General features: G+C 37.3%; 2 pseudogenes; both read right to left on the bottom strand.

Moving 5' to 3' along the window:
- Positions 1-52880: 52880 nt before the first annotated feature.
- LOC137963204 (uncharacterized) lies at positions 52881-54302 on the bottom strand (annotated as a pseudogene).
- A 13-nt stretch (positions 54303-54315) lies between these two features.
- On the bottom strand, positions 54316-65923 carry LOC137963203 (probable histone-arginine methyltransferase CARM1; annotated as a pseudogene).
- Positions 65924-72089: the final 6166 nt, after the last annotated feature.

Raw genomic sequence — 72089 nt, 5'->3', positions numbered from 1 at the left:
ATGTGTTAGGATGAAGAGTTTCTGTTGTTAATCCATGATAGAGATATGAGAAACCACAACAAGACCCACGTTGGGGAAAAAGAAATGAAACTATTCTCATTCTGTAGAGATTTTCAAATGAATATTGACACAAATTTCCAACAAATTTACTGTAGCTAAATGATAGCTTTTGATGAATTAGAATGAGAATTCAAAAAAGAAACAGAAAGAAAAGCATCTCAAGAGTTCCCTCCAAATCTTAGACCCAAAGACAAATGAGCACAACAGCATAACCTCCCAAACTCCAATAATGAAGTATTGCTTTTCTATTTGAACAAACATGGAAAAATGGTTGTTTTTCTATGGACTAGTAGAAAAGAAACACAAAGGGATATATTGCGAATCAATCGGATGAAACGAGTGGAACGAGTCAAAACCTATCGTCGAAATTTTTTTTGTCTCTCCCGCACTCTTCCCTCTCTCGGTCTCCTTCTTCTCTTGTCTCTTCTTCCTCTGAATTTTTTTTCTCCCTCTCATTGCGAACGTTCTCTCGGCCTCTCTTTTGCTTCTCCCCCTCTCTCTTCTCCCTCTTGGCCTTCGTCGCAGAGTCGCCATCATAGAGCCTCCATCGCAATTGCCTGCTGCTGCTCTATCACACAACCTGTGTCGTAGAGCATCCAATCAAAGTGTCTCTGTTGCAGCGCCTTCGATGTACCATGAGAGTGCCCCCTCCATCGTTGTTGCCTGCTGGCCCGTCGTTGTCTCCCTGCAATGATTGGCGCCGTGAGGCAGACGACGTTGTTGATTTAATTTTTCCTAAGTTAGGAAAAATTAAACCAACTTTATTTTTTATTATATTAATTTTTAATTACTGTTTAATTAACCCATTTTTATAATTAATACAATCAATGGTTTTAAATTTAGAGAAAAATATTATTATTAATAATATGTAAAAATATATAGTGTGTTAAAGTTAAAATTTGATAGTTTTTTCCTGTTTAATCATTCCTTTTTATGTTAAAGTATATCATATGTTATTAATAAATTAATAACTTAACTTATTATATTCGTTTCTATTATTTTTAACTTTATTTTTTTTATAATTAATCATGTACACAATTAATTGGCTTATGTAATTATTGTATCAATGTATAATAAACTACAATCATTAAATAATATAATATATAGTTTAATTAATTAGTATATTAATACATTTTAATTATACATTAAATTACTTATTTGTGTATTAATCATATTTGTTTTACCTAATTTGGGTTTTAAGTTTTATTTTTTAATTAAGTCAACTCACAAAACCTGGTCTGATACCAAGTTGAATTTATGGAAAAGTGAAATACTTCATAGACATCAATAACTTGTTGTAATGAGAGTACATGAACCTCTGTTTATAATAGAGGAAGGTAGTAGAGTCCAATTAAAATAAAACTACCCTTGTCCCAATTACACCCAAACTCTAACACTTAAAGATAAGTCCTAACATAATTAAATAACTCAATATAGATAAAAGACAAATATAACTCAAACTAGAACTCTTCTAGGACGTGATTATAAGATAAAGATGCCTTTGTGAGTCCTTCTTGATCTTCCAACTTATGTGATAAGGATGCCAGCTCATGGTAATCATGGTGGGTCCTACTTCTTATGGGCTTGGGCCCATCTTGTGGGCCTTCTTTGGTCATGTGCCCCATCTTATAATACTTCATTGACCTCAATAACTTGTTGTAATCAGAGTACATGAACCTCTATTTATAATAGAGGAAGGTAGTAGAGTCCAATTACAATAAAACTACCCTTATCCAAATTACACCCAAACTCTAACAATTAAAGATAAGTTCTAACATAATTAAATAACTCAATATAGATAAAAGACAAACATAACTCAAACTAAAACTCTTCTTTGACTTGACCATAAGATAAGATACTTTTGTGAGTCCTTCTTGATCTTCCAACTTATGTGATAAGGATGTCAGCTCATGGTAATCATTGTGGGTCCTACTTCTTATGTGCTTAGGCCCATCTTGTAGCCCATCTTATATGTGTTCGAAGATGGTCATGTTATATAAAGTTGCTGCTATTATGTCTCTTTGGGGACATTATTATTCAAGAAGAAGTGGCCTCATATCATATTTTATTTTACCCCGTAAAAAAAAATCACGGTTGGGAAACTATGACGGAGGATACCCTATCAAAAAACATCACGGTTGGGAAACCACCTATCAAATAAAAACAAATATCGCTATTGGAAAACAATGATGGAGGATACCCTGTCAAAAAATATCATGGTTGGGAAACCATGACGGAGGAACTCATTATTACATCTATGTTATCCCCCCCCTGTAATGGCTTTTATGACTCCTACCACTTGAGAGTCGTTGTCCTTGGAGGGACACGGTGGTGGACACTTTAGATCAATGCCAACAGACACACTACCGATAGAAGACGGAGTGTCCCCTACATCCAGCAATTAGGTCTAGAGTATGAAGCAATGACTTACCGACTAGAAGTGATTTTTACTCTCACTTATATTTTGCCAGCAGGGCCTCATGGAAGGACACAACAGCAAGAGGGGCAATGTTGGAAGATGAAAGCATATTGGAAGATGTGACATTTTATACAAAATTATTCTACAAATAATTTGCAGAAAGCTGGGAGTTCATGTTGTTCTCTCACCCCCAACTTGAGTGGGAGTGTTGGAAGATTAGCTCAAGCCCACACGACCAAGGAAGGCCCACAAGATGGGCCCAAGCCCATAAGAAGTAGGACCCACAATGATTACCATGAGCTGACATCCTTATCACATCAGTTGGAAGATCAAGAAGGAGTCACAAAAAGTATCTTATCTTATGGTCACATCAAAAAAGAGTTTTAGTTTGAGTTATGTTTGTCTTTTATCTATATTGAGTTATTTAATTATGTTAGGACTTATCTTTAAGTGTTAGAGTTTAGGTGTAATTGGGACAATGCTAGTTTTATTGTAATTGGACTCTATTACCTTCCTCTATTATAAATAGAGGTTTATGTACTCTAATTACAACAAGTTATTAATGTTAATGAAGTGTTTTCCTTTTCCATAAATTCAACAAAACCGCTTGCTCAATGGAGCTGCTGAAGCCGTACTAGTATAAATATGTAACTAAGTCAGCTTGTAGAAATACCTTCGAAAACCTAACCAAAACAGTGGGTAGAAATAGAGACAGGTGAGCTCGCCTAAGCAATTGCAGTGGTGATCTGAAGCGGCAGAACAAAGTCTACACAACCACTCATCTCGAAAGGACACCTATTTAAACAAAAAAGTAAGAGGAAAAATTAAAAATTATTACCACAAAATAGAAGAAATAGGGCATCCCTCTGGGCAGACTCTATGAGTTTTCTAACCCTCTCAATTATTTAGAGAAGACAGATAATTGGAGTCGTAGAGAGTAGACAATTGAGGAGGAGAGACAGAGAGGTGAGAGCACGATTTTTTTGACCTGTCTCTGCATCTCTGATTTTCCCCAAAGAAGAGAAGCCAAGAACCTAGAGGCCCGAAATTGTTTAACGTAACTGAGCCAGCTCGTGAGCTCGCGAACCGAACCGAAGCTTGGTTGATCTCAGCTCGGTTACTAAACGAACACAACCCAGAACTCAAATTCGGTTTGAGTTCGGGATTGATCGAGGCGAACCGAGCCAAACTTGAACTGTTCATGAACCGACTCGGTTCGATGCCACCCCTAGCTGCATGGCTATTTGATCGGGAGATGAGGACAAAGCAGTAAAGTAAAATGCTATGAGATGTAGAATGATTTTTATGTTTTTCGTAATATGTCCTTTGAATTTGTTATAGACTTTGAACAAGGAGTTTTGTTTGTTGACTATTTTGCTGCTTATACTTATCATTTAAGGTCACAATTGGAATAATTTATTTTGAATTTAGTAGCTGAAATATAATAGTGGTTTTTGTTTTTGGAGTATAGGAGTGAGGTCAACTCCTAATTTCAGTTTGACTAGTCATCTCTTACCTTTTCGCTCAGACTCCCTGACTACCTATTCAGGTATTGCCACTGAGAGCCATTCCTTTTTATTTATGTGTTTCATTTGTTTAATTAGAAAAAAAGGTATCGAAAAAATGCCCTTCCACGTCTCTTTTATTTTTTATATTGGTTAGCGTTAGTTTTGATACTTGCTTCAATCAATTCTTGGTAATATTGTTAGAAACTCAAGAAAGCTTTGATGAGATGCCGTTTGATAGATAATTGGAAGAACTTACATATTATCCCTTTTTTTTGCAATGTGAGATGTAGGCAAGAACTGAATAGGAGGGAAAGTCGGGTTGAGGAGAGAAATTTTTCTATTACGAAGGTCAGCAATCGATATAGTAAGTTGTTCATTCATTTAAAAAAATAAAAAATCCATTATAGTAAGTTAAGGTGCAAGAAGTAAAAATAGGACATTTGGAAGGATACCTTTGCTACCAAATAACTGTCTTTTGATACCATTTCTTCTTTTCTTTTGATTGAAGATAATATGATCCATGGAGCAAGTGTAATTTTGGAAAATGTCAAACATTTTAATTTGAATTGGTCTTTTACTTCTTGCTACTTTAAGTTTTAACTTTCATATCCATTTCTGTGATGAAGAAGTCATCGATGAAAAAATAATCATCATGCAAATTATCTAACATTTGAGTTCTATAATAACCTTCTCCTTTGGTGCTTTTATGGTAAGTTCAGTTTTTACTTATATATAATTTTTATAATTGTTAGAAGATGGGCCCAAGCCCACACGACGAAGGAAGGTCTACATATCTAAGTATTTTGGAAGATGAGCCCAAACTTATAAGACCAAAGAAGTCTCATACATCCAAGAGATATAGAAGATGGGCTCAAGGCCCACAGATAAAGGAGAAAGCCCATAGGCCCACATCAAATGATGGCAGGATGGTAAATAAAGGGTCATCTCATAGAGATGACATTGATATAATTTGGTTAAAGTTCTAGGGTTAAAACCCTAAACCCTAAGTTCAGGGGTATTATTGTAATACAATAGTTTCATTAATTTTTTTCTTCTTCTCCTGTCTCTACCCGAGAACTCTCTTTTCCTTTTCTCTTTTTTCTCTCTCTCCCCTTCCTCATAGATATTATTCATAGGGTCCTAAATTCAATTTGGTATCAGATAATTGATTTTCAGGATTCCGACTTTTGCAGGTTTCATTCTCCTTCATTTTTCCCGTAGTTGTTCGATATTAATTTTTGTTTATTTTTTTTGCTAGTGTTTTATTTTATTTTCCACATAGTTGCTCATGATATTAGTTTCCTAAAACCATCTTATGCCGGTTTATTTTATTTTGAGACTCTAGCCGGAGAAGACAATGACACGAAAACTCTATTGAGTTCCGTTTTTAGTTTCTGTTACTGCTCACTGGGAGAGATGGAAGGTGGCGTTATTACCAGGTGTGAGTTGATAATCTATCCAAGTTATCTTCTATCTCCTCTCTGAAATCGTCTCTGCCTGAGATTTATCTCTAGACGGAATTTTTTGTTGGATCAAATTGGTCTGACGCACTTCGAAACTCTTTGCTGGTCGTCTTACTCTCCAGGCTTGAATTTGATTGGAAGATTTCTGGAATGGTTTATTTCCGACTGCTGGAAACCTCCCGATTATCTCGGCTGTCTCTGATTAACAGTATAGCATTTCCAGCCTGGTTCATGGTTTTTCCAGCATAATATTTTACCGACGATTCTCGCTCTGTTATTCCGGAGCAGTTTCTTATTTCAAAAAAATTATCCGACATTACTATTGTTGATTGCGTTGTTGTTTAACTGCGGAATTCTGGAAGCTATTCGCTGGCCTTTCCTTTGCCAGCTTCGACGAGGACAACACTGTGCGGGCTGTTCGGCCGCGGGGAAGATGACCCACTGTTACCGATTTACCATGATGAATATATTATTCTTGCCCGATAATCATAGAGCAAATCCGCGGTTCTCTGCTTCATCTGGTAAGTTGCTGGTTCCGTTTTATCTCTTTCCAAAAATTCGGGCGGAAAATTATTTGCGGCAGAAGATTACAATCCGATGATGTTCTTATTTCGGAAAACTCTCCACTTAATTCTGGAATGAAATTGATGGATCACTGTTTTCGATTTTTCGTTGCCTTTCTGAGAGTGCAGAATCCGGAAAACAATTTTGAACAGCCGCTCTATTCGGTGCCGAGAGGAGGAAGAAGGCACTATTGCCTTATTAATTGTTTCCTAAGGAAAGTGTAATTGAGCGCTGGCCCGCGCCTGTTCCAACCCAACCAGACCGGCCGAGTTCCCAGGCAACCCAACAAACCAACAACCTGAGGGCACTTACTGGTTTTGGTCATGACCAAATCAACTCGGACCAACTTGGACCGAGTCAACCTAGTATGGGTCAACTCAGACATGGCTCACAATTTTTTTTGACTTGGTATACATGTCCAAGCTTTATACACATTTCTGCGACTACTCGGCTATATTGGTCTACTATTTGACTCAGCTTGACTCGGTAATTTTTTTATGGCTGGATTATTATTTTGAAGAATTAACAGATTATTCCTTGGTCAGCATATTATTTGGTACAAATATTTGTATTAGATTATTTCATAGGTCAATTTTACATGGATTATTTTGGTTCGTGTTATATGGGCCCAAACCCATTTAAGCAACTGCTATTGTGTCTCCTTGGATGAGACATTATTATTAAAGAAGAGGTGGTCTCAATACTTTTTCTCATACCATAATTTATTTGACTCTAAAAAATATCACGGTTGGGACACCATCATTTATTTAACTCTAAAAAATACCAAGGTTGGGACACTATGAGAGTCGGTATTCAAATTGGGACACCATGATAAATAAGCCACTTCCCCCCATTAATGTCATTTATTACTCCTACCACTTGAGAGACATTGTCCATTGGAGGGACACAGTGATGGATGAGTTTTTTTACTCTTAAGCAGATAGACCCACTACCTATATTAATAGGAGTGGCACTGCCTATAAGAAGATAAGAGTGTGCCAAATATCCAGCATGAGTCATTTGACTGGATTATAGAGTAATGTTATATGACTTGAAGTGATGCTACTCTCACTTATGTTATGCCACCTAGACCTCATGAATGAGAGCATTAGCGTGAGGGGGAGTGTTGGAAGATGTGTCATTCTATATAAAAAATGATTTTATACATCATTTGCAGCAAGTTGGTAGTTCATATTGTTTTCTCACCTCCAACTTGAGGAAGAGTGTTGGAAGATAGGGCCCAAGCCCACACGACCAAGGAAGGCCCACATATCCAAGTGTGTTGGAAGATGGGCGTAAGCCCATAAGACCAAGGAAGACCCATGCATCTAAGAGATATAGAAAACAACCCACAGATCAAGGAGAAGGTCCATATGCCCACATACAATGATGGTTGGATGGTAAAAAAAGGGTCGTCTCATACCGATGGCATTGATGTAATTAGGTTAAAGTTTTAGGGTTAAAACTTAAACCCTAAGTTCAAGGGTATTATTGTAATACAGTAGTTTCATTAATCTATAAATAGAGCTTCAGGAGGAGGGTTAGAAAATCAAGTCCGTAACCCTTCTTCCTCCTGTTTTCTCCCAATGGGTCTCTCTCCATTTTTTTCCATGAGCTAAATTCATGGAGTCTTGAAAATCAACAATAATTTTACCCATATTACTAGTTTTACTTAAAGATCCTAAGTTACGTTTTATTTCCTATAGTCATATTGAAGGTAAGGCCCTTGATTCATTTTTTTTTTTTTTTGTTTTTGTTTTGGACTCTTGACCTTTCTTTGATGGAACGTGTATTGATGTAAAATTATTGATTGTATTTACTTTGTTTGAGTTGTAAATATATAATTGTACATTGTAAATTATGTAGTTCTTATTCTCATTTAGGCATGTAGAATGGGTTTTAAGACATTTTCTTGGGACATGCAAGTTCTTGGGGGTTACCTTTCCTTGTGTTGATATATGAGATCGCCTTGTTGATGCTTGCGGATGTCTGCCAGATATGTTTTTTTATGAAGAGTTTGAATTTATTTAAACTGAAATACGTAGATACGATCTAGGGACGGGAGCTTCCCTGGACAAATATAAGAAAAGTGCCCTGTATGGCCCGAGAGTTGGCAAAATGATTTATTCATCAGGACATATGGCCCCAAATACAATTAAGAGAGGATGCAATGTTAGAAATGTCCAAGTAGGTGTGCCAATTTCTCCATGGCAGAGTTTTTAATTTGGGGCACCAGTGTATATCAAACTTGGAGTCACCCTCAACAATAAGGGGGTTGGAGAACCGATGACCGAAGGTAGTGAAACCCTGAGGGAGGGGAGGTCATCTCTGGCACAAACTCGGCCCTCCTTCTCAAATGGTCCTAGAGGTTCAACACATCTCCCTCCAAAGCGATGGTTGGTGGTCGCCGTCGTCATTTCTCCCCAATATTGACGAAGATTTTCCTGTTCCTCCCCAATTTTGCCTCTTCGGTTAAGTGCTATGTCACTGATTTACTCCTGCCTCCTCATTGGGAACTTGTCTACTGCATCCGTTGTTGAGATTTGGCAACACCTTGGTAATTAGAACTATCAATTTCGGAGGGGACTCACGGACGTAGAGGCCCTGGAGGCCTCCAGTCTTCTCTCTGCTCTTGCAAACACGAAGATATGGCCCACAATTATGGACCAACTCATCTGGATGCTTGCTCCAAATGGTTCTTCTCAGTTGCATCAATATGTAACCTCCTTCACAGCAACACCGCCTCCCAATCCAGCCATACTGCCGCAATTTCTTGGTCCCTTATTGTACCTCCTCGCTCCTAATTCTTCCCTTATTGGTTTGACAACCTTCTAGGGCTAGGTACATCTGTTCTGGACCCCACCTGCCCCATGTGCAACTCTTCCCCTGAATCCGTCAGCCTTGTACTTCTCCACCGCCCATCCGCCAGGAAACTTGGGCACTCAATTGGATTGGCATCCAGTCTTGCGCATCCCATGACCTCCCATCTATGATCAGTTCACTCCTGGGCACTCCGTTGCCAAAGATGGGCAAACTGTTCCTTTCTTGCTGTGTGTGACACATACCTTGTCCCTCTGGAAGGAGAGCAATAGAGAGAGGTTCCAACACAATTCTACCAGTGCAGTTAAACTTGCTGAATCCATCGCTGGCCAGGTCTCTACTTGGCTTCTTCTAAGGAAGGATTTCCTCCATTTGCATGACACTCATCTTCGAGGGAATTGGCACCTCATTGCACCTATTCTAGTTCCTCCCAACTCCCTACTATGGAGGTTTCAAATCCCCCTCTTCTATGATAGTACAAGTTGAACTTCGACAACAACGCTCTAGGATGCAAGGGTCCTGTAGTATTCAGTGGTGGTATCCATTTGGACAATGGCAACCTCCTGCTGACTTTTGTTGCCACCCTTTGGTATTTTTGACTCCACTTCAACACAGCTCATTGGCCTTTTTTATGGCCTCAATATTTTTCATGAACGGTTCTCCAACTCCTTTATTGTTGAGGGTGACTTCAAAGTTGTTACAGTCTAGTGTGACAAATCAAGAACACTGCTTTGGAGACATTGGGATACCTACTTATATATTTTGACCATTGCATCCACTCTTAATTGTACTTGGGCTCATGTGCCTTGATTGGAAAATCATTTTATACTTGCCTGTATAGAATTCATTCTTTCTATTGTTACATGATTGTAATTTCTTTAGCAGTAAAAATACATGGTATTTGCAATTTGTGTCATACTTCAAAAATTCTTTTACTATAGAGGTTGGATTGGTATCTTGTCATGCTTATAATATAGGGTATTGCATCTCTAGTTTATTGCTTTTCTTGTCAATAATTCCTTGACTTCTTTTGATTGATAGATTTCCATGCTATTAACTTTTACTTTCTTGTGCAAGTATCCCTAGGACCGTTGACATTTGCTTCAACATTTGTCTATGTTGGAGACCATTACCAACTACCCCCACTAGTTAAGGTACACATGATTCATACTACATAAATGACCTATTGTTTTGCTTTAATAACTTTTAGGGCTTCATTGAACAATTGTCAGAGTGTTGAGGCTCGGGAAAGTTGAATGGGTAAAAACTTGTTTCGTCGCCTCTCTGAAGCACATCCTTAAGTGATTTCTGTTTAACACTGCCTAGTCTATATACATGTTTTTTTATTTTCATTTTATATGTTGTATCTTGATTTACATATTTTGTATGATTCAAATCTTTTATTATTTGCAGTATCGAATGTATGCCAATATTGTAGAACTGTCGAATACCCTCATATGTGAAAACAAATTGCATTGTGGTTCTTGTGAAGTAGCTGATGCCGAACTCAAGATTGTGTGCAACGACCCTATGGCCTCATGGCTAAATGAGGTCAAAAATTGTTTTTCCAATAACATGTTGTTTTTGAGGTGTCATATATTTATCTATATTTGAAGAGTTGTGGTTCTATAGGTCTTTTTTTTGTGATTTAATAGACATGCCATCATCGAAGTCATTATGTTAATTGTTGGCAGCTTTGTTCTCAATCTTAGCAGGTCCTAGAGACAAAAAGATCAGTTGCATTTGTCAACACAGGTATCAAATCTTCTCATTCCACTTGATTTCCACCATGAGGTTCTATTATACAATTTCACCAAAATTCTTTGTTACAATGTGGGACCCACCATGGTGTACGAGCTGGTGGGACCCACCATGAGGACGTGAGATGCCAAGAAGAGTCCTCACCCAAGCTAGCATGAGTTAAGAAGATAAGAAGCACAAGCTGAAATGAGTTAGAAGACTTGAAGATCAAGTAGGACCCATAAAGATACCACGAGTTGGTAATCTTATCAATATGAGTTGGAAGATCATGTGGAACCCACAAGGATAAAGCCACGAGCTAAGCCTCCTCCCTTATGTCCACGTTATTGAAGAAGAATTCTAGTTCAACTTATATTAGACTTCTAGTAGATTGTGTTATCTTTTCATGATAGACTTATCTTAGAGAGTTAGTGTTGGAATGTAATTAGGAGATTGAAAGGTTAATTGTATAAGGACTCTATCACTTCCTCTACTATAAATAGAGGTGTTTTAATTTTGAATTAATCAAGTTACACAACTCTTTCTTGAGTAAATCTCTCTCTCTTGCTTGGCACACATCTTTTTTTTTTCCTCTTATCTTCTCTCTACCCGTGAGCATTTCTTCCCTTTTCTTCTTTTTCTTTCTCTTACTCTTGCTCAGAATATTGGAAAAAAAATCTTAAATTTAACATTCTTCACTTGGACAAGGCATGCTACCTGCTGTTGAAGTAAAACAAAGTAAGACCATAAACATTGCAATCAAGGCCTACATTGTTGTAGAGGTATAACTTAACTTTTCCGTCTATTGTCTTTGTACTTATTTCATCTGTTGAATGAATTCTATAATTTTATACTTAAAGCTTGTTTGACTACAGAGATTACCCATTTTACTTCACTAATAGTACGAGCCATGGTAGAAAATACATCCATGGATATTTTGGTCATTTTTGGTGATTTTTCAACCCATGTGGTTAATTTTTTTTATGTATTTTTATTTTATTTGTTAAATTATGTCAGTGGTCAAATTTTAATGTTCATATGATGTAAAGTTATGGAGATATAAGGAGATCAAGGTTTATTTAGTGTATAGGGGCATTTTTTTGATTATTATTACAAGACAATTATTTAAGAGGATCTTGGAATTCATGCACGATTCCCAAATCTTTATTTTTACATGCTATTGGAGCAGTAGATCATTTTTGGAAGCATTCTAATGCAGGTTCTTGTAAATTTGGAAGAGGGCGATCTGTTGGATGGAGAAACTCTACATGTTTCTTTTGTTAGTTCATTGAAGTTAAGTTTTTTTCCTCTTTTCATTGCCAAAACCTTTGGGTTACTAGTCTGTATGAATCATTGAAGGATTCTCTATGCTTTAATTGCCCTAATTGGATTGCTATTTGGGTTAGTTATTGATGTTTGATTTAGTCTATGTACAAATTTTTATATCATAGGCAAAGTAGAATGAGAGTTATAACGGATAAGTGAGTTTTACATAAGAGGGGCCTTTTTTTATTTTTGTAATTTTTTATTTAAACCTAATAAATAGCATTAGGGGTTGTACATGCCCCCAATGCAACTCATTTGGATCTTCTGCCTCCTTTCTCTCCTCGTCTCTCTCTCTCTCTCTCTCTCTCTCTCTCTCTCTCTTTCTCTCTCTAAGTTTTACAGTTCTTACATTTTTTTATTTGCAAAAATTTGTTCTCTTATTTATGTGTATTTATGAGATTTTCTTGTCTGCAATAGACAATGGACAAGTTTGGAAGATAACTATGTTAGTCCTTGCTTATAATTTGTGTTTTAATTTGCATTTAGATACTCAACACAAAATCCAGGGGTCTGGACACCAACAACTTTCATGTTTCAGAAAAAATAAAATATCCTCATATTTGTGATTTTTTTTTTTTGCATGCACTTCAATTTGTGGCTACTATGTACCTTCTAAGCTTTCTCTATACCTCAATGTTTATCAGTTTAACTAAAGTAGTGAGCCTATAATTTGTGGTTCATCTATAGTAGCTGATGCAGAACTCAAAATTATGTGCAGCAAGCCTATCGCTTCATAGAAAAATGAGGTAAAAAAATTATTTTTCCAAAAACTTGTTGTTTTTGGGGTGTCATATATTTATCTATATTTGAAGGGTAGTGGTTGTAAGTCTTTTTTTATTTACCAAAATGCCATCATCAAAGACATTATGTTAATTTTTGGCAGCTTTGTTCTCAAACTTACTAGGTCCTAGATCCAAAAAGATTAGTTGCATTTGTCAACACAGGTATCAAATCTTCTCATTCCACTCAGTTTCCATTGTGATGTTCTATTATACAACTTCACCAAAATTCTTCACTTGGAAGAGACATGCTACCTATTTTTGAAGTAAAAAAAAGCAAGTCCATAAACAATCCAACTAAGGCCCACATTGTTGCAAAGGTATAACTGAACTTTTCGGCCTATTGCCTTTGCACTTAATTCATTTGTTGAACGGAATCTACAATTTTATACTTAAAGCTTATTTGACTACAGAGCTTACCTCTTTCACTTTGCTAACAGTACGGGCTGTGCTAGAAAATACATCCATGGGTATTTTGGTCATTTTGCAACCTATGTTGTTAATTTTCTTTATGTAATCTTATTTTAATTGTTAAATTATTTCAGTGGCTAAATTTTAATGTTTATAGGATGTTAAAATAGGGAGATACAAGGAGATTTAGGTTTATTCAGTGTATAGGGGCAGTTTTGTACTTATAACACCAAGACAATTATTTAAGTTATTCTTGGAATTTGTGCACAATTCCCAAAGAAGCCTCTCCAGGCTCTTCAGAGAATTCTTATTCTCCTAAATATTTTTCTCACAATTTTCTCCTCTTCATTCACCCAAATCTTTATTTTTACATGGTATCAAAGCAGTAGATCGTTGTTGGAAGCATTTTACTACAAATTTTTGTAAAATTTGAATAGGGCAATCTACTTGATGGAGAAACTCTACATGTTTTTTATGTTAGTTCATCTAAGTTAATTTTTTTTCCTTTTTCCTTTGCCATAACCCTAGGGTTAGTAGTCTTTATGAATCATTGAAGGATTCTCTATGCTTTATTTCCCCTAATTGTGTTGCTATTTGGGTTTCTTGGGTTCTGGATGTTCAATTTAGACTATGTACAAATTTTCATAATCATAGGCAGAGTAGAATGGGAGTTATAAGGGAATAAGTGATTTTTACATAAGAGGGGCATTTTTTTTATTTCTTTAATTTGTTATCTAAACCTAATAAATAACATTAGGGGTTGTACACATCCCCTAATGCAGTTCATTTAGATCTTCTGCCTCCTTTCTCTTCTTCATTTCTCTCGTTCTCTCTCTCTCTAATTTTTACTGTTCTTACATTTTTTTATTTGCAAAAATAAATTCTCTTATTTTTGTGTATGAATGAGATTTTCTTGTTTGCAATGGGCAATGGAAAAGTTTGGAAGATACCTATTTTAGTCCCTGGTTATAATATGTGTTTTAATTTGCATTTAGACACTCAAAAAAAAAAAGTGGGTGGTCTGGTAGTTGCATAGAAATTGTAGTGGACACTAGTAGCTTCCATGTTTCAGAAAAAATATAACATATCCTGATATTTTTTATTTTTTATTTTTATGCATGCACTTCAAATTTGTGGCTACTATGTAACTTCTAAGCTTTCTCTATACCTTAATGATTTTTAGTTTAACTAAAGTAGCGAGCCTATAATTTGTGGTTCATTTAAAGTAGTTGATGCAGAACTCAATATTGTGTGCAGCGAGCCTATGGCTTCATAGCAAAATAAGGTCAAAAATTATTTTTTCAATAACTTGTTGTTTTTGGGGTATCACATATTTATCTATATTTGAAGGGTGGTGGTTTGTAAGTCTTTTTATTTTGTGATTTACCGACATGCCAGCATCCAAGGCATTATGTTAATTGCTGGCAGCTTTGTTCTTAATCTTAGTAGGTCCTAGATCCAAAAAGATTAGTTGCACTTGTCAACACATGTATCAAATCTTCTCATTCTACTCGGTTTCCATTTTCATGTTCTATTATACAATTTCATCGATATTCTTCACTTGGACAAGACATGCTACCTACTTTTGAAGTAAAACAAAGCAAGTCCATAAACAATTCAACCAAGACCCACATTATTGTAGTGGTATAATTGAACTTTTCGGCAAATTGCCTTTGCAATTATTTCATCTATTCAACAAAATCTACAATTTTATACTTAAAGTTTGTTTGACTACAGATCTTACCTCTCTCACTTCGCTTATAGTACGGGTCGTGCTAGAAAATACATCCATGGGTATTTCTATCATTTTCAACCTATGTGGTTAATTTTCTTTATGTAATCTTATTTTTAATGTTCATAGGATGTAAAAATAGTAAGATATAAGGAGATTAATGTTTACTTAGCATATAGGGGCATTTTTTTAATTATTACACATTTTTAAGACGATCTTGGAATTTGTGCACAATTCCCAAGGAAACCTCTCTAGGCTCTTAGGAGAATTCTTATTCTCCTTCCTATTTTCTCCTCTTCATTCACCCAAATTTATATTTTTACATGGTATCAGAGTAGTAGATCGTTGCTGGAAGCATTCTACTACTGATTCTTGTAAATTTTGAAGAGGGTGACCTGCTTGATGGAGAAATTCTACCTATTTTTTATGTAAGTTCATCGAAGTTATTTTTTTTCCTCTTTTGTGTTCCATAACAATAGGGTTACAAATCTTTATAAAACATTGAAGGATTCTCTATGCTTTAATTCCCCTAATTGTGTTGCTATTTGGGTTTCTTGGGTTCCCATTAAGGATTCTCTACGCTTTAATACCCATAATTGTGTAGCTATTTGGGTTTCTTGGGTTCTCGATGTTTGATTTATACTATGTACAAATTTTCATAATCATAGGCAAAGTAGAATGGGAGTTATAAGCGAATAAGTGATTTTTACGTAAGAGGGGCATTTTTATTATTTCTATAATTTGTTATATAAACTTAATAAATAGCATTAGGAGTTGTATACAACCCCCAATGCAGGTCATTCAGTCTTCTGCCTCCTTTCTCTTCTCCCTTTCTCTGCTCCTCATCTCTCTCTCTCTCTCTCTCTCTCTCTCTCTCTCTCTCTCATTTTTACAGTTCTTAAATTTTTTTATTTAATAAATATGTTCTCTTATTTCTGTTTATGAATGAGATTTTCTTGTCTGCAATTGAAAATGGACAATTTTGGTGGATAAAAAATTTAATGGACCATTTTGGGGGATAACAAAGTTAGTCCTTACATATAATTTTTGTTTTAATTTACATATTGATACTTAACACAAATGCGAGGGGCATGGTAGTTCCCAAAGGCATTGTATTGGAATGTTGCTTCAGTTTAACTATTTTCCGATCGGTAAGTTTTAATTTCTCGACGCCTATGACAACTTGTCGTATGAGATGAGGGATCTAAAGCAAGAGGCTTGCTTGATTGATTGACAAGGTTGAAGTTGTTTCCTCCAATGCAATAATGACGTAGAGTCATTGACCATAACTGCTACATTCTCTTTTATTATTATTATTATTATTATTATTATTATGTGACTAATGTGACAAAAACTAACCACATTCTCTTTCACTTATATTGATGCATAGATTTCCATTCTACTAATTTTTACTTTCTTGAGCAGGTATCTCTAGGACCGTTGGCATTTGCTTCAACATTTGCCCTTGGTTGAGATCATTACCAGCTACTGCCACTTGTTAAGGTACACATGACTCATACTACATAAAAGACTTATTGTTTTGCTTTAATAACTTTTAAGGCTTAATTGTACACCTGTCAGAGTGTTGAGACTCAATAAAATGGAATGGGTAGAAGTTTGTTTTTTATTTTACAGAGTGTTGAATTTAGGACCCCCATTAATAATACCACGAGCAAGGGGAGAGAGAAAGAAAAAAAGGAAAAAGAGAAGAGCTCTCGGGTATAGAGAGAAGAGAAGGAACATAAAGGAGTGTAGAGAGAGATAGCACTTCACATGAGAGAGAAGAAAAAAGGAAACTTGCTTCATATTTCCGAGTTACAATCACCCCTATTTATAGTTGAGGAGGTGATAGAGTCCATGTACAACTAACCTTAGGACTCCTAATTACATTCCAACTAGAACTCTCTAAGACAAGCCTATTATGATAAGATTACATTATCTATTTAGGAGACTAATTTAACTCAACTACAAACATCTTCTTTAAGGACGTGAATCAATCTAAACAACCAACTCTTGGTCTTATCTTATGGGTCCCACATGATCTTCCAACTGATGTAGGTAGAGATACCAGCTCGTGGTATCTTTGTGGGTCCCACTTGATATTCAAATATTCTATTTAATTCCAGCACATGTTCCTTATCTCTTAGCTAGAGCCACTTTGTATGAGCACTCTTGTTGACACCTCTCGAGCTCATGGTGGGTCCCACCAGCTTGTGGGGCCATGGTGGGTTCCACATTGTAATACTCCCCCCTCATGTTGGGGGTGAGAAAACATCGTAGATGCCCAACTTGCTACAAATGTTGGACAAAATTTTGTGAGTGACTAGTTTGGTAAGAATGTCTGCAACTAGGTTCTGTAAAGATACATGCAGGAGAGATAAGATGCCGGTAGTGAATTTTTCTTGTATGAAGTGGCAATTTATTTCTATATGCTTTGTTCGCTCATGGAAGACTGATTTTGATGTGATGTGAATTGTAGCCTGATTACCGCAATATAGATTCATAGGAGCTTCTTTGTAGAAACCCAATTCAGATAGGAGAGCTCTGATACCATGCTGAATTTAGGACCCCATGAATAATACCTCGATCAAGGGGAGAGAGAAAGAAAAAAAGGAAAAGAAGAAGAGCTCTGGGATATAGAGAGAAGAGAAGGAAAATAAAGGAGAGTAGAGAGAGAGAGCACTTCACACAAGAGAGAAGAAAAAAATTAGAAACTTGCTTCATATTTTCGAGTTACAGTCACCCCTATTTATAGTCGAGGAGGTGATAGAGTCCATGTACAACAAACCTTATGACTCCTAATTACAGTCCAACTAGAACTCTCTAAGATAAGCCTATTATGATAAGATTACATTATCTATTTAAGAGACTAATTTAACTCAACTACAAACAACTTCTTTAAAAATGTGAATTAAGCTAGAGAGGCAACTCTTTGTCTTATCTTGTGGGTTTCACATGATCTTCTAGCTCATGTAGATAGAGATACCAGCTCATGGTATCTTTGTGGGTCCCACTTGATCTTTAAATTTTCTATTTAATTCCTGCACATATTCCTTATCTCTTAGCTAGAGCCACTTTGTACGAGGACTCTTGTTGTCACCTCTTGAGCTCATGGTGGGTTCCACATTGTAACACAGAGTTAGGTCTAAATGCATGTTTTTTCTTTTCTTTTTATTAGTTTTATCTTGATTTACATATTTTGTATATGATTTGAATCTTTTGTTAATTACAATATCCAATGATATAGAGATAGATTGCATCATGGCTCATCAAAAGTAGTTGATGCAGAACTCAAGATTGTGTGCAGCGATATGGCTTCATAGCAAAATGAGGTCAATTTTTTTTCCCACTAACATGTTGTTTTTGGGGTGTCATATATTTATCTATATTTGAAGGGTGGTGGTTGTAAGTCTTTTTTTTGTGATATAGCAGACATGCCATCATCCAAGGCATTATGTTAATATTTGGCAACTTTGTTCTCAATCTTAGCAGGTCCAAGATCCAAAAAGATTAGTTGCATTTGTCAACACATGTATCAAATCTTCTCATTCCAGTCGGTTTCCATTGTGATGTTCTATTATACAATTTCACCAAAATTTCTCACTTGGACATGACATGCTACCTAATTTTGAAGTAAAACAAAGCAAGACCATAAACAATCCAACCAAGGCCCACTTTGTTGTGGAGGTAGAAAACTTTTCAGCCTATTATCTTTGCACTTATTTCATCTATTGAACGGAATCTATACTTTTGTACTTAGAGCTTGTTTGACTACAAAACTTACCTCTTTTACTTTGCTAATAGTACGGGCCGTGCTAGAAAATATATCCATGGGTATTTTGGTCATTTTATCCTCCAAGGGTATTTTGGTCAATTTTTAACCTACGTGGTTAGTTTTCTTTATGTATTCTTATTTTACTTGTTAAACTATGTCAGTGGCTAAATTTTAATGTTCATAGGCTGTAAAGATAGGGAGATATAAGTAGATTAAGGTTTGTTTAGCCTATAGGGGTGTTTTAGTAATAATTACACCAAGTCAGTTATTTAAGATGATCTTAGAATTCGTGAACAATTCCCAAGGAAGTCTGTCAAAGCTCGTCGAAGAATTCTTATTCTCCTTCCTATTTTTCTCTCAATTTTCTCCTATTCATTCACCGAAATCTTTATTTTTACATGGTATCAGAGTAGTAGATCGTTGCTGGATGCATTCTACATTAGATTCTCATAAACTTTTAAGAGGGCGATCTACTAGAGGGAGGAACACTACATGTTTTTTATGTTAGTTCATCAAAGTTAAGTTTTTGTCCTCTTTTCTTTGCCATAACCATAGGGCTACTAGTCTTTATGAATCATTGAAGGATTTTCTATACTTTAATTCCCCTACTTGTGTTGATATTTGGGTTTCTTGGGTTCTGGATGTTCGATTTTATCTATTTACAAATTTTCATAATCATAGGCAGAGTAGAATGGGAGTTATGAGGGAATAAGTGATTTTTACGTAAGAGGGGCATTTTTGTTATTTATGTAATTTGTTATCTAAACCTAATAAATAACAATAGGGTTTATACACGACCCCCAATGCAGCTCATTCAGATCTTTTGCTTCCTTTGTCTTCTCCCTTTCTCTCTTCTTCATCTCTCTGTCTCTCCCCCTAATTTTTGCAGTTCTTATATTTTTTATTTGTAGAAATATGTTCTCTTATTTCTATGTATGAATGAGATTTTCTTGTTTACAAAGGAAAAAGGACATGTTTGGAGGACATCTATGTAGGTTCTTGCTTTTAATTTGTGTTTTTATTTGCATTTTAGTGGACAATGTTGGAAGATGGGCTCAAGCCCAAAAGCTCAAGACATGAAGCCCTCACGTCAATGGAGTGGCATATGTGTAAAACATGGTACTTTCCATAAAGATGGCATAGAGGTGTAAATATGTGTTCCTTTTATGTCTTTTGTTTTATCAAGTTGTAGCCCTAAGGGCATTGTAAAACTATAAATAAAAGCATTGGATAAGAGGTAGAGCATTGAAGCCCTCTCCTCTCCTTCTACAAATTCGTCTAGCCCTCCTTATTTGACACAAACCCTTTTTTCCCTTAATCCAAACTCTCTCCTTCTGCATTCTTCTTCTTCTCCTCTCCATTCTTCCTCCGAAATTCGTTACTATTGCTAATGGTACCCAAACCAAGGTCCTTGGGAAAGGTTCCTCATCTCTTTTCATCGTCTATTCCTCTTCAAGATGTTTTGATTGTCCCTCAATTTCCTTTAAATTTGTTTTCTGTTAGTCAATTAACAAAACAGTTGAATTGCTCTGTCACCTTCTCACCGTCTTCTTGTATATTTCAGGATCTCACTATGAAACGGGTGATTGGTGGCAACCATGAAAAGGTGGGCTTGTACTACTTCACTCTTCCACCATTAGCTGCCCTATCATCCACTACATTCGAGGCCCAACTTTGGCACAACCGGCTTGGTCATTCGTCTACCTCTTCACTTCTCTCTTGGCTTCCGTCTTTAAAAGTACTTTCTACTTTCAGTTGTGAGGTTTGTCAATTAAGTAAACACATTAGGAGTACATATTCTCCTCGTCTTATAACTACAAGTGCTGGTCCTTTTGAGTTAATACATTCTAATGTATGGGGACCATTACGTGTCTCAAATATTTCCCAAGTTAAACATTTTTTCATTTTTGTTGATGATTTTACCCGAGCAACTTGGTTATATTTATTTAAAGAACGTTAAAAAATTCTTCCTCTGTTTAAAATTTTTCATGCTATGGCATTGACACAATTTGGGAAGAAAATTCAAATCCTTAGGTTTGATAATGCTAAGGAATATATTTCTAATGTATTCAAATCATTTTGTGAGGGTAATGGGCTTATCTATCAAACATCATGTGCCTATACCCCTCAAAAAATGACATTGCTGAAAGGAAGAATCGTCACTTTCTTAAAGTTGCTCGGAGCCTCCTCTACTCCATGAAGGTACCCTAATTTTATTGGCCTCATGCTATACTCACGACATGCTTTCTTATTAATAGGTTACCTTCATCGATTCTTCATAATAAAACTCCTTACTCAATTTTATTTCGTGGTGAAGATCCGTTTTCTCTTCCTCTTAAAGTGTTTGGATGTACATGTTTTGTTCATGTTACTTCCCCACAAAAAAATAAACTTGACCCTTGGTGTATGAGGTGTATTTTTTTGAGGTACTCTCGCACCCAGAAAGGTTATGTCTGTTACAATCCTACCCTTCGGAGGATGCTTGTTTCTCAGGATGTGACTCTATTTGAGGATACCTCCTTCTACTCCTCCCATGATGCTCCTTCAGGATGGACATTTCCTTCTACCACTTTGTGTCCGCTTATGCCTTTCATTGTTGATATTAATCCACCCCCTGACCCACTGGCAGTACCTTCACCTGTGGAGTTGTTGGATCCACCAGAGGTAAGTCCTTCTCCTCCTATGTTTGGGCCTGAATTTTATACTAGGCTTATTGCTTTAAGAAAGGAAAGTCGTTCATGTACTACTTCGCATCATATCTCAATTTTTATGTCTCACCATTGCTTGTCTTCCGAGTGTTCAGTTCCTTGCTTCTCTTTCTTCTACTTTCATTCCACAGTCGTATCAAGAGGCTCTGAAGCATCCAGGATGGAAGGCAGCTAAGGATGAAGAAATGCATGCCTTATATGAAAATCAAACCTGGTCCTTAGCATCACTCCCGAAAGGTAAAAGATCCGTTGGTTGTAGATGAGGTGAAACATAACCCAGATGGATTGGTTGTTCATCTTAAAGCTTGACTCGTTGCTAAAGGTTATACTCAGTGCTATGGGATAGATTGTGAGGAAACCTTTTCTCCTATTGCCAAATTGAATTTGATACATACCATCTTATCTATTTCTGTTAACTCATCATGGCCCGTATATCTATTGGATGTCAAAAATGCCTTTTTAAATGGTGATATACGTGAGGAAATTTATATGGTTCAACCATCTGGTTATGTGGTTGAGGGGGAGTCGGTATACCGGTTAAAAAAATCTTTATATTGGCTTAAACAGTCTCCTCAGGCTTGGTTTGATAAATTTAGTCAAACACTTCTATGGTTTGGTTTTCATCTGTGCTTGGTTGATCATTCAATATATTTTAAAGATACTGTCAAAGGGAAAATATTATTGACTGTATATGCTGATGATATTATCTTAACCGGTGATGATGCTCAGAGCATACAAGAAGTGAAGAATATGATATGTCAGGAATTCAAGACTAAAGATCTGGGTATGCTTAAATATTTTTTGGGCATAGAAGTTCTTCAATCCAAGCATGGGATAATAGTGTCTCAATGGAAATATGTCTTGGATCTCCTTGAAGAAACATGAATGAAGGGTTGTCGACCTTTTAACACACCTATGGATACAAATGTAAAATTGTGTGCCACGAATGGAGAAGATATTGATATTGGCAAATATCAAAGACTCATGGGAAAACTGATCTATCTCACGGTAACTAGGCCGAACATATCATATGTTGTAAGTGTGGTGAATCAATTCATGCACAAACCACAAATTACCCATTGGCAGGGCTTAGAGAGAATATTACGATACATAAAAGGAGCTCTGAGAAGAGGATTGCTATATAAAAAACATGGGCACTACAACATAGAAGGCTTCTCAGTTGTAGATTGCGCTGGATCACCTGATGATAGGAAATCTACATTGGGATATTGTACTCTTGTTGGAGGGAACTTGGTTACATGGAAAAGTAAGAAGCAAAATGTGGTTGCAAGATCTAGCGCCGAAGCAGAATATAGAGCTATGGCCCATACAATTAGTGAACTCTTATGGATTAGGACCCTTCTTACCGAATTAGGATTTTATAAAAGAGGTTCCATGGGTCTGCATTGTCATAACCAAGCAGCCATTCATATTACTTCAAATCCAGTCTTCCATGAAAGAACTAAACATATTGAGGTGGATTGTCACTTTGTGCGAGAGAAGTTTCATGCAGAATAATCTCCCTCAAACATGTTTCATCTCAAGAGCAAGTAGCCGATACTCTCACTAAACCCGTTACATCTAAAATCCTATCTTTTATATGTGGCAAGCTGGGTATTTATGATGTCTTTTCTCCTCTAGCTTGAGGGGGAGTGTTGGAAGATGGACTCAAGCCAACAAGCTCAAGACAAGAAGCCCACACGTCAAAGGAGTGGCATATGTGTAAAATATGGTACTTTCCATAAAAATGGCGTAGAGGTGTAAATATGTGTTCCTTTTATGTCTTTTGTTTTATCAAGTTGTAGCACTAAGGGCATTGTAAAACTATAAATAAAGGTAATGGCTAAGAGGTAGAGCATTGAAGCCCTCTCCCCTCCTTCCACAAATTCGTCCAGTCCTCCTCTTTCTTATTTGACTCAAACCCTTCTTCCCTTAATCCAAACTCTCTCCTTCTACGTTCTTCTTCTTCTTCTTCCTTATTGGTCTAAAGTTCTTCTCATGGGATCCTAAATTATACAGACACCGGCTGCTTTCATGTTTCAGTAAAAATTTAACATATCCAGATATTTGCTATATTTATTGCATGCACTTCAAATTTGTGGCTACTATGTAACTACTAAGCTTTCTCCATACCTCAATATTTTTTTAGTTTAACTTATTTCCAATCTGTAGTTTTCAATTTTTTGATGCTTATGACAACCTATCTTCATAAATGAGGGATCTAAAGCTGGAGGTTTGGTTGATTGATTGACAAGGTGGAAATTGTTTCATCCTGCATAACGAGGTAGAGTCCTTGACCATAACTACTACATTCTCTCTCTTTTTTTTTATGTGACTAACGTGACTGAAAATAAGTACATTCTCTTTTCCATATATTGATGCGTTGATTTCCATTCTACTAAATTTTACTTTCTTGTGTAGGTATCCCTAGGACCGTTGGCATTTGCTTTAGCATTTGTCCTTAGTTGAGACCATTACTAGCTACTACCACTTGTTACGGTACACATGACTCATACTACATAAAAGACCTATTGTTTTGATTTAATAAATTTTAAGGCTTAATTGTACACCAATATGAGTGTTGAGGTTTGGGAAAATGGAATGGGTAGAAGTTTGTTTTGTCGGCTCTCTGAAGCACACCCTCAAGCGATTTTTTTATAAAGTTAGGTCTTTATGCTTTTTTTCTTTTTTTTTTTATGTTCAATCTTAATTTACATATTATTTATATGATTCTAATCTTTTGTTAATTGTTGTATCGAATGATGTAGAAATAGATTGTGCTCTAGTTTATTTGAAGTAACTGATGCAGAAATCAGGATCGTGTGCAGCGAGCATATGGCTTCATAAACAAATGAAGTCAATTTTTTCTTCCAATAACATGTTGTCTTTGGGGTGTCTTATAAGCGGTTGTAAGTCTTTTTTTTTTTTTGTGATTTAGCAGACATGCCATCATCCAAGGCGTTATGTTAATATTTGGCATCTTTGTTCTAAATCTTTGCAGGTCCTAGATCCTAAAAGATGAGTTGCATTTGTCAACATAGGTATAAAATCTTCTCATTGCACTCAGTTTCCATTGTGATGTTCTATTACACAATTTCACTAAAATTCCTCACTTGGACAAGGCATGCTACCTGCTTTTGAAGTAAAACAAAGCAAGACCATAAACAATCCATCTAAGTCCCACATTGTTGTAGAGGTATAACAAAACTTTTTGGCCTATTGTCTTTGCACTTATTTCATCTGTTGAACGGAATCTACAATTCTATACTTAACGCTTGTTTGACTACAGAGCTTACCTCTTTCACGTCGCTAACAATATGATCCGTGCTAGAAAATACATCCATGGGTATTTTGGTCATTTTACTCTCCAAGGGTATTTTTCATATTTTTCAATTTGTGGTTAGTTTTCTTTACGTGATCTTATTTTACTTGTTAAATTATGGCAGTGCCTAAATTTTAATGTTCATAGGATGTAAATATAAGGAGATAAAGGAGATTAATGTTTATTTAGCGTATAGGGGTATTTTAATAATTATTATACCTAGAAAGTTATTTTATATGATATGCTAATTCATGCACAATTCCCAAGGAAGTCTCTGTAGGTTCTTCAGAGAATTCTTATTAGCCTTCCTATTTTTCTTTCAATTTTCTCCTCTTCATTCACCCAAATCTTTATTTTTACTTGGTATCAAAGCAGTAGATCGTTGCTTGATGCATTCTACGGTAGATTCTCATAAATTTTGATGAGGGTAATCTGCTGGATGGAGAAACTCTACATGTTTTTTATGTTAGTTCATCAAAGTTAAGTTTTTGTCCTTTTTTCTTTGCCATAACGAAAGGGCTACTAGTCTTTATGAATCATTGAAGGAATCTCTATTCCTTAATTCCTCTAATTGTGTACCTATTTGGGTTTCTTGGGTTCTGGATGTCCAATTTAGTCTATGTATAGATTTTCATAATCATAGGCAGAGTAGAATGGGAGTTATAAGGGAATAAGTGATTTTTACGTAAGAGGGGCATTTTTGTTATTTCTGTAATTTATTATCTAAACCTAATAAATAGCCTTAGGGGTTGTACACGACCCTCAATGCAGCTCAATCAGATCTTCTGCCTCCTTTCTCTTGTCTCTTTCTCTCATTCTCATATCTTTCTCTGTCTCTCTATAATTTTTACAATTTTTAGATATTTTTATTTTCAAAAATTTGTTCTCTTATATGTATGAATGAGATTTTCATGTCTGCAAAGGAAAATGGACAAGTTTGGAGGATAACTATGAAAGTCATTGCTTATAATTTGTAGTTTAATTTGCATTTAGATACTCAACACAAAAGTGGGGAGGTCTGAGAGTTGCCAAATGCATTGTAGTGGACACCAACTATTTTCATGTTTCAGTAAAAATTTAACATATCTTAATATTTTTTATATTTATTGCATGCACTTCAAATTTGTGTCTACTATGTAACTTCTAAGCATTCTTCATACCTCAATATTTTTTCAGTTTATCTTATTTCCGATTGTAGTTTTCAATTTTTCGATGCTTACGACAACTTGTCTTCATAAATGTGGGATCTAAAGCTAGTGGTTTGGTTGATTGCTTGACAAGGTTGAAGTTGTTTTGTCCTATGCAATAATGAGGTAGATTAATTGACCATAACTGCTACATTCTTTTTTTTTTATTATTACGTGACTAACGTGACAAAAACTAACTACATTCACTTTCGCTTATATTTATGCATAGATTTCCATGCTGCTAAATTTTACTTTCTTGTGCGTGTATCCTTAGGACAGTTGGCCATGGTTGAGACCATTACCAGCTACTGCCACTTGTTAAGGTACAAATGACTCATTCGATATAAAAGACCTCTCGTTCTTCTTTAATAACTTTTAAGGATTAATTATACACCAGTCATAGTGTTGAGGCTTGGAAAAATGGAATGGGTAGAAGTTTGTTTTTTCGGCTCTCTGAAGCACATTATCAAGCGATTTTTGTTTTACAAAGTTAGGTCTAAATGCATGTTTTTTTCTTTTCTTTTTATATGTTCAATCTTGATTTACATATTATTTATATGATTCAAATATTTTGTTAATTGTAGTATCGAATGATATAGAAATAGATTGCATTGTGGTTTATCTGAAGTAGCTTATGCAGAACTCAAGATTGTGTGCTGCAAGTTTATGGCTTAATAGACAAATGAGGTCAAATTGTTTTTCCAAGAATATGTTGTTTTTGGGGTGTCATATCTTTATATTTATTTGAAGGGTGGCACTTATAACTTTTTTTTATTTTTTATGATTTAGCAGACATGCCATTATCCAAGGCGTTATGTTAATATTTGGCAGCTTTGTTCTCAATCTTAGCAAGACCTAGATCCTAAAAGATTAGTTGAATTTGTCAACACAGATATCAAATATTCTCATCCCCTCAGTTTCCATTCTGATGTTCTATTAAATTTTTTTCGCGAAATTCCTCACTTGGACAACACATGCTACCTGCTTTTGAAGTAAAACAAAGCAAGGCCATAAACAATCCATCTGAGTCCCACATTGTTGTAGAGGTATAACAAAACTTTTTGGCCTATTGTCTTTGCACTTATTTCATCAGTTGAACGAAATCTACAATTTTATACTTAAAGTTTGTTTGACTACAAAGCTTACCTCTTTCACTTCGATAACAGGACAAGCCGTGCTAGAAAACACATCCATGGGTATTTTGGTCATTTTTCAACCTATGTGGTTAGTTTTCTTTATGTAATCTTATTTCACTTGTTAAATTATGTCACTGGCTAAATTTTAATGTTCATTGGCTGTAAATATAGGGAGATATAAGGAGATCAAGGTTTATTTAGCATATATGGGTATTTTAGTAATTATTACAGCTAGACAGTTATTTTATATGATCTAGGAATTCATGCACAATTCCCAAGGAAGTTTCTCTAAACTCTTCAGAGAATTCTTATTAGCCTTCCTATTTTTATCTCAATTTTCTCCTCTTCATCACCCCAATCTTCAATTTTACATGGTATCAAAGTAGTAGATCCCTGCTTGATGCATTCTATGGCATATTCTCGTAAATTTTTAAGAGGGGGACCTGTTGGATGGAGAAACTCTACATGCTTTTTTATGTTAGTTCATCAAAGTTAAGTTTTTGTACTCTTTTCTTTGCCATAACCATAGGGCTACTATTCTTTATGAATCATTGAAGGAATCTCTATGCTTTAATTTCCCTAATTGTGTAGCTATTTGGGTTTCTTGGGTTCTAGATGTTCGATTTAGTCTACGTACTAATTTTCATAATCATAGGTAGAGTAGAATGGGAGTTATAAGGGAATAAATGATTTTTACGTAATAGGGGCATTTTTTTTATTTCTATAATTTGTTATCTAAACCTAATAAATAGCATTATGGGTTGTACACGACCCCCAATGCAGATCATTCAGATCTTCTGCCTCTTTTCACTTCTCCCTTTCTCTTCTTCTCTTCTCTCCCTCTGTCTCTCCCTAATTTTTACAGTTCTTACAATTTTTTTTATTTTCAGAAATACGTTCTCTAACTTCTATGTATGAATGAGATTTTCTTGTTTTCAAAGGAAAATGGACAAGTTTGGAGGATAACTATGTAAGTCCTTGCTTATAATTTGTGTTTTAATTTGCATTTAGACACTCAACACAAAATTAGGGAGATTTGGTAGTTGCTAAATGCATACACCAACTACTTTCATATTTCAATAAAAATTTAACATAACTGATATTTGTTATATTTATTGCATGCACTTCAAATTTGTGTCTACTATGTAACATCTAAGATTTCTCCATACCTCGATGTTTTTTGAGTTTAACTTATTTCCGATCTATTGTTTTCAATTTCTCGATGCTTACGACAACATGTCTTCATAAATGAGGGATCTAAAGCTGGAGGTTTGGTTGATTGATTGACAAGGTTGAAGTTGTTTCATCCAATGCAATAATGAGTAGGGTCATTGACCATAACTGCTACATTTGTTTTTTTATTATTATGTGACTAACATGACAAAAACTAACTACATTCTCTTTCGATTATATGGATGAATAGATTTCCATGCTGTTAACTTTTACGTTCTTGTGCAGGTATCCCTAGGACCATTGGCATTTTGTTATGGTCTCTGACCATGGACCGAGTGATTTGATGAAGGGAGAGGTCGTTTGAAGGATCTTCGTTCACACCCTGACGTCTTGATCTACCAGGGCGACCTATGGTGACGGATTGAGTACTCACGGAATGGAATGGAGAGGAGATGGATTGTAGAACGATGGATAACCAGGCTCGTCAAAGGGAGTCCTGAACCTTGGGTTCGTCAAGGAGAACACCAACCCTGCTTAGGTTAAAATTATGCTTAGCTTCCCATACCCTTTCGTTAGCCTCTTAAAGCAATCATGTCGAGGTTCGAGATATAGTTTATTACAATCATGCCATTCGTGGCTTACCTACTAGCAATTAATGAAATAAAGAAACATATAATGCCTAAGGTACTTCACTGCTCCCCTCGTCACCAACTCATCCGCGTCGCCACTGGATGACTCCTCTTGCTATGGAGTCCATAACATCACTCCCCCCTTGGAGAAAGAGCTTGTCTGCAAGCTCGAATGTAGGGTAGACGTGTTTAAAGACGTCTAGATCTACCCAAGTGGCCTCTGTAGCATCTGTGTGTGTCCACTAAACTAGTATTTATGTCTTGTCTTCAAGTTGGAGAGCACTCAAAATTTTGGTGGGTGTGAGATCAACTTTACCGTCTTCAATAGGTGGTAAGGAAGGAATCGACAGTGGTGCAGAACCCTTTAATGGCTTGAGCAAAGAGACATGAAAGAGGTTATGAAGCTTGGACTCTAGAGGAAGATGTAGCTTATACGCTACCTGTCCCACACACTGGATAATCTAGAAGGGTCCAAATTATTTCGGCAAAAGCTTGTGCCAAGTACCCGCAATTGAATGTTGATGGTATGGCTGGAGATGTAGCCATACAAAATCTCCCTGATTGTACTGAATATCACGATGATGTTGATCATAATAAGCTTTCATACGTGCTTGGGCTTTTTGAAGACGTTGGCTAGCAAATTCCAGTAATTGATCATGATTGAGAAGGGCTTGGTCAACTGCGTCCACTCTGGTGGACCCCTGAGCATACGAAAGCAGTCGAGGGGGATTCCTACCATATAGGATTTTGAAAGGTGTGGCCTGTAATGTTGTGTGGAAAGAGGTATTCTAGCAGTATTCCGCCCAAGGAAGGCATGGCACCCATCGTTTGGGGGCGTTCCACACAAAACACCGTAAATACATCTCAATGGTGCGGTTCACCACCTCAGTCTGGCTATCTATTTGAGGATGATAGGAGGAGGAGTATTTTAGTTTGGTACTAGATAACCGGAATAGATCTCTCCAAAAATGACTTGTAAATACCACATCGCAATCACTAGCAATGAATTCCAGAACGCCGTGGAGACGAACAATATTCGCGAGGAAAACTTGAGCTACCCACACTACTGTATAAGGATGCTCCAATGGTATAAAGTGTGCATATTTTGAAAATCAATCAACCACCACGAAAAGAATAGACTTGCCCAAAGCCTTAGGAAGTCCTTCAATGAAATCCATAGATATGTCTGACCAAACCTGTGTTGGAAGATTTAGTTGTTGCAGTACTCCAGCTGGGCTAAAATTTTCTGCCTTGTTGCAATAGTGGCTTTCATCCCTTCCCAATAAGAATCTCCCCGTATCAGCTGTAATGTCTTGAGGTGGCCCTCGAGAATGCTGTCATGGTATGATGAAACTGTGATGGCTACCAAAGGGGAGTTGGAAGATAAATATATTCGGTGCTTGTATAAAATGATGTTGTCCTGAATTGACCAATGGGAGGACATTGTGCGCCCTACAATTTTTTCCATCAACTCCTTCATTTCTGGGTTGCGATGGTGGTCCTCTTTGATGGAATCCAACAAGAGAAGTTTTGGGTGATTAATGGCAGAAATGTGCGTTGTTTCCTCTGATCGACGTGATAGGGCATCCGTAACTTTGTTCAAGGCACCGACCTTATGTTCCACAGTAAAATCAAACGCCATGAGTTTTGTAATCCAATGCTGTTGTGGAGAAGTTGAGATTCATTTCTCTAATAGAAACTTCTAACTGTAGTGGTTTGTGAGGATGATAAAGAAACGTCCCCATAAATACGATCGCCAATGACGGACTACCTTTGCTAGGCCAATTAATTCCCTTTCATAAGCCGATAAATTATGATGATGAGCTACGAGTTGATGGCTGAAGTAGGCAATAGGGTCATGAGATTGTTGAAGTACCGCCCCAATCCCTCCTCCTGATGCATCACATTCCACTACAAAGATATCATCAAAATCAGGTAACTACAATACCGGAGTTTTTGCCAAAGTTTGTTTGAGTGTCTGGAAGGCATTGTGTCTGAGGAAATTTGATAGCGGAGCTGAGAGTGGCACATAATTGTGGATGAATTTACGATAGTAACCCGCTAAGCACAAAAATCCCCATAATGCTGAAACATTTCTCAGTTGTCGCCAATTGATGATAGCAGAATTGTTTTTCTAGATCCACTGTGACCCCTGTTGATGTAATGACGTGACCCAAATAGGCTACTTGAGGGCGACCAAATGAACACTAGGAGCATTTTAAACATAGATGATGACTTCTAATAAGTGTGAAAACCAACCACAGATGTTGTAAATGTTGATCCCGTGACTTGCTGTAGATTAATATATCATCAAAAAATACTAATTTTTTTTCTGAGATAGGTACTAAATACCTCGTTCATTAATGCTTGGAACATTGAGGGAGCATTGGACAGACCGAAAGGCATGACGACAAATTCAAAATGGTCATGATGAGTATGAAAGGCTGTCTTCGCTATATTCGGAGGATACACGTGGACCTGGTGATACCCCGAACGTAGTCCAACTTGGTGAAAAATTGAGCGCCATATAATTTGTCTAATAATTCATCCACTACTGGTATAGGGAACTTGTCCTTGATCATCTTGGCATTTAATTCATGATAGTCCACACAAAACCTCCAATTATTGTCATGTTTCTTGACTAATAACACTGGAGAGGAGAAAGGGGATGTACAGTGTCAGATGAGACCTTGTTCTAGCATGAGGTGACATTGAAGTTCAATTTCATCTTTTTGAATGTGTGGGTATCGATATGGTCGCACAACTACCACTTCGGATCCGCCTTCAAACAAATCTGGTGGTCATAGTGTCTCAATGGTGGAAGAGACGTCGGTCCCTGAAAGAGATCTGTAAAGTCCTCCAGTAAATTCTCTAGAGTGGTAGGTTGACACAGTTCCGGCTGAAGTACGTGTAAATGTGTTTGGAGTTGAGCATTGCAACCCTATAATGTGGTCTTGTTGCCCTCTAGCTCAAATGTCATGGTTAATGCAACGAAATCCCACAAGATTGGTCCCAACGTGTGGAGCCATTTAATCCCAAAAACCATATCAAAGCCTGCGAGTGGAATAATGAGAAATTATGCTAAAAATGGTTTGCCTTCAATGGAGAACATAATGGCCTTGCTGATCCCATAACTTTGAACTTTTTCTCCATTAGCCATCGAGACGGAAGCTATAGGTCGAGGTTGTATGTTATGGTCCTGGGTTAAATACCAATGTCTTCCGCTCCTAATAGGCCGGTCTTTTGGGTAGTATTGGCTAGGTGCTTAAAATTTGGTATCAAAGCGGGAACACGATGAGCCAAGAAGATGAAGTGATGGTGATGCACAGACAAATCAGAGAAATAGCTGCAGTAGACATTGAAGTGGAAAGAATACAGAAATGGCGTGCAGCCTGGGTGAAGTATTTATTTACAATGGAGCAACGAGAGGCAGTCGCTCGAGAAGCTATCTCGGACGGACAGAACGACCAATGGCCGATCTTTCTAGATTCTGTAGAAAAGGTCACGCGACCTGAAATCTCCGAGCAGGAAATTCTAGCGACGGGCCCGAAAAAATTGATTTCTGGATCATGGAAATCTGATGAGCAGAGCGTAAGCACAGATGGGAAAGCAGCAGAAGTCTCGGATGGGGAAACAAACCATGGGCCGGAACAAATAAAAAAGTTCGTCCTGTTTACTAGCCGAAGTCCCTATGGGAGCAACCTCAAATTCAGACGGGCGGAAAGGCCAGTCTCCAGAAAAATTCAAGATTTTTGTGCAAAGAAATCCAAAGCCGAACAGCAACGATGAAGAGTTGGGGAAATCGGAAGGGTTTTCTGCCAAAACGTTGTCGGTGGTGGGTGATATTGGTGCGACCCCAAATTCGACTACGGGGGCCTCCAAAAAACTCCGAGAAGGACCCTGGAAATCCAAAATCGGAGGGGTATGCGGCCACACTCATCGATCAAGGCTGATTTGGGTTTGACCTCCTCAAATCCATTATCACGGCCGACAGAAGGACCAACCAGCGATGCCCCAAAGGCTGTCCTTCACCATCGAACACGGAGGAGGCTCTGTCGAAAACATGTCCAGTGGGTTGTGACTTCTGGCCACCACCTCCCACTCGCACTCGACTTCTTGGCAGACCAGCGCATACCCAAGTTCCAAATTGTAAGCGGGGGAGGGGGGGGGGGGGGGGGGGGGGGGGTGGTAATGTGTCTCGGAATTAATTTTTTTTGAGAAGCTTTGTTTTTATGCGGATGTGAATCTTCAAATTGCAGATGTGTGGTTTAATTTTCTGGTTTCCATGGCTGCATCGGGTTCGAATTTTTGGCCTTGACGTTCTTTGTTTCGTGAAGCAGAGAAACAGTACCAGATTGAGGGAATTATGGCTGTTGTGTATGAATTTTGACATGGAATTTTTCTGGGGAAGCCGGGATTCATAGAAATTTTTTTTGGGGACTGCTGAATTTTTTTTATGGGGGCCTTTTTTCTGTTGACAAGCACAGTCAGTGTGCGTGTAATCCCCAAAAGGCTCTGAATTTTGCTCTTCGGGCAGCAAACTCTTTTGAAATATGTGCTGCAGGGAAATCAAGATTAGAGATGGCATTGTGTTTGCATGTGATAGCAGCACTATACTGCAGCTTGGGACAGTCCAGTCAGGCTATCCCCTATCTTGGGCACTCAATTGAAAATCCCAACTTGCATGTCGGTCAGGAGCATGATCTTGCCAAATTTGTTGGCCATATGCAAATGGTGATACTCATGCAATGGACGGCCAACTTGCCAATTCCATAAAGTGTTATAAGCTAGGCCTGGAAATCTAGCAGCGAGTATTGGGAGAAACAGATCCAAGGGTGGGGGAGACTTGCCGTGATGTCGTTGTGGCCCTTGTCCACGCACTTCAGTTTGATGAGGTCCAGAATTTGTGCCAGACGACTCTTGATAGCCATAAAGATCTTGGTACACCGGTCACCCTTGCAGAGTCTGCTAATAGGAGGATAAGGGGTATGATATGTGATACAAAAGGAGATCAACCAAGCACACTTGCTGGGATTGCAGCACAGATGGGGGTGCCCAGTGTGGAGAGGACAGTTTGGGAATCCTCATTGTCATCATTCAAGTCAAGCAAAGTTAAAGGTGGCCATCATATCGACTGTGAGAAAGATTTATAGTGGGATCTTGCTGATGAAAGTGATTGTAAATATGATATTAACTTTGTCCAGAACTCTTTGGATATGGTGAGGGATAAATCAATATCAAATGTAAGTCCAGGAAGTCATCAATAGATTACTTTTATGGTAGTTCATGGTGAGGGAAATACAAAGACTTCTTTTAAAGTTGTTGGAAATGAGGAAAGATCTTCCTTTGACTATCCAGTAGTCATGTTAATGAATATTACTGATGATGTGCAGCAAGCACCACTGCCAAAGGTAGTTGAGGACCTGGGGGGCTCTATTACCTCTAATAGAAGTTCTTGCACCCATGTTATCATAGGAAAAGTAAGCAGAACTATAACTTTCTGCACTGCCTTGTGTTCTGGTGCTTGGATAGTCTCACCTGACTGGTTGAAAACAAGCTTCCGGGAGGGGAGATTTGCTGGTGAATCATTGTTTGTTCGACAACATTAAGATTTTGAGCATAAGTACAGGGCTGGGGTAGAGGATGCAGTTTTCAGAGGAAAATCAAGACAACATGCTTTGCTTAAGGGATACGATGTTTGCATAAACCACCATGTTCAGCCTCTAGCTGACACCTTAATGGCCAGTGTGGAATTTGCTGGTGGAGTGGGCCGTCGCTAGAGTAGGCCGTTGCTAGAGTGGGCCGTCGTGGTTGTCGGCTCACGAAGGTGGGGTGTGATGTTATGGTCTTGGGTTAAGTACCTATGTCTTTCGCTCCTAACAGGCCTGTCTTTTGGGTAGTATTGGCTAGGTACTCAACATTGTATGGGTAGCTGTAAATGTTTGGCAGCATTGAAACTCAAAAAATTATGAGTGCTGCCTGAGTCCACATGACTTAGTAGTAGTTGTTCACTGACTAAGGCGCACACCTGCATGGTAGTGGTGAACTGAAGTCCTGTGATGGAGTGGTGAAAAATCTCTGGTTCCTCCACTTGTGGCTCTTTGACCTTTGAAACTTCTTCCTCTTCATTAGTAACTTCCAACCAAAATAATTTCTTACACTGTTGACCAAACGTATACTACTCATCACAATTATAACATAATCCCTTGGTTCTTCTTTCTTCCATCTCAACTATGTTCAATTTTTTGATAAATGCTGGTTGAGAAGGACTCAGCTTAGGGGCTTGAGGAGTAACTGAATTAACAGTATTACGCCATGGTGGTCCTGTGTTGTGGGCGCCAGCAGTATGTCTTCCCCCCTGCCATGTAGGTTTGCATGACTGTATTTTGTGTTTGGCCTCTAATGCTCTCACCAAATTCATTGTTCTCGCTAAATCCGTAGGAGCAAGGAGTTCCACTTCTAGGCTTAGGGACTCTGTCAAGCCTGCTGTAAATAGACAGATTTGGTGGTCCACCCTCACAACCTGGCTGGCCCTGACCAACTTTTCTTGGAATGCTTTTTGATATTGTTCGACAGTACCGGTTTGGCACAGCAACACCAAGTCCCCTAGTGGATTATTTTGAGCCGGTGGCCTGAACCAGATTATACACAAATTTTTAAATTCCTGCCAATTTAAATTTGTATACTCCAATTCTAATTGATGGCCCCATAGTTGTGCGTCATCGAGCATGTGGAAGGTGGCCAATCCCACTTTGTCTATTTCAGCCATCCTTTGATGAGAATTTTTTTTTCACACCTGTAGAGCCAGATCAAGGGGTCCTCGGATCCATTAAAAATTGGAAACTCCAATTTGGTGTATCTCAGGATTGTCCCTCATCCGGAGCTAAAATTTCATCTTGGCGCTGGATGCTTTGTGCGTCCAGCATAATGTGGCCCTTGCCTAGTTGCAGGGCTTCTTTCACCTTCCCATGGGTTTGAATTTCTGCCCCCAATCATTTCATATAATCTATGAGATAAAGCTTCAACTTGTAAATTTACCTATTGAGAGACCCAAATTTCCATTAACGCAACCAGACGCTCCTCAATTTCTTCTTGCCTTGCCACCAGTCTAATTTCACTCTGTTCTTGCTATGTGTGTATCATCTCTTTGATGCTAGCTAGAAATTATGCGTTGTTAGATGACTCTCTCATACTGACCTACTCTGATACCAATGTGTTATGGTCTCTGACCATGGATTGAGTGATTCGATGAAGGGAGAGGTCGTTTGAGGGATCTTCATTCACACGCTAACGTCTTGATCTACCAAGGCGACCTATGGTGACGGATTGAGTACTCACGGAATGGAATGGAGAGGAGATGGATTGAAGAATGATGGATAACTAGGCTCATCAAAGGGAGTCCTGAACCTTGGGTTTGTCAAGGAGAACACCGACCCTGCTTAGGTTAAAATTCGGCTTAGCTTCTCATTCCCTTTCATTAGCTTCTTAAAGCAATCATGTCGAGGTTCTAGATATAGTTTATTACAATCATGCCATTCGTGGATTACCTACTAGCAATTAATGAAATAAAGAAACATATAATGCCTAAGGTACTTCACTAGTCCCTGAGTCACCAACTCATTCGCATCACCTCTAGATGACTCGTCTTGCTATGGAGTCCATAACACATTTGCTTCAACATTTGTCCTTGATTGAGACCATTACCAGCTACTGCCACTTGTTAAGGTACACATGACTCATACATCATAAAAGACCTCTTGTTTTGATTTAATAACTTTTAAGGCTTAATGTTGAATTTATGGAAAAAGGTAATACTTCACTGACTTCATTAACTTATTATAATCAGAGTACATGAACCTCTATTTATAATAGAGCAAGGTAGTAGAGTCCAATTACAATACAACTACCTTTGTCCCAATTACACCCAAACTAGTCCTATCATAATTAAATAACCCACAATAAATAGAAGATTAACCTGACTAAAACTCCTTTAAACTGAAAATCATTTGTGGCACGTGATAATGATAAGGATGCCAGCTCATGGCTATCTTTATGGGTCCCACTCGATCTTCTTATGGGCTTGGGCCCATCTTACACCACTGTTAGGTATGTGTGTCTTCCTTGGTCGTGTGGGCTTGGGCCCTATCTTCCAACACTTAACTGTATACCTTTTAGAGTGTTGATTCTCGAAAAATGGAATGGGTAGAATTTTGTTTTGTCGGCTCTCTGAAGCATATCCTCAAGCAATTTTTGTTTTACAGAGTTAGGTCTATATGCAAATTTTTTCTTTTCTATTTATATATTCTATCTTGATTTACATATTATTTATATGATTTGAATCTTTTGTTAATTGCAGTATTGAATGATATAGAAATAGGTTGCATTTTGGTTTATCTGAATTAGCTGATGCAGAACTCAAGATTTTGTGCAGCGAGCTTATGGCTTCATAGACAAATGAGGTCATTTTTTTTTCCAATAACATGTTGTATTGGGGTGTCATATATTTATCTATATTTGAATGGTGGTGATTGCAACACTTTTTTTTTTTTAATTTAGCGGACATGCCATCATCAGAGGCATTATGTTAATATTTGGCAGCATTGTTCTCAATCTTATCAGGTTCTAGATCCTAAAAGATTAGTTGCATTTATTCAGCATAGGTATCAAATCTTCTCATTCCACTCAATTTCAATTGTAATGTTCTATTATACAATTTTACCAAAATTCCTCACTTGGACAAGACATGCTACCTGCTTTTCAAGTAAAACAAAGCAAGACCATAAACAATACAACCGAGGCCCACATTGTTGTAGAGGTAGAATAGAACTTTTCAGCTTATTATTATTGCACTTATTTCATCTCTTGATTGGAATCTACAATTTTATACTTAAAGCTTGTTTGACTGCAGAGCTTAAATTTTTCACTTCGCTAACTATATGGGCTGTGCTAGAAAATACATCCATGTGTATTTTGGTCATTTTACCTTCCAAGCATATTTTGGTCATTTTTCAACCTATGTGGTTAGTGTTCTTCATGTAATCTTGTATTACTTGTTAAATTATGTCACTGGCTAAATTTTAATGTTCATTGCCTGTAAATATAGGGAGATATAGGTTTATTTACCGTATAAGGGCAATTTTGAACTTATAACACCAAGACAATTATTTAAGATATTCTTGGAATTTGTGCACAATTCCTTAAGAAGTCTCTCCAGGCTCTTCGGAGAATTTTTATTCTCCTTCCTATTTTTTTCTCAAATTTCCCCTCTTCATTCCCCCAAATCTTTATTTTTACATGGTATCAAACTAGTAGATCGCTGCTTGATGCATTCTACAACAGATTCTCGTAAATTTTGAAGAGGGGGACCTGCTGGACGGAGAAACACTACATGTTTTTTATGTAAGTTCATCAAAGTTAAGTTTTTGTCCTCTTTTCTTTGCCATAACCATAGGGCTACTAGTCTTTATGAATCATTGGAGGAATCTCTATGCTTTAATTCCCCTAATTGTGTAGCTATTTGGGTTTCTTGGGTTATGGATGTTCAACTTAGTATATGTACTAATTTTCATAATCATAAGCAGAGTAGAATTGAAGTTATAAGGAAATAAGTGATTTTTACATAAGAGGGGCATTTTTGTTATTTTTATAATTTGTTATCTAAACCTATTAAATAGCATTAGGGGTTATACACAACCCCCAATGCAGCTCATTCAGATCTTCTGCTTCCCTTCTCTTCTCCCTTTCTCTCGTCCACATCTCTCTCTCTCTCTCTCTCTCTCTCTCTCCCTAATTTTTACCATTCTTACATTTTTTTTATTTGCAAAAATATGTTCTCTTATTTATATGTATGAATGAGATTTTATGTCTACAAAGGAAAATGGACGAGTTTGAAGGATAACTAAGTAAGTCCTTGCTTATAATTTGTGTTTTAATTTGCATTTAGATACTCAGCACAAAAGTGGCGAGGTCTGGTAGTTGCCAAATGCATTGTTGTCGACACCAGCTGCTTTCATGTTTCAGTAAAAAATTAACATATCCTGATATTTGTTATATTTATTGCATGCACTTCTAATTTGTGTCTACTATGCAACTTCTAAGCTTTCTCCATACCTCAATATTTTTTTTCAGTTTAACTAATTTCCGATCTGTAGTTTTCAATTTCTCGATGCTTACAACAACATGTCTTCATATATGAGAGATCTAAAGTTGGAGGTTTGGTTGATTGATTGACAAGGTAGAAGTTGCTTCGCCCTATGCAATAATGAGGTAGAGTCATTGACCATAACTACTACATTTTTTTTAATTATTATGTGACTAACGTGATAGAAACTAACTATATTCTCTTTCACTTATATTGATGCATAGATTTCCATGCTGCAAACTTTTACTTTCTTGTGCAGGTATCCCAAGGACCGTTGGCATTTGCTTCTGTCAGAGTTGGGTGGTTCCGTCCACCACTGATGGGTTAGGTACTTGGCTTTTTCACTTAACAGACCGGTCTTTTGGGTTGTATTGCCTAGGCGTTTAACATGGTATTAGAGCTGGGCACCATGTTTCACATTCGAATCCTAGGTGAAGCAGTAGGGAACGGGAACAGTGGGTGTCAGATCTGGGTAGTTCCGTCCACCTGGGTGGTTCTGTCCACTGATGGGTTAGGTACTTGGCTTTTCGCACTTGACAAACCGGTCTTTTGGGTTGTATTGGCTAGGCATTTGACAACTTCAACATTTGTCCTTGGTCAAGACCATTACCCGCTACTGCCACTTTACACATGACACATACTACATAAAAGACCTACTGTTTTGGTTCAATAACTTTTAAGGTTTAATTGTACACCTTTCAGAGTGTTGAGGCCCAGGAAAATGGAATGGGTAGATGTTTGTTCTGCCGACTCTCTAAAGCACATCATGAAGCGATTTTTGTTTTACAGAGTTAGGTCTATATGCATGTTTTTTCTTTTCTTTTTATATGTTCTATCTTGATTTACATATTTTGTATATGATTCGAATCTTCTGTTAATTTTAGTATCAAATGATGTAGAAAAAGATTGCGTTTTGGTTTATCTGATGTAGCTAGTGCAAAACTCAAGATTGTGTGCAGCGAGCTTATGGATTCAAAGACAAATGAGGTCAATTTTTTTCCTTATAACATGTTGTTGTTGGGGTGTCATATATTTATCTATATTTCAAAGGTGGCAGTTGTAACTCTTCTTTTTTGTGATTTAGCAGACATGCCATCATCCAAGGCATTATGTTAATATTTGGCAGATTTGTTCTCAATTTTAGCAGGTCCTAGATCCTAAATGATTAGTTGCATTTGTTAATACATATATCAAATCTTCTCATTCCACTCGGTTTCCATTGTGATGTTCTATTATACAATTTTTCCAAAATTTCTCAGTTGGACAAGACATGCTACCTGCTTTTGAAGTAAAACAAAGCTAGACGATAAACAATCCAACCGAGGCCCACTTTGTTGTAGAGGTATAACCGAACTTTTTGGCCTATTGTCTTTGCACTTATTTCATCTGTTGAACGGAATCTACAATTTTATACCTAAAGCTTGTTTGACTGTAGGGCTTACCTCTTTCACTTCGCTAACAGTACATGCCATGCTAGGAAATACATCCATGTGTATTTTGGTCATTTACCCTCCAAGGTTATTTTGGTCATTTTTCAACCAATATGGTTAGTTTTCTTTGTGTAATCTGATTTTACTTGTTAAATAATATCATTGGATATATTTAAATGTTCATAACCTATAAAGATAGGGAGATATAAGAAGATTAAGGTTGATTTAGAGTATTAGGGTTTTTTAGTAATTTTATACCTAAACAGTTATTTTAGATTATCTTGGAATTGGTGCACAATTCCCAAGGAAGTCTCTCCCAGCTCTACGGAGAATTATTATAGTTATTCCTATTTTCTCTCTTTTTTCTCCTCTTCATTAACCCAAATATTTATTTTTACATGGTATCAGAGCAGTAAATCATTGTTGGATGCATTCTACGGCGGATTCTTGTAAATTTTGAAGAGGGGAACCTACTAGAGGGAGGAACTCTACATGTTTTTTTATGTTATTTCATCAAATTTAAGTTTTTGTCTTCTTTTCTTTGCAATAACCATAGGGCTACTAGTCTATAGGAATCATTGAAGGAATCTCTTTGCTAATTCCCCTAATAGTGTTGCTATTTGGGTTTCTTGGGTTCTCGATGTGCGATATAGTCTATGTACAAGATTCATAATCATAGGCAGAGTAGAATGGGAATTATAAGGGAATAAGTGATTTTTACGTAAGATGGGCATTTTTGTTATTTTTGTAATTTATTTTCTAAAACTAATAAATATCATTAGGAGTTGTACCTGAGCCCCAATGCAGCTCATTCAGATATTCTACCTTTCTCTTTTTCTCTTTTGCTCATATCTCTCTCTCTCTCCCAAATTTTTACTGTTGTTACATTTTTTTATTTGCATAAATATGTTCTTTTATTTCTATGTATGAATGAAACTTTCTTGTGTGCAAAGAAAAATGGACAAGTTTGGAGGATATCTATGTAAGTCGTTGCTTCTAATTTTTATTTTTATTTGAATTTAGATACTCAACACAAAAGTTGGGGGGTCTAGTAGTAGCCAAATGCATTGTAGTGGACACCAGCTGCTTTCATGTTTTAGTAAAAATTTAACATATCCTAATTGTTGAATTTATGGCAAAGAGAAAAACTTCATTGACTTATTATAATCAGAGTACATGAACCTCTATTTATAATAGAGGGAGATAATATCGTCCAATTACATTAACACTACCTTTGTCCCAATTACACCCAAACTCTAACACTTAAAGAGAAGTCCAAGCATAATTAAATAACTCAATATAAATAAAAAACAAACATAATTCAATCTAGAACTCTTCCAGGATGTGACCTTAAGATAAAGATGCCTTTGTGAGTCCTTCTTGATCTTCCAACTAGCTTGTGGTTATCTTTGTGAGTCCTTCTTGATCTTCCCACCAGCTTGTGGTTATCTTTGTGAGTCCTTCTTGATCTTCCCACCAGCTTGTGGGTATCTTTGTGAGTCCTTCTTGATCTTCCAACTTATGTGATAAGGATGCCAGCTCGTGGTAATCATGATGGGTCCTACTTCTTATGTGCTTGGGCCCATTTTGTGGGCCTTCCTTGGTCGTGTGGGCTGGAGCCCATCTTCCAACACTGATATTTGTTATATTTATTGCATGCACTTCAAATATGTGTCTACTATGCAACTTCTAAGTTTTCTCCATACCTCAATATTTTTTCAGTTTAACTTATTTCTGATCTCTAGTTTTCAATTTCTCGATGTGCACGACAACTTGTCTTCATAAATGAGGGATCTAAAGCTAGAGGTTTGGTTGATTGATTGACATGGTTAAAGTTGAGGGGGAGTGTTGGAAGATAGGTCCAAACCCACATGACCAAGGAAGGCCCACAAGATGGGCCCAAACACATAAGAAGTAGGACCCACCATGATTACCACATGCTGACATCCTTATCACATAAGTTGGAAGATCAAGGACTCAAAAAGGCATCTTTATCTTATGGTCACGTCCTAGAAGAGTTCTAGTTTGAGTTATGTTTGTCTTTTATCTATATTGAGTTATTTAATTATGCTAGGACTTATCTTGAAGTGTTAGAGTTTGGATGCAATTGGGGCAAAGGTAGTTTTATTGTAATTGGACTCTTCTACCTTCCTCTATTATAAATAGAGGTTCATATACTCTGGTTATAAGAAGTTAATGAAGTCAATGAAGTTTTTCTCTTTTCCATAAATTCAGCAGTAGTCAAATTGGATCAATAAAAATTTGGGCCACCTCTGGATATCTTACCTGAGCCAACCCACTCCCAATAAGTTATTTAACTCTAATAATTTAAGAGCATAGGGAGGCCTTCTTCATAAAAGTCAGATGTACAGTCCCATCTACAAATCCATGGTATAGAAAATATCATGAAGAAGATAAATAGTTCTGTACCATTCACTCCACCGATGGTGACATGGTAATCAATTTTAAGAACAAGACTCCCTAAACCCTAAACCCTGAAGAAATTCAGAGCCATAGAAAGCTAATTTGTGAATATCCAAGTATGAAGTAGGATATTATAATTTTTTTATATTGTAATCATCAGGAGAGTAAAACTTGATTCTCAATATTATAAACTCTTTATTGTTCATATTCTTTCTTGTATAAGATATGGGACGTCATCCAAGTTGCGTTGAGTAAGGCCATGTTGTCAGGTAGACGGGAAAGGCTGCATTACTCTTAAATCATTGACAGACGTGTATCTGCCCAAGAAGATGCAGAATAGTAAACTTATTATAATATTTGAGTACATAGGTTTACTTTGTTCATGATTACTATATAATCATTTTATAATATTCCTTTACTTGATACATGTTATTCCTTCCATTGTTTTTTTACCTCCGTTTTTAAATAATTTTTAGTTAATTTTAATTTTGAAAATTCTATTTTAATAGTTAGTAATGACATCCAATAGTAGACATACTGGATCAATCTAAAATGCTTCGCTGGTTGAATATAAAGTTCAACAAAAATTAAATGATTGGATTACCCCGTCCAATATATTTCGCCTTTTCTTTTTATATTTTACAATTTTTTCTATATTTTTCCATTTTGTATACATTTCATTTTTATATCTTTATTTCGCCTTTTCTTTCTATATTTCAACTTTCTTTGTGTATTTCGTCTTTCTTTGTGTATTTTGGTTTTTATCATATATTTCATCTTTCTTTCTATATTTCACCTTTCTTACTACATTTCACATTTTCTTTCTATATTTCGCCTTTCTTTCTAATTTTCACCTTTTATTTCTATATTTGACCTTTTCTTCAACATTTCATCTTTCTTTCTATATTTGTACTTTCTTTCTATATTTTAGTTTTCTTTCTATAATTTAGTGAAATTGTTTTGTCTCCTGATTTGACCCATAGGATTAAGAGTGGATTCAGGATTGACAAAAGCAACTGCCTCAACATAATCAGGTGATTTTCCTGAGGAGCTTGGAAATTCAAGCTTTATCGGATCAGTTGGAGGATGAACTGATCTGATGGTTGTGCCAGATTGAAGCTGCCATTCTTTCGTTAGGGTGGAAAGAGTGGAATCTGGGGAAGAAAATAATGGTCATTTCTCCGCTTGCTTCAATCTAAAACGCATAAATCACTCAAAAAAAGACATAATTACCCTATTTGATTCCAAATAAAGATAAAAGTCCTTTGAGAAATCCATGTGTTCTGCTTCCCCATAGGTTGCATAAAACCATCGTTTGAAACCTAAATTATTGGGGTGAAAAAAATTCAGCTTTAATGGCTGCACGATCCACAACAAATGGAGGGGGATCTAGGAGATCAATCTAATGAGGTGTGTGAATCATAATCACATATTGAAACCAGTCATTTCATTGGGAGTGGGAGAAGTTCGCTCATGCTCCCTTTCAGTATAGACACCATTAGGAATTTGGGTGTCTGAAATGTGGATTACTTTTAATGAGGAATCATCCTTACATGATTGTTGTTCATCCACGTAGGCGAGAGGTCTAACCTACATCAGAGTATCTGGATGATGGTGGTAAAGAGACTTGGTAGGGAGTCTTAGGTTTAAAATTAATAACCACGTCTCCATCTGTGGATTGAAGAACCTGATCAATATCCTAATTAATCAGAAGTCGTGGAGGAACAACCTGGGAAATTGTCCAGTTGGCTGGGAAATGGATTTCCTCCCAATTGATCATCCTTGGAGTGGCAACATTTGCACTCATAAGATTTGTTTCGATCAATATAGGACTAAGGTATTCATGATTTTGAAATGAATCCTTGCAATAACTGCAATGGTTTTAGTTCTAGGAATGAAATTACATCCCTGTGTTAGAATCCTCAACTGGAGTGATTCTAACAAATTCCTATCTGTTAAAGATAGGGTAAGGTTTGGATGGACATTAAAATAAACGGGTCCCCTACTAAGTCTCATTTCCACAATACCCATCAAAGAGGGTTTCCAATCCAAACATCGACCATCTCGGAGAATGGCCTATAAACATGTGTTCATCCCTAATAAGGTCAAGGGTTTGAACGCAATCTGTATGCACCCAATATGCATATATTTTTTCTCCGTATCTACAAGATACTTGTTGAGATCTGTTAACTCTAATAATTTAAGAGTTGAATCTTGATTTTCAAGATAAATGGTTTGTTCCATGGTTTTAATTCCCATGGTACTAGAAAGGGTGAAAGTTCCTTTCTTGTAGATTGAAGTTGGTTTTATGGATGGAATTGCCCAATCATTTAATTGTTGTTGAACTTTATATTCAACAAGAGAAGCATTTTTAATTGATCCAGTAATCCTACTATTGGATGCCATGTTTTGACAAATTAAAAATTAAAACACAATTAAAATAAAAGGAAAGTAAACTAAAATTACACTACAGCTAAGAGTGGTAAAAGAAAACCAGAAGGAGGAATATCCTAGTATGAATTAAACATATTATAAACTGATTAGATGGTAATCATGAATGAAGTAAACTATTGTCCATAATATCATAATTAATTTACTATTCATCATCTTCTTGATCAGATACACGTTTGTCAACGACTTATGAGTATAGCGGCCTTCAACGCCTATCCCCGACTACACGGCCTTAACTCAAAGCGACTTGGGTGACATCCCATATCTTAACAAGAACGATGATGAATAGGAAAATTATTATAACATTGCGAAGTAAGTTGACTCCCCTGATGATTAAGATGTAAAAAATTTATAATATATTACTCCATACCTGGATATTCACTATTTAGCCTTCCATGGCTCTGATACCAAATACGAAATAGAGCAGCAATATATTCTGCATCATCCAGAGGTTGACTGTCTGGTAATGACTCAGCAGCATTATGATCATGCTCTTCGATATAGAAAGTAAAATGAAATATAGAAAGAAAGATGAAATATAGAAAGTAAAATGAAATACAAAAATAAAGATGAAATATAGAAAGTAAAATGAAATATAGAAAGAAAGATGAAATACAGAAAGTAAAATTAATTATAGTAAGAAAAATGATATATAGAAAGTAACATGAAATAAATAAAGAAAGATGAAATATAGAAAGTAAAATGAAATATAGAAAGAAAGATGAAATACATAAAGAAAGATGAAATATATACAAATTAAAATGAAATATAGTAAGAAAGATGAAATATAGAAATAAATAAAATAAAATTAAATATTGAAAGAAGATGAAATATAGAAAGTAAAATGAAATACTAAAAGAAGGATGAAACATAGAAATGTAAAATTTAATATATAAAGAAAGAAGAAATATAAAAATAAATATGAAATATAGAATTTTTTTTGAAATATAGAATGTAAAATGAAATATAGAATAAAATACGAAATATATAAAATAAAATGAAATGTAGGAAGAAAGATGAAATATAGAAAGTAACATGAAATATAGAAAGACAATTTGCTTGTTACACATACTCCCCCTTGGTGAATTAAACAGACTCCCCCTTGTTGAATTTATGAAAAAGTGAAATATTTCATTGATATCAATAACTTGTTGTAATCAGAGTACATGAACCTCTATTTGTAATAGAGGAAGGTTGTAGAGTCCAATTACAATAAAACTACCCTTGTCCCAATTACACCCAAACTCTAACACTTAAAGATAAGTCCTAACATAATTAAATAACTCAATATAGATAAAAGACAAACATAACTCAAACTAAAACTCTTCTTTGATGAAAAAATAAGAAAATATACTTTTGTGAGTCCTTGAACTTCCAATTGATGTGATAAGGATACCAACGCATGGCAATCATTGTGGGTCCTACTTCTGATGGGCTTAGGCACATCTAGTGGACCTTCCATGGTCGTGTGACCCATCTTATAATAATTTTAAATATGTGGTCTTCCTTGGTCGTGTGGGCTTGAGCTTATCTTCCAACACTCACCCTCAAATTGGGGGTGAGAGAACAACATGAACTCCTAGCTTGTTGCAAATGATGTATAGAATATTTTTGTATAAAATGGCACATCTTCCAATATGCCTTCATCTTCCAACATTCCCCCTCACGCTATTGCGTCCTTCCATGAGGCCCTACTGGCATAATATAAGTGAGAGTAAAAATCATTCCTATCGAGTAAGCCATTGCTTCATACTCCAATCCTAATACTGGATGTAGGATACACTTCGTCTTCTATCGGTAGTGTGTCTATCGGCATTGCTCTGAAGTGTCCACCACTTTGTCCCTCCATAGGACAACAACTCTCAAGTGGTAGGAGACATAAAAACCATTACAAGGGGGGAGGGGATAACATAGATGTAATAATAAGTTCTTCCATCATGGTTTCCCAACCGTGATATGTTTTTTGACAGGGCCTATCATGGTTTTCCAACCGTGATATGTTTTTTGACAGGGCCTATCATGGTTTTCCAACCGTGATATTTTTTTACAGGGTATCCTCCGACATGGTTTCCCAACAGTGATATTTTATTTTTTTTGACAGGGCCCATAATGGTTTCCAATCGTGATATTTTTTGACATGGTATCCTCTGTCATGGTTTCCCAATAGTGATATTTTTTTACAGGGTAAAATAAATGATGATGTAAGGCCACCTCTTCTTCCATAATATTGTACCCAAAGAGACATAATAGAAGCAACTATATATAACACAACCATTTTCTAACACATATAACATGAACCAAATAATAAAATTTGTGAAAAAACCCACGAAATAAGTAGATATAAAAATTTCTTCTTAGATGCACAAGCTTTATCTTTTGTGCTCCCCCTTTCTTGAATATTTTGGTCACATACACTTATTCACAACATATGAAATAAAATACCTCTTTCTTGTACTTCTTCTAATTCTCTGTTAAGCACCTAGACAATACTACCCAAAAGATCGGTCTGTTAGGAGCGAAAGGCATAGGTACTTAACCCCAGGATCAAGTGGATCACTGTCAGCCCATAACAACACACCCCACCTTCATGAGCCGATGACCCCAGTGGATTTACCCACTAGCGACAAGGAGGGGTGCCTACGTCTGGGATTTGCGATCTTCCGCGCCTGTCGGAAATCGAACTCATGACCAAGCGCTAGCTCTGATACCAGTTGTTATGGTCCAGGATTTGACACAAGGATTTGTAACGGTCCCAGATCTACCATCAGTTATTGTAGGGAGACCACGTGGAATCGTAGGGAGACATGGAGAGGAAGATGAAGATCAAACCAAATGGAAGCTTGAAAACCCTAGAACTCGTAAGGAGAACTCCAAGCCTGTTTAACCTAAAATTAACCTAAAATCAATGTTTTTCTTTCTCATTACTCTTACCCCTTAAATAGGGTTCACCCTGTTAGGGTTTAAGATAAAATATTACAAAAATACCCCTATAAATAAAATATTCCAAAAATACCCATGTGGCCTAAAACTGAAATAATTAAAGTAAATTAAAGAAAAAAATTAAAATAATAATGTTATTGTGTACATAACGTTACACCCCCTGGAAGAACGAGCTTGTCCTTAAGCTCGAAGGTAGGTCTGCTTGCCCGTGTCGATGTCTCCATCCATTCTCAAGTGTCAACCGCGGTATCTGTGTCAGCCCTCTGGGCTAAAAAACTAGAGCATCCACCCAAAGAACCATTTTTTTTTAAACGACGTAACCAACTCTTGTAAAAAATTCGGATCTGCCACTTGTATATTTATGTTTCCCTTCTAGACCTCCTTGATTGTGGGGCCGAAGCATCTTCCTTCTCAATTTCATCTTGAACTTATATGCTGCAAAGAAAGGGATATCTGCAATCATGTAGAGCACATCAAAGACCTTTGTAGGAACACCAGATAGTCCACCAGATGCTGCAACTTCCTCTTCCGACTGCGTTTCCTTCTCCAATTCAAACTTACCACCCCCAGACAGATGGGCAAACCAAGGTAGTCAACCGTACTCTCGAAATGTATTTGCATTGCTTGGCAGGCGATCATCCCAAAACTTGGGTCCGTTGGCTTACGTGGGCTGAATTTTGCTACGTGCTCAAGACCACTCCCTTCCAGGTGGTTTATGGTCGGGAACCCCCCCGATTTTTCTCTTATATTGCTGGTTTTGCTCGGGTTGCTCCTATTGATCAGGCATTGGAGGAACGAGACTGCATGATAGCCCAAGTTCGAGCGAACTTATAAAAGGCTCAAGCGCTCATGAAGAATACTTATGATAGGAGCCACCATGACCAATCTTATGCTCCCAGTGACTATGTGTGGCTGCGCCTTCATAAGTAACACCAGTTGTCCCTCTTTGCATCCCAACACAACAAACTCTCACCCTAGTACTATGGCCTTTTCCAGGTCTTGGAGCGCATTTGCAGCATGGCTTACCGTCTCCAGCTACCCCTTGACGCCCAAATTCATGATGTCTTCCATGTATCACTTCTAAAGCCTTTCCTGGGTGACTCGTCGAAGTTGCACACTCCTTTGCCGGCCCTTCATGATGGTCACATCTTACCCACTCCAACCAGCATCTTTCAGGCTCGCCAAGTCAAGGATCTTTGGGAAATCTTAGTTCAGTGGGCGGAGACGGATCCGATGGAAGCCTCGTGGGAACCATTGGCGGAATTTCAGGCCCTCTACCCCAACTTTTAGCTTGAGGACAAGCTCTTTCTCCAGGAGGGGGTGATGTTATGGACTCCATTGCATCTAGAGTCATTGCTAGATGCAGAACTTGGGTGGGGTCACTTTCAAATAAGGATAAGGGTTGGGTCTAATGTAATTTTTAGTTATGTGTTGGGCTCGTCATGGTGGTTAGAGTCAAGCTTTGGGAAATAGTTAGGGTGGTTAGTGTCAGGCTTTGGAAAATGGTGGTTAGCGTCAGACTTTGGGAAGAGTATGTTTGGGGAAATGAATGGACGTCATGGGAAGTGAATAGCTTGGGAAATGAGTGGACGTCATGGGAAAATGTGGGGCTTGGGCAGTGTAACATCATGGTCCTTCTTGTTATAAGAAGGAAGGTAGTCTGAATGTAATCAAGCTTTGATCAATAGAATTAATACAAGGTCGGATTCTCCCTTTCTTAACGAGGTCCAGGGTGAGCTTCCCTTCACAAGCTCAGTTATTCATCCTTTCATATTAAAACTATTGGTCGATCAAAGAATTCCAGTCTCCTTCAATGTCACACGTCAACCTGGAAGGTAGGAGTGATTGTCAGGTGACTCGATCTGTGGCGAAGGAACCTAACAGTAGCATACCTGAAGCAGTGGTGGCAGCGGTATTTAATGAGGAACTTGGAGAAGAACCCATCATTTTCTGAAACAACTCATATTCTTCATCAGTAAAAATTTTCTTTTCAGTTGACTTTTTGGGCCGATCCTCCTTTGTATCACCTACCAAGGCTTGATTAGCCTTTGTCAAGTCTGAGTTTTCATTGGCATTATAACATATTTCTCCATAGTGTCCAATTTTTCCACAATAACTCCTTTCCTTGTAATAGCATGTATCGATACTGTGGCCATATCTCCCACAATGAGTGCATTCTTTCCAAAAATTTTCTGTGATTTTGATTAGCTAACTAATCACAATGGTATCATTTTTTTAACAAATTTTTTTATAAAAAAATTCTTTTGATCACAAGGTCATTTGTTATAAGAAATTTTCGAACCGATGTGGACCAACATAAAATTTGATACCCTTCGTAAGGGTATTGTGGTAATTATGAGTATACAACCTTTGATACTTACATTTCATTTAGCCATAATAGGCACTTCACCAAAAATAATTCTCCAAAAAATTGTAATCAAAATATCCTAGTAGTATTCTTCAAACAACTTAGTGCATGGAGAAATTTAGCATTGACACTAAACAATCATTATTTTGAATTTTTTATGCATAAATAACACTCATAATAGACTCAATATAAATCTTCTATATCAGGTAATCTTGTTCCCACAAAAAACAATTTCCAACAATCTGATCATGGACTGGTCTCGGTTAACAGAAATTCCAAACCGACAAAACTGCTTTGATAGCTTCTTCTAGATCGAGAGGCATTCATATCCACAATCTCATAAGATGAAAAATTTCACATACTCATCTTTAAATAATCTTCTAAATATGGAAACCAGTAACATGAAGTAATAAAAAAATTAATGAAGGAACTTATCTCACACTTTTTTATCTTCCTTCACAAGGAGCCTTCTATGAGTGGTGTTGATCATATCTTCTTAGAGCATTCTTTTTGATGTAGGGATCTTAAATTTAATGCTCTGATACCATGTTGAACTTAGGATACTTTTTTCAATATTCCAAGCAAGTGAAGAGAGAAAGAAAAAGGAGAAAAGGGGAAGAAGCTCGGGTAGAGAGAAGAAGAGAAGAGAAGAGAAAAAAAGTGTGCACCAATCAAAGAGAGATAAATTTACTCAAGAGAGAATTGTAGAACTTGATTAATTTCGAATTACAACACCTCTATTTATACTAGAGGAAGTGATAGAGTCCTTATACAATTAATCTTTAAATTTCCAAATTACATTCCAACTCTAACTCTCTAAGATAAGTCTATCATAAAAGGATAACACAATCCAATAGAGTTCTAATAGAAGTTGAACTATAACTCTTCTGCAAGAACGTGGAGATAAGGGATTAGGCCAGCTTGTGGCCTAATCCTTGTGGGTCCCACATGATCTACTAGCTTATAGTGATAAGATTCCAGCTTGTGGTATCTTTGTGGGTCCCACATGATCTTCAAGTCTTCTAACTCATTTCAGCTTGTGAATCTTATCTGCTTAACTCGTTCTAGCTTGGGTGAGGACTCTTCTTGGTATACCACGTCCTCATGGTGGGTCCCACCAACTCGTGCACCATGGTGGGTCCCACATTGTAACATCTTTCTTTCTATAATTTGCCTTTTTGTTATAATTCACATCTTCTTTCATTATTTCTCCTTTCTTTTTATATTTCGTATTTCTTTCTATATTTCATCTTTCTTTCTATATTTCAATTTTCATTCTATATTTCTTTTTTTTATATATTTCATCTTTATTTTTATTTCTTATGTCTTTCTATATTACGCCTTTTCTTTTGCTATTTCGCCTTTCATTCTATTGACTCAACTTTCTTTCTTTATTGCCTCTTTCTTTCTATATTTTGTCTTTCTTCTTAAATTTTCTTATCTCTTTTTTAATTTCGTCTTTCTTTTTATATTTCGTCTTTTGTTCTATATTTCATTTTTCTTTCCATATTTCGTCTTTCTTTCTATATTTTGACATTCTTTCTATATTTTGCCATTTCCTTCTATGTTTTGCCTTTCTTTCTATAATTCATCTTTCTATCAATATTTCGTCTTTCTTTCTATATTTTTCAATTTCCATTTATATTTTGCCTTTCTTTCTAAATCTTAAATTTCTTTCTACATTTTTTCTTTCATTTTACATTTCGTCTTTCTTTCTATATTTCATCTTTTTTTTGTCTTTCTTCCTATATTTTTCTTTATTTATTTTCCCTTTTCTTTCTATATATCACCTTTCTTTTTATTTTGCCTTTCTTACTATATTTCACCTTTCTTTCTATATCTTGACTTTGTTTCTATAGTTTGTTTTTCTTTCTATATTTTGTCTTACTTTCAATATTATGCATTTTCTTTCTATATTTTTCCTTATATTTCTATATTTTGTCATTCTTTATATATATCATCTTTCTTTCAATATTTCATATTTCTTTCTATATGTTATGGTTCGGGATATGACACATGGATTTGTTGGGAGGAAGAAGAGAAAGACGAAAAATCAAGCCAAAGGGAAGCTTGATAACCCTAGGTTCTTTGAGGACGCGCACCCCGGAGCTCATTGAGGAGAACTCAAAACCCTTGTTTACTCTAAATCAATGATTGACTTTTCTCATTACTCTTACCCCTTAAATAGGATTCACCCTTACAAGGTTCAAGATAAAATATTACAAAAATACCCTTATAGATAAAATATTACACAATACCCCTTATGGCCTATTAATTCTTTAACTGAAATAAAATAAAGTAAATTAAAGAAAAACCATTAATTAGACTCTAAATAACTTAATAATGTTATTGCGTGCATAACATTAGATTTCCCCTAGGAGAAAAAGCTCGTCCTCAAGCTCGAAGGTAAGGTCTTCTTGCCCTTGCCTGCATCTTCACTTGGTCCCAAGTAGTAACCACGGTATCTGTGGCATCCACTGGATGACAAAACTGGAGCATTCCACCCAAGAAGCAATTTTTTTTTTTTGCCGACACTGCCGACATCACTTGCTATAGCCTAGCCCAATACAGATAAACAACCAAACAACAAGTTGAACTATCACCTGCACCAAACTTGCAACTTTTACTTTGATATTAATAGCAGGAACAACTTCCAAGATCATCGTTCCTTCGGTAAGGTTGTTTCCTTCGAGACCTTGCCACGTTATGGTCCAGCCACCGCATTGGGAACCCATGTCGTGGGAATGGCTTCTAGCTACGAGAATGCTCTTTGTCTTCTTGGGGGATGGGAAGTAATGGCTGACCAGAGTCTTTTCCGTTTTTTAGAAGCACAAGTGATATTCTGACTGCTTCTCTAGCCAGCTCTTTGTGTTCCTGGTTTCCAATTTGATCTACCAAGCCGTTGTCAGAGTAAGGATTCTCGAAGAGACCCATCATGAATTTGATACGCAAGATCATAGTTACTGCATTGTCAATTCTGCTCATGGGAATGACTCCACTGCTCACAAGATTGGTTAGGTCATCAATGAATCCAGTGAAGTTATACCCCACCATTACCATGTCGATTCCAGCTTGAATTTCAGTAGCAACAGAGGACGAGTAGTTGGTGTGAGGTGGGTACGTGATTGTATCAACTCCTTGTCAGGCATCATAGTAAGCAGGCATGTGAATGCTTAGCAGTGAATGGAAATCAATTATGGTGATGTACTCATTGGTCCCATTCTGGGTGCCGCCATCACCAAGAAAGTGCTTCGCACAGGCAGCAACCTTCTTTTGTCCAACAAAATAAGGAGCACCCAGTCATCCTCCTTGAAGGATTTCTCCCTGTAATCCAGAGAAGATCTTTGTCATCTCCTCGACAATATTTGGATCCTCATTGTAACTATCGTAGCAATGGCCCCATCTGGGGTCTCTGCAAACTGTAAGACATGGAGCAATAACGTACTAAATCCCAGTTCCCCTAACTTCCAAAGCATTTGCTTCTTCAATCTTCTTCACAAGTTGAGGATCCCTGGTTGCTCCAAATCCAACATTATGTGGGAATATGGTGGCTAGAGAGTGATCCATTCTGGAAAGTGTTCACCATAACAATCCACTGCTGGGGAGTGGCATTTGGAGTACGAACACTACCTCCATCCCTCAATACACTTCCATTGAAGTACTTGCTCATGATTTCTGGGGAGAGCACAGATCAATCGGCTTGTGTCATATGACCGATCTTTTCAGCCAAAGTCATTCTTCCGATAAGATCTTTAACTTTAGTATTTAATGGCAGATTGTCATCTTTATACTTCATATAACCTTGTTCATCATCTCTGAACGCTCTCCACAAACACAACAACAATGTTATCCAAAACAGGAGACTAGAATTCTCCATTTTTGAAACAAACACACTGTTGTTGTGTGCATCCACAACAATATAATTCGTCCCATAAAAATTGATATAATTCCTCCACAAGACCATTCCCGGCACACCCAAAAAAATTTCATCCCCAAAATTCACACCTGGGTGAAGAATTTTGACAAACAGTGGTTGACCAACATACATATCATCCAAAAAATGAAGAACAACGTTTTCAGCCATCACATATAAAGGCTGAGAGAAAACACAACGAAGTTGGTACCAGTGTGTTGTGGGAGCCCCTGGTGCAGTTGTAAGCCACCGATGAACTGAACTCTCATTTAACTAGACATCAAACCAACATGCTAGCCCATGTATCCTAGTCCCAACAACATCTTTGAGACTTGAGGGAATGTCATATTCATATAGCTCATGTTCCTTCATAGTCATGAAATCTGGTGTATGGGTAACTGTTGAAGCCACCAACAATCTTGGATCAAAAGCATCTACTATAGGCTGAGAAAAATATCGCTGACAGGCAAGTCCATGTAAAGGGGTAAGATCAACCCCATAGTAATTATGCTGCTGCCAAAAGAGGGACTTTGCAAGTTCAACATTCAAAAATTCATCACAAAAGGGAGCCAGGTGTATCCTCCCAATTGTTGGAAACATTTTCCCATTGGGAACAAGAAACTGATCTCTTGCAATTACATATGACTCTAACATTATTTCATTGACAAATAAAGTGCCCATGGGTTCTGAAATGAGTATATCTGCTTTTTTAGGCAACTTTACTGCCTCAAATTTGCCTTTGACAATCATTATTCTTTGTCCCAATGATGGATTTCCTGCTATCAGTCTACTTGCATGTTCAGCCATTTCAGGTGGCTCCACAGCATAAACATGCCTTGCACCAACCTGAGTTGCAAATAAGGAAAGAATACCACTACCAGCACCAACGTCAATAACAACACGATCATGGAAATTTGATTTTATGGATTCTATAGCAGGTACAGTAGTTATTAGATGCCGGGTTAACTTTTGTATTTTCAGGCTTAGACACTTGGTCGGGATGTAATTTCTCTGAATTTAGTGGGGCCTTTGTTTGGCCTTTGCTGTGGACGTCAACCCTAATCTCTTCTTATATGGAGAACGGGTGCTGGAATAAAAATTAAGCAGTTGATCAATAGTTTAGTCTAGAGATCGAATTCTCTCTTCCAACGAGGTCCAAGGTGCAAGCTTCCTTCGAAAGCTTGATTATCATTAGCAATAGGGCGTTCTAAAAATCACAAGCCGTCCTCCTCAAGGTCGTATTCCAACCTGGAACTGTTGAATTTATGGAAAAGTGAAATACTTCAATGACATCAATAACTTCTTGTAATCAGAGTACATGAACCTCTATTTATAATAGAGGAAGGTAGTAGAGTCCAATTACAATAAAACTACCCTTGTCCCAATTACACCCAAACTCTAACACATAAGGTAAGTCCTAACATAATTAGGTAACTCAATATTGATAAAAGACAAATATAAAGATACTTTTGTGAGTTTTTCTTGATCTTCCAACTGATGTGATAAGGATGTCAGCTCTTGGTAATCATTGTGGGTCGTACTTCTTATGGGCTTGCACCCATCTCGTGAGCCTTCCTTGGTCATGTGGCCCATCTTATAATAATCTTACATATGAGGGCCTTCCTTGGTCGTTTGGGCTTGATCTTATCTTCCAACACTCCCCCTCAAGCTGGGGGGTGAGAGAACAACATGAACTCCCAACTTGCTTCAAATGATGTATAAAATATTTTTGTATAAAATGACACATCTTCTAATATGCCTTCATCTTCCAACATTCTCCCTCACACTGTTGCGTCCTTCCATGAGGCTTTGTGGCATTATAAGTGAGAGTAAAAATCACTCTTAGATAGTAAGCCATTGCTTCATACTCCAGTCTTAATGTTGGATGTAGGGCACACTCCATTGCTATCGGTAGTGTGTCTATCGGCATTACTTTGAAGTGTCCACCACCGTGTCCCTCCACAGGACAACGACTGTCAAGTGGTAGGAGACATAAAACCCATTACAATTGGGGGTGGGGGGGGGGGGGGGGGGGAGGAGGATAACATAGATGTAATCTTAAGTTCCTCTGTCATGGACTTCCAACCACAAATAATTTTCATCTTTTTGACGGGGATGAAGTTCCTCCGTCGTGGACTCCCAACCACAAATACTTTTCATCTTTTTGACGGGGATGAAGTTCCTCCGTCATGAACTTCCAACCACAAATAATTTTCATCTTTTTGACGGGGATGAAGTTCCTCCATTGTGGACTCCCAACCACAAATAATTTTCATCTTTTTGATAGGGATGAAGTTTCTCCATCATGGACTCCCAACTACAAACAATTTTGATCTTTTTAATGGGGTAAAATAAATGATGACATGAGGCCACCTCTTATTCAATAATAATGTCTCCAAAGAGACATAATAGTTGCAACTGAATATAACATGACCATCTTCCAATACATATAACACGAACCAAATAGTAAACTTTGTCAAAGAACCCAAAAAATAATCCGATATAAAAATTTTCTTCATTGATGCAAAAGCTTAATCTTTTGTGCTCCAACTTTCTTGAATATTTTGGTCACATAAACTTATCCACAACATAAGGAATAAAATATTTCTTTCTTGTACTTCTTGTACTTCTCCCCCTCAAGCTGGGAGGTAATGATAGTGATCCCAGCTTGAACCAAATATCATAGATGTAGCAATAGGTCCAAATAACAAAAATGTATAAATAAGCTCTCAAACTAGGGAAAAGTGAGATATTTTCCTGATCTATCAACTCAAAACATTGATGCAAAACAATTAGCATAAATTCGGATTATTCAATTCAAAAAGATACCAGCATGACCTTTGATTCTTCCAGTTCGAATATATCTTTCAATATAGATCAGATTGACATGAAATGTTTTCCTTCTGAAACTAGACTTAAATACCTTTCATCCAATTATGAATAAACTTCATTAAATATAATTATCATAAGATAAATAATCTGATAGTTTTCGGTCTCTGTCATCTGACTGAACTAAGTTTTGTTTCTTCTATTTTTCTAGAACGACCATTGACTCTTCCAAGATCAATATCTACTTATAAAAAAGTCATACCGAGAATTGGTTGAATAGGTAAGAAAATAGACTCACTTATATTTCGTTTGATATATAATTCTCCATATAAATTCTCTTCCTTGATAGCATAAAATACCTCAGAAATTGATGCTTTCTACTGCCGCTCGAACCTCTTTTTCAATCTAACCTTTCTTGGTTCAAATATCGATTTCTCTTTGTAGACAACTCAGATAAAAAATTAGTTGAATAGGTAAAAGAATATACTTACATATATTTATTTTGATAGATATTTCTTCATATAAAGTCTAGTTCTTGATAGCAAAAAATACCTCAGAATTTGAAGATTGCTGCTGCTACTTGAACCTTTTTGAAAACTGACCTTTGCTCATTGAAATATCGATATCTCTCTATCAATAACTCCGATTGTAACAAATCGTTCTTCTTTGGAAAGTAGACTCAAATATATTTCTTTCAATATATATCTTAAAATATGAAAAACTATGTATAGAGGATAAAATCACAACGAAATCTATAGGTGTAGGGACTGAAAAAAGAAATAACTATGAACCTAGACCTAGGGTTTAGGGTTTAGAGAAAAGGATCACATTACCTCCATGAGTTGACTAAGTAAACTCATAGAATCTGCTCTGATACCATGTTGAATTTATGGAAAAGTGAAATATTTCATTGACATCAATAACTTCTTGTAATCAGAGTAAATGAACCTCTATTTATAATAGACGAAGGTAGTAGAGTCCAATTACAATAAAACTACCCTTGTCCCAATTACACCCAAACTCTAACAATTAAGGTAAGTCCTACATAATTAGGTAACTCAATATTGATAAAGGACAAATATAACTTAAACTAAAACTCTTCTAAGTCTTGACCCTAAGATAAAGATACTTTTGTGAGTCCTTCTTGATCTTCCAATTGATGTGATAAGGATGCCAGCTCTTGGTAATCATTTTGGGTCCTACTTCTTATGGGGTTAGGCCCATCTTGTGGGCCTTCCTTGGTCATGTGGCCTATCTTATAATAATCTTACATATGTGGGCCTTCCTTGGTCGTTTGGTCTTGATCTTATCTTCCAATAGGAACCAAGGGGAGATCGTTGGGTGACACGATCCATGGCAAGGGAGCTTAACAACGTGGTATCAGACAGGACCACCGTCGACGATTCTTCTTCTCCAAATGAATTGTGCACTCTGATGGATGAAGTTCGGATTTAATCACAGACAATTAGATCAGACATTATGGAACTTCGGGAGACTATTCTGCAACGCAGTCAACAAATACGTGAGTGGATGGCTTGGGATTCCGTTATTCCGACCAACAACCCCCACCACCTCCATCCCCACAACCTCCTCTGCGCCCAACACCTCATTGCCAAGAGGGGGGGGGGTCCATTTTCCTAGCCACTCCACCATGCCCAGGTATACCAAACTCGATTTTCCAACGTATGATGGGTCCTTCGACCCTTTAATAAGGTTACATCGCTGTGACAATTTTTTTTTGGATTCTAAGAACCCAAGCCGATGGTAAGGTTCCTTTAGCTGCCTACCACATGCTCGATGAAGCACAACTTTGGTACAATCAATTTGATTTTGAACACCATATCCACAATTGGGATATTTTTAAGGATTATTGCATGTTACAGTTCGGTCCACCAGCCTGTAGTAACCGTTTGGGGGATTTGGTCAATCTCAAACAAACCGGTTCCATTGAGGGTTATCAAAAAAATTTCAGGAACGGCTGGCACAAGCTAGTAGGTATGTGCATCCTACTTAATATGTTCATTTATTTACTGTTGGACTGTTGTATTTATGGAAAGTTGAAATACTTCATTGACATCAACAACTTGTTGTAATCAGAGTACATGAACCTCTATTTATAATAGAGGAAGGTAGTAAAGTCCAATTACAATAAAACTACCCTTGTCCCAATTACACCCAAACTCTAACACTTAAAGATAAGTCCTAACATAATTAAATAACTCAATATAGATAAAAGACAAACCTAACTCAAACTAAAACTTTTCTTTGATGTGACCATAAGGTAAGATACTTTTGTTAGTCCTTCTTGATCTTCCAATTGATGTGATAAGTATGCCAGCTCATGGTAATCATTGTGGGTCCTACTTCTTATAGGCTTGGACCCATCTTGTGGGCCTTCCTTGGTCGTGTGGACCATCTTATAATAATCTTAAATATGTGGGCCTTTCTTGGTCGTGTGGGCTTGAGCTTATCTTCCAACACTCCCCCTCAAGCTGGGGGTGAGAGAACAACATGAACTCCCAACTTACTGCAAATTATGTATAGAATATTTTGGTATAAAATGGCACATCTTCCAATATGTCTTCATCTTCCAACATTCCCCCCTCACACCGTTGCGTCCTTCTATGAGGCCCTGTGGCATAATCCTAGCCGGTAAGCCATTGCTTCATTCTCCAGTCCTAATGCTGGATGTAGGACACACTCCATCTTCTATCGGTAGTGTGTCTATCAGCATTGCTCCGAAGTGTCCACCACCGTGTCCTTCCACAGGACAACGACTCTCAAGTGGTAGGAGACATTAAAGCCATTACCGGGGGGGGGGGGGGGGGGGATAACATAGATGTAATAATAAGTTTCTCCATCATGGTTTCCCAATGTGATATATAACATGAAAGAGAACCAAAGAAATAATGTCCCCAAAGAGACATAATAGCAGCAACTATATATAACATGACCATCTTCCAACACATATAACATGAACCAAATAACAAACTTTGTAAAAGAACCCATGAAATAATCCGATATAAAAATTTTCTTCATAGATGCACAAACTTCATCTTTTGTTCTCCCCCTTTCTTGAATATTTACGTCACATAAACTTATCCACAACATAGGGAATAAATACCTCTTTCTTGTACTGCTTGTACTTCTCCCCCTCATGCTGGGAAGTAATGGCAGTGATCCCAGCTTGAACCAAATATCATATATGTAGCAATTTCCCCAAATAACAGAGATGTATAAATAAGCCCTCAAACCAGGGAGAAGTGAGATATTTTCCAGATATATCAACTCAAAAAGTGACGCAAAATAATTGGCATAAATTCGGATTTTTCAATACAACAGAATACCAACATGACCTTTGAGTCTTCCAATTCGAATATCTTTCAATATAGATCAGATTGACATGAAATTTTCTTCATCTGAAACTAGAATTAAATATATTTCATCCAAGTATAACTTCACTTCATAAAATATAATTTTTAGAAGATAAATAATCTGATATATTTCGGTCTCTATCATCTAGCCAAACTAAATATTGTTTCTCGTATCTTTCTTTTGATATATAATTCTCCATATAAAGTGTCTATCTTGATAGCATAAAATAACTCACAATTTGAAGCTTTTTTCTACCGCTCAAACCTCTTTTTCAATCTGACCTTTGCTCGAAATATGAAGATTGCTACTACTACTCAAAACTTTTTTGCAATCTGACCTTCGCTTATTCAAATATCAATATCTCTCTGTAGATAACTCCTATTGGAACAAATAGGTTTTCTTTGGAAAGTAGACTCAAATATCTTTTCGTAAATATATAATTTGAAATATAAAAACTACATATAGAGGTAAAAAATGTAAAGTATACTACGGGTATAGGGTATGAAAAAAATAACTATGAACCTAGACTTAGGGTTTAAAGTTTAGAGAAAAGGATTACATTACCTCTATGAGTTGACCTACTCTGATACCATGTTGAATTTATGAAAAAGTGAAATACTTTATTGACATCAATAACTTGTTGTAATTAGAGTACATGAACCTCTATTTATAATAGAGGAAGATAATAGACCAATTACACCCAAACTCTAACACTTAAAGATAAGTCCTAACATAATTAAATAACTCAATATAGATAAAAGACAAACATAACTCAAAATAAAACTCTTCTTTGACGTGACCATAAGATAAGATACTTTTGTGAGTCCTTCTTGATCTTCCAATAAGGATTCCAGCTCATGGTAATCATTGTGGGTCCTACTTCTTATGGGCTTGAACCCATCTTGTCGGCCTTCCTTGGTTGTGTGGACCATCGTCTAATAATCTTAGATATGTGGGCCTTCTTTGTCGTGTGGGCTTGAGCTTATCTTTCAACATGGACTAGTGGAAGCACTTCGACTAGAAGTGGAATTACATGACCCACCAGACTTAGCACATGCTATGAATCTAGCACGTACACTGGACGCCAAGCAGAGGGTCTTGAAGAATCTCTGGGGTGTAGGCCCCCATGGCAAGGCCGAGTGGCTACTGGGACACCACCACAACGACCTCTCCCTTGCGCCCAGGCCCCAACATCCCTCCACCATCAGAGGCAAATAAGCTAAACACCACCAGCACAATATGTTTGCTGACTTTCACGGGCGGAGATGGACCAGAGGAGGGCCAAAGGGCTCTGTTATAATTGTGATGAACAATACCTGCCTGGCCACTTATGCAAATGACTTTTTTGGTTAGGGGTGGATGATCCCGAGGATACCCCACCACTTGAGGAAGTGGAAGAGCCTGAGATAGAAGAACCAACAATTTCTCTCCATGCTATGAAGGGCTTGCACAGTACTAACATGATGCAGGTTTGCGCTGGCCTCCACCACCTCATGTTGCTTGCATTAGTTGATTTGGGCAGCACCCACAACTTCATTAGACAACCAGCAACACAACAACTTTGCTTGCCGATTCAGCAGAACTATGGCATTTCGGTCTCAGTCGCAAATGGGGAATTTGTTCAGTAGTACCTTTTGTTATTGAAGGCAACATATTTGTGGTAGATTTCTTGGTCATTCCACTGGAAAGGTTTGACATGGTTTTGGGTATTAAATGGCTGCAGCAATTGGGTCCAATTTTATGGGATTTCCAGTCCCTCACTCTAAGTTTTATGTTTGACCAGCAATCCATTATTCTTCATGGGGCTCATGCACCATCCCCTTTCACTCTCCAGCACTTCCAAGTTCAGGACTCAGACCGTTGTAAGTTAAATTCACTCATTACAGAATTTGCTAATTTATTTCAAGAGCCAGCAACTCTTCCACCTATCCGAGCTTGTGACCATCAGATTCCTTTAAAAATGGGAATTGAGCTAGTAGTCGTGCGGCCCTACCGCTACCCCCATTTTCAAAAAGATGAAATCGAGCAACAATGTCAAACTATGTTAGCGCAGGCATTATTAAGCCCAACTGGTCTCCATTTTCTTCACCATTCTTATTAGTGAAGAAACATGACAACACTTAGTGTTTTTTTGTGGACTACAGAGAGCTGAATGCTCATACAATCAAGGATAAATTTCCCATACTTGGGCTCTTGGACGAATTACATGGGGCAAGATTATTTACTAAACTGGATTTAAGATCCGGGTACCACCAAATTCGGGTCCACCCTCCAAATGTGGAGAAGATGGCCTTCCGCACACATCATGGCCACTTCGAATTCCTTGTCATGCCATTTGGGCTATCAAATGCCCCCTCCACATTTCAGGCCCTTATGAACGAGGTATTTCATCCTCTCTTACAACAATATGTTCTGGTTTTCTTTGATGATATTTTGATACATAACAAGCATTGGGAGGACCATATTCAGCACCTGCCCCAGGTCTACAACCTTCTGCGTTCACATCATTTATTTCTCAAGCAATCCAAGTGCTCCTTTGGTACCACCGAAGTGGCTTATCAAGGACATGTCATCTCAGCCTCGAGAGTTAAGGCCGACAGTAGCAAAATTCAGGCAATCGTTGATTGGCCCTCTCCTCATTCCGTCACTGCCTTACAGGAATTCTTAGGCCTCGTTGGGTACTATTGGAAGTTTATTGGCGACTATGGCCAGCTCGCAGCCCCTCTCAACAATTTACTGAAGTGTGATGCTTTCCATTGGTCAGAAGCCGCTGCCTCCTCTTTTGATCAGTTGAAGCATGCCTTAGCCACAACTCTGGTGCTCCAACTTCCAAATTTTGACAAACCATTTATTATAGAATGTGATGCCTCCGGAGGTGGCATAGGCGCGGTCTTACAACAAAAAGGTCATCCCATTCCATATTTCAGAATGCACCTTGCCTCACACCATCACAAATTAGCCGCTTATGAACGGGAGCTTATTGGGTTAGCCAAAGCCATTCAGCATTGGCGGCCATATCTTTGGGGTCGACACATTGTTATCCGCACTGACCACTGCAGCTTGAAGTATCTATTAGAGCAACGTATAACCACGTCTCCCCAGCAGTATTGACTTATTAAATTGATGGGCTTCGATTTTAAGGTGGAATATAAACCCGGACAACTCAATAAGGGGGCCGATGCCTTATCCTGCCGGGAAGTGTCGGAGCCACAACTATATTCAATTAGTCAACCATGGTTTCTTTTGCTGGATGCAATTCGGGATGAAATTCAGCAAACACAGTTGCTCCTTGATCTGTTTCATAGCATTGAGCAGCAGACCATGGACAACAACTGGGCCCTCCAAGACAACACTCATGAAGGTCAACAAAAGACCTATTTCTGACTTAGTTGGGACTTCTATTGGCACGACTTGAAACACATGGGGTGGAATATGTGTCAGCATGTCAAGTTTGCCAAAGGAACAAAATTGAATCATTAAGCCCAATAGGCCTGATTCAGCCTCTCCAACTCCCATCTCAGGTATGGGCTAATGTTTTAATGGATTTTATTGATGGCCTCCCAAAGTCCTCTGGTAAATCTATTATATTGGTAGTGGTGAATCGCTTCTCCAAATATGGTCACTTCATTCCCCTGTCGCACCCGTACACGGCGTCACACGTGGCCTATATTTTTATGGATTAGATTGTCCGCCTTCATGGCTTACCAGAGTCCATTACCAGTGACCGGGATGCGGTGTTCACTAGTACCTTTTGGAAAGAGTTTTTCACTTTACATGGCACTAAATTATCTTTCTCATCCACCTACGACCCTCAGACGGATGGCCAAATGGAGGTGGTCAACCGGACCATTGAGATGTATTTGCGTTGCTACGTGGGGGATAATCCAAAAAGTTGGGTTCGTTGGCTCGCCTGGGCATAGTTTTGTTACAATACCTCTTATCACACAACCCTCTAGACTACACCTTTCAGAGTGGTTTATGCTCGTGAATCCCCTCAGCTATTATCATATGTGGCTCGCTCTTCTCGCGTGGCTGCTCTTGACCAGGCTTTGGCGGTCGACTAGGTCAAAGCTCACTTGCAGCAAACTCGGGCTACAATCAAGAGCACATATGACAAAAGACATTGTGATCTCTCTTATGCTCCTGGGGACTATGTCTGGCTTCATCTTCAACATTGCCGCCAACTTTCACTGACAGCCTCCAAATGTCACAAACTTTCACCACAATTCTATGGGCCATTCCAGATTTTGGATCGTGTTGGCAACATGGCTTATCGGCTGGACCTCCCCCCAGACGCCAAGATTCATAATGTCTTCCATGTCTCATTTTTGAAGCCATTCAAGGGCGACTCGCCTATGTTGCACACACCCTTGCCTCCGTTATAGGATGGCCATGTTATGGCCACTCCAGCTTAGGTTTTGCAAGCTCGTCGTGACTATGGTTCATGGGATATTTTAGTTCATTGGGCAGAGACGGACCTGTTGAAGCCTCCTGGGAACATTTAGATGCATTCAGGGCACTCTACCCCAACTTTGACCTTGAGGACAAGCTCTTTCTCTAGGAGGGGGGTGATGTTATGGATTCCATAGCAGGTAGAGTAGTTAGTAGATGCCGGGGTTAACTTATGTATTTTCAGGTTTAGGCACTAGGCCGGTTTAGAGGTAATTTCTCTTAATTTAGTGGGGTCTTTGTTTGGCCTTTGATGTGGACGTCAAACCTAATCTCCTCTTATATGGAGAATGGGTGCTGGAATAAAAATTAAGCAATTGATCAATAGTTTAGTCCAGAGATCGGATTCTCTCTCCCATCGAGGTCCAAGGTGCAATCTTCCTCTGAAAGCTTGATTATCATTAGCAATAGGGCGTTCTAAAAATCACAAGCCCTCCTCCTCAAGGTCGTATTCCAACCTGGAACCAAGGGGAGATCGTCGGGTGACTCAACCCATGGGAAGGGAGCTTAACATTTGAATGATTCTCAATTACAGCACATTAATAGGTTCCTGTCCTCACATAATCATGTAACATATTTTACTGATGTAGAAGTTGGCCATAGTAATGGAAGTACATTTTAGCAGAAGCAACCTCTATTTTATCATCAAATTTGCTCTTGGACACCGGGAGTGATCCATTTTCCAGATTCGCCACAGCTCTCGCACCAGTATTCAAATAAAAAGCAACCATAAAAAATTTCTATCAAAACCGGAATCCCAAAAAAGATTCCAACTCGTAATTCAGATACACAAGCCGGAATTCCATAAAATGTGATATGTTTCACTGGTTCACGGAACAGAGAACCTCCATCCCCAAATTATGACCAGCGTTGCTGCTGCTCAGCCCCTTGGAGCCCCATCATCCCCATGGAAGAATAATTTTGACCTAAAAATCGATGGAGTTTCAGAAGCTTACCCCCAAATTTCGTCTTCCACTCTAGTTCCCCTTGCCCGCATCATCCTTTCTCCCATTTTCTCCTCACCTAGCTGGCTACCGGAACGATGGACCCCAACGGAAATGTGTTGTGGTTGGTTGCCCGTTGGGCTTTTTTCGACGGCGAACATCACCCCTTTGGGCTTCTCCCCTTGGCGATTTTCCTAGACGGAGGTGTCTCAAATTTTTTTTCGTCGCCTATGGAAGATGTATGGTTTCTCGTGAGAAGGGGGTTGTGGAATACCCCTCCGATTTCTGAAAATTGAGGTCACCGTCGACTGATTTCGGAAGTTCCGAGTCCGATTTCGTATTTGAGTCCCCAATTTTGGATGTCCCCGCCGCTGGAAAGACTTTGAATTTTTCTCGTCCTTGGCCTTTCTGCTCGTTCGAGACAGCATTTGCTGTCTTTCATTCCATGCATATTTCATGCTCAGAGATGGTGGAATTTTTTGGCCCTTGGCCTTTCTGCCCATCCAAGACAACATTTCAAGCGAGTTTAGGTTGTATGACCTTTTCTGCGGTAGGGAGTTTATCTATTGCAGAATTTTTTGCGCTCCATGCTGCGTCTAATGCTAAACACCATGCGCGTATTTCTTCCAATTGATCCCGCATGGCAATCCATTGTTCTTGGGAGGGAGAATCGCTCATTGTGTGCCCACTCTGATACCAGTTGTTATGGTCCTGGATCTGACACATGGATTCGTTGGGAGGAAGAAGAGAAACACAAAAATCAAGCCAAAGGGAAGCTTGAAAACCCTAGGTTCTTTGTGGAGAACGAACACCCCTGAGCTCTTTGAGGAGAACTCAAAACCCTTGTTTACTTTAAATCAATGCTTGCCTTTTCTCATTACTCTTACACCTTAAGTAGGGTTCACCCTTACAAGGTTCAAGATAAAATATTACAAAAATACCCATGTGGCCTATTAATTCTTTAACTGAAATAAAATAAAGTAAATTAAAGAAAAAACATTGATTGGACTCTAAATAACTTAATAATGTTATTGTGTGCAAAACACTATATTTCTCCTTTTGTTTCTATATTTTGCCTTTCTTTCCATATTTCGCTTTTTTTCTATATTTTTTATTTCTTTTCATATTTTTCCTTTCTTTTTATACTTCACCTTTCTTTCTATATTACTCTTTCTTCATTGTTTTTTCTCCTTTCTTTCTATATTTCACCTTTCTTTCTATCTTCACCTTTCTTTCTAAAATTCGCCTTTCTTTCAATATTTCACGAAGAGCTTTAACTCTTATCCTATGAAGGCAGCTATTGGCTGCATCCCATGATTGTGACTTGATGTAGAATGGCCGACCAAATATACTGTAGGAGCCTTGATTAATGTGACAAATAGGCCAGCTGTGGGCCGGAGGATAAGATTTCCTCTGTAGCTTTTGGACGGACTTGGTCGACGAATCAAGATCAGATTTATCTGTCATAGTCATATTCTGCAAAAATTATTTTCCTTTAGATGTTGATTTAAACATCTCTATCATTGCAGTGATATATTCGTCAGGATCCTCTGGAGGCTGACTATCTGGTAAGAATTCATTATCATTATCATCATGCTCTGTACTAGTAAAGTCTTCAATGTCTTCATCATCTGCAGTTGAAGTTTCAAAACTGACATGTTGTCATCGGCAGGGTGAGATGATGTGCCTTCATTGCACTTAGTAGTCATAGAATCCTTCATTGATTCTAATAATTTTTTCATAATAGCTTTTTCTGATATATTTGGAATCAAACTCTTCAATTGAGTCTTGAAACTTGCAAATAAATTGTCGGAGTCATAATGGACTTCCGGGACGCGATGCAATCCAAGATTATTTTCATTTTGCATGATAGCAGACTCAATTTCTGCTACTTTTGTATCAATGTTGGGGAAAATTTTCCACCAACGAACATGAAATGTTCTTAATAACACTGGTAGGCTTTTGTAATTAAAGCATGTAGTACAATCCCATCTCCAAATCCATGGTAGAGAAAATACCATAAAGAAGATAAGACTGTCCCAATTCTTGGGGGATTTTTCATAACACAGAGCTTTAAGCTCAGGACTGGATTTAGTCCATTTCACAAAATGAACCTTAATGGGCTCCGGTAATATTGAAATGGGTGGCCCAAATTTGTTCCACCATGCAAATACCCAACTGGGTAGAGTAATGACCTCTGAAAGACATTCTTTTCCCATTGGAAAAACCATGAGTGTCGATGGGAGGAATTTTGGTAATAAAAGGTATTATACCAAGAATCCATATAATCCCAATAATTAAATTCCTTATCATTAGGAAGGTTAACTACTTTAGCTAAATCAAATTTTCCCCAAGTTGAGGGATGCATAAATCTTTGTATCGTACATTTACTGTACACTCTTGGGCTATCCCATTTAGCCACATTAGTCAGTGTATGATGCACTGATATGGAATTCAAGTGAACCAAAATGGATTCAAAGGAATACCATCGTTTGCCTGGATGGGACAATCAGCTTCTCCAAGCCATTTCTGTAACATCTACCAGGAATCCAATGTACCCTCCAGGCCCTCTTTATTGAGGAGTAAAATTGTCTCCATATCCGAAAGAGTAATATACTCTAGTTCGACTTCAAGTGTCTCCTTATACGACACTGGGGCTTTGCCCTTCTTGTTTGAGGAATTTCCTCGTTCTGGATTCTTTCGGCCTCGACCTCTTGATTGTTGATTACCACGTCCTCTCATTGGGAGTGGATTGCCCCTTGTGGGGTTATACATGATTTTGACCCTGGAGAAATTCACGGGGTTAGAAAATCAGGTAAATAGTTTAATTCTCCTTTGATATGTTTTTATATCAAAACCAAAGGCGCTTAATTCCGCCTGCCATCTGGCAAAGATTTGTTTGGAAGTAAGATTCTTCACATCCTTCTTAAGAATCGATTTGGCTGCGGAACAATCAACTCTTAAAAGGAATTTCTGATTTAATAAATCATCTTGGAATTTATGAATACACTTAATTATGGCCATCATTTCTTGTTTGACAATAGAATAATTAATATGTGCATCATGCCAATTGCCAGAGGTAAATCTAACTAGTTCTTCTTTACCTGCTGGATTTCTTTGTTTTAAGATACCACCATAACCGATATGGGAGGCATCAGTTTCTACTACCTTAGGATATGAAGGATTGGTGAGGTTAAGACAAGGGAGTTGTTTAACCTTACTTTTGATTAATTGGATTGCCTGTGTATGTTTGGGAGTCCAAGCCTCAGGATGCTTTCTGAGTCTTTTATGTAATATTGTGAAGTCTTGGGCAAGATGAGGACAATAATCCGCAATATACTTGAGACTTCCTAGAAATCTCTGAAGTTGAGTTTTCTCCTGTAATTCATCCGGAAACTTGGTGGCAAACTCAATGCTTCTATCAATGGAACTATTTTTCCCTTGTGAATACTGTGACCTAAAAATCTAATAGAGGTCTGAAACAATTTCATTTTCGATGCCGATATCACCAACCCATGTTTTCTAATAACTGTTTTGAAAACATGTAAATGCTTAAAATGAGCAACAATAGATTCTAAATAAACTAGGATATCATCAATATAAACAATGGTAAATTCAGAATAAGGAGCAAATATATCATTCATGATATTTTGAAATTCAGATGGAGCATTTTTCAAACCGAAAGGCATAACATTCTATTCAAAGTGACTAAAAGGGACAGTGAATGCAGTTTTATATTTATCCTTTTCAGTAATTTGAATTTGCCAATATCCAGATTTCAAATCAAATTTGGAAAAGATTTTAGCAGAAAACAATCTGTCTAATAAATCTTTTTTGTTTGGGATAGGATAGCGAATCCATCTCAGACAATCATTAAGGGGTTTATAATTAACCACTAAGCGGGGAACACCTCGTTCCTTCTCTGCATTTTTATTAACTTAAAAAGCAGTACAACTCCATGGGGAGTAAGATTTTTGAATTAATTTCTTATCCAACAGATTTTGGATTTCCTTTTTGCAAAGGTCTAGTAAGGCATGTTTCATTTGACTAGGTCTTGCTTTTGTCGGAATGGTTCTTTAATTGAACTCATCAATATATGGTAAAGACATAATATATTTATGTCGATCCCAAAAAGCTGTAGGAATGTCACTGCAGATTTCTTGGGCAAATAGTTTATAAAGAGAACTAATTTTCTCTTTTATAACTATAGTTTCCAACTGTTGTTCAAGGGTTAAAAACTGAATTTCTTTATGGAGGAAACTAAGCTGATTTTCTTTAACAGTTCTCAATTCAGAAATCTCATTGATAAAACTTATTTGAGAAGAAGATTTGAAAGAGAAATAAATAGGTTTATTATTAACCTGTCCTTGAATTCCATGGTTGTCAATGCCTTTAATTGGCATTATTTTCTTCAGAACAGGAGTACCTAAGATGACTTGTTGAGTCATATTTTTGACTAACAAAAAGTCAGTAATAATGCATTGATCATTAGTGCAAATGGAGCATTATTTAATTTATATTTAATCTTCATTTTGGCTCCATTAGCATTAGCTAAAGTTTGAGTGGTTTTCTCAAAATATTGGGTTGGAATCAACCCTTCTTGGATGCAGTTTAAGTCTGCTCCACTATCAATCAGAGCTGTCAGTTTAGGAATGACAAAGTTCTGATCAATAACCAAATTAATAACAGTATGCCATCGTTGATGGATGACTTTGGTAATTTGATTAAGAAAAGAATCATCAGATTTCTTTTCTTGAGACAACTGTTTTTGTTCACATTTTTGTTCAAGCTTTTTATACAGGGATTTTAATTCTTTTAATTCTAGCTTGATTTCTTTGATTTCTCCTTGTAATGAGGAGATTGACACTGGTTGTTTTGAAGACTTAATGTCTTCATAACGACCAATAATTTCCTTCAAAGAATAAGGTTTTACTCCTTGAATAGGAGGTATCTTTGAAGTATTTTTTATTTGTTTAAGATATTCTTTGATTAAATATCTTTTGGTTTGAGGATCTTCCTCTTGATCAATGTTCTCTAGCATACTTTTTTGATCATTAGTAAGAACATTAATCTGATGCATTTGAGCCACAGATTGTAGATGTGAACAACTGCAATCTGGGTAGTCTTCTGATTGGCTAGATGAAGCATAATCAATATCATCTCCAGAATCATAATTTAAGAGAATTTTGGCCAATTGTATTCTTAATCCTTCATCAATTTGAAGTTGGTTCAATTTATCTTTTGTTTTGCATCGATTAGAATAGTGGCCTAATTTACCACATTTATAATAGACAATTTTCTTTTTGTCTGGTGGATTTCTTCTAGGAGGAGGTCTCTGATGAGGAGTAGGTCTCCTAGATTCCTAACGAGTCTTTTGATGAGACTGTCTTTTGGGATATCTCCTACTATGGTGTGAGTAGGTTTCAGGTCTCTTAACCTGAGAGACTTTGCTTTTACCCTTCCTTTGATTGGAAGGTCGTGGTCCTGTGTCACAGGTTAACTTTTCACAGAATTCACCAAGCTCTCGCTTTCCAGTAAGATTTTGTTTCTTAAGTTGAGCTTGAAGTTTTAAATCATTACATAAAGTCAGTCCTTCTTGAATAATAGCACTGGTAAGGAGACCATTTGTATATTATTGGTAGTTTATAATTCCTACCTCATTACCTAACCGTTTGCGTACCTTGCTAGCAAACAGTGTTGGTAAGCCATCAATAAATTTAGCTTTCCAATATTCATTATTGGCATCAGTTCTTTGCATAACCTTAGTGAGAAAAACATCCTTATACCATCTAAATTGGCTAAGTGTTCTACATCTAAGATTTTGCAAAACCTCTCTTCCCTTATCAGTAGTGGAAATCAAACTGCCAATAAAATGATGAACAATACATGAAATTAAGGAACAAGAAGCATCATCCTCACCAAAGAAGGCTTGGCCTGATTCAATTTTAATTACCTTTTTGGAATTTTAAATTTCATGATGTTGTTCTGAGGTAAGTATATTATCCCACCAACCTTTGAGGGTTTAGCGGTTAACATTTGCCTCCATTTTCACTAATGATCAGTGCATTATTAC

This window comes from Aristolochia californica, unplaced genomic scaffold (genome assembly GCF_029961685.1).
Source record: "Aristolochia californica isolate CCGP_79_NKW_82.1479 unplaced genomic scaffold, dmAriCali1.0.hap1 SCAF_4, whole genome shotgun sequence".
In the NCBI taxonomy this organism is placed as follows: Eukaryota; Viridiplantae; Streptophyta; class Magnoliopsida; order Piperales; family Aristolochiaceae; genus Aristolochia; species Aristolochia californica.
The sequence above is the reverse complement of the archived record's forward strand: the minus strand, read 5'-3'. Positions and strand labels throughout refer to the sequence as shown.